Source organism: Balaenoptera acutorostrata, chromosome 6 (assembly GCF_949987535.1).
Source record: "Balaenoptera acutorostrata chromosome 6, mBalAcu1.1, whole genome shotgun sequence".
NCBI classification, from domain to species: domain Eukaryota; kingdom Metazoa; phylum Chordata; class Mammalia; order Artiodactyla; family Balaenopteridae; genus Balaenoptera; species Balaenoptera acutorostrata.
The window spans coordinates 21,434,451-21,506,539 of record NC_080069.1 but is presented as its reverse complement, the minus strand read 5'-3'; the positions used below and the strand labels follow the sequence as shown (position 1 = coordinate 21,506,539).

The 72,089-nt window shown below is 39.0% G+C and overlaps 1 protein-coding gene across 2 annotated transcripts; it reads left to right on the top strand.

Annotated features, from left to right (window-relative positions):
• Window positions 1–14,649: 14,649 nt before the first annotated feature.
• Window positions 14,650–44,590, top strand: DIRAS2 (DIRAS family GTPase 2). 2 transcript variants are annotated; one of them, XM_007193418.2, is made up of 3 exons: window positions 14,650–14,816; window positions 34,943–35,001; window positions 40,643–44,590. In XM_007193418.2, the coding sequence occupies exon 3, from the start codon at window positions 40,679–40,681 to the stop codon at window positions 41,276–41,278; it is 600 nt and encodes a 199-aa protein (XP_007193480.1). In that variant the 5' UTR covers window positions 14,650–14,816; window positions 34,943–35,001; window positions 40,643–40,678; the 3' UTR covers window positions 41,279–44,590. The 2 variants fall into 2 exon arrangements, with proteins under 2 accessions (XP_007193480.1, XP_007193479.1); XM_007193417.2 differs by lacking the exon at window positions 34,943–35,001.
• The last annotated feature ends 27,499 nt before the right edge of the window (window positions 44,591–72,089 follow it).

Sequence of the window (72,089 nt, the reverse complement as noted above, 5' to 3'; positions counted from 1 at the left end):
ATGATGAATCCCAGTTGATCATGGCATATGGTCCTTTTAATGCTGTGTTGAACTTTGTTTCCTAGTATTTCATTGAGAATTTTTGCATCTCTATTCGTTAGAAATATTGACCTGTAATTTTCTCATAATGTTTTTATCTAGCTTTGGTATTAGAGTAATGTCCTTGTGAAATGAGTTTAGGAGTGTTCCCTCCTCTCCAATTTTTGGAAGAGTTTGAGGAGTGGTGTTGATTTTTCTTTAAATTTTTGGTAGAATTCACCAGTGAAACCATCTGGTCCTGAGATTTTGGGAGGTTTTTGATTACTGATTAAATATCCTTAACTCATTATTTGTCTGTTCAGATTTTCTGTTTCTTCATGATTCAACCTTGGTAGGTTATATGTTTCTAGGAATTTATCCATTTTTTCCAAGTCCAATTTGTGTATAATTGTTCATAGTAGTCTTTTATGATCTTCTGTATTTCTGTGTTATCTGTTGTAATGTCTGTACTTTCATTTATAATTTTACTTATTTGGGTCCTCTCTCTTTTTTCTTGGTTATTCTAGTTAAGGTGTGTCATTTTTGTTTATCATTTCACAGAATCAAATCTTAGTTTTGTTAATCTTCTCTATTGTTTTTCTAACCTCTATTTTATTTATTTCTGCTCTAATCTTAACTATTTCCTTCCTTCTGCTAACTTTGCTCTTACTTTGTTCCTTTTCTTGTTCTTTGAGGTATAATGTTAGTTTGTTTACTTGAGATCTTTCTTTTTTCTTGGTGTTTACATTTATAAACTCTAAACTTTCCTCTTATAACTGGTTTTGCCTTATCCCACAACTTATGTTATATTTCATTTTCATTTGTCTCAAGATATTTTTAAAATATTTGTTTCTTCTGTTTTTGATCCAGTGGTTGTTCAGGAATGTGTTAATGTACACATATTTGTGAATTTTCCAGCTTTCCTCCTCTTATTGATTTCTAGTTCACAATAGTGTGTTCAGAAAAAGATACTTGATATAATTTATATCTTCTTGAATTTATTGAGATTTGTTTTGTGACCAAATATATGATCAATCCTAGAAAATGTTTAATGTTTGCTTGAAGAAAATGTGTATAGTTTTGTTGGTGGATGTAATGTTCAGTATATGTCTTTTAGGATCATGTGATCTATAGTGTTGTTCAAATCCACAGTTTCTTTATTGATTCTCTGTCTGGGTGGTCCTTCCATTGTTGAGAGTGAGGTATTAAAGTCTCCAGCTATTCTGTGGGCAAGGCCACAGGCTGTGTTCAGCAACCAAGCAGAGCTGTATGCTGGGTTCCATGCCTGATGGTACCAAAGACTGGGATCTGAGGCTGCTCAGGGTCAGTTTTTAGTCTTCCTGGTTATGTAGGGCCTGGGGGTATGCTTAACAGTTGGGCAGTTGGGTGGGGCTGCTAACTTAGCTCCACACAGGCAGATCATAGGATGAACTCTGTAACTGTCAGACATCTGTGATTACACTTCCTGGAGGGGCAGGATTGGAGGCTCAACTCAGCAGTTGGGTGGGAGTGCAAATATGCTCCCCTGCCTAGGTAGGCCTTAGGATGTGTTCTATGGCTGCTGGGAATCTGTGGCTATGCTTCATGGTGTGGTGCAACTGGAGGCTATGCTGTACAGTTGGGGGGAGTGAAAATTTGCCTCCCTACCTAGGTGAGACCATGGAATTAGCTCCATGCCAGTACATCCCATTGGCTGAGGACCCAAATCAGGCAGAACTACCAACTAAGTTCCCTGGCAAGATAGGACAACTGGCTTGGCTCTATAGATGGACAGAATTGCTGGATGAGATTTCTAACTGGGGGGCACTGAAAGCAGAAGCCAATACCTTAGTGTAAATTGCTTTAAGCACTGCCCCTTCCTCCATTTCTATATGATATTCAGTGGTCAAGCTTAGTAGATTTCCCCAGTAACTCTCATAAAGTGACAACCAAGTGGGCTTCCTGGGAAGCTTCCTGCAATGCTAGGGAAGCTGGATGCCCACAGTGGGTTCTCTTTTTTCCCACTGGAGAAACTGTAGGCCCAGAGGAGATTTTTTAGCATAACACTGTACCAGCCTGGGGAAGAGGTGATGCAGACAGAGTGTAGACACTCCTCTTAACTTTTCTAATGTGGTTTTTCTTGGCCTCTGTTTTCTAAGGGGTGTTTCAGCCTCACCCCTGAGTTCTCGGATTTTCACAGTAGGTTCCTATCTATAGGCAGCTGTTAGTTGATCTTCATGTGAGGGGGATTGAAGTTGGAAATGTCCCATGACACCATTTTGATGGCATCACTCCCCATTTCTATGAATTTGACTATTCCCAGACACTTCATGTAATTGTACTTTTGTGTCTGGCTTATTCCACTTAACGTAATGTCCTCAAGATTCACCCATGCTGTAGCATGTGTCAGAACTTATTTTATTTTTAAGAATGAGTAATATTACATTGTATATGTATACCATATTTTGTTTATCCATTCATTCATCACTGACATTTTGCTATTTCCTCCTTTGGCTATTGTGAATAATGCTACTGTGAACATTGATGTACAAATATTTGTATGAGCCCCTCCTTTCAAATATTTTTGATGTTTATCCAGAAGTGGAAATATGGGATCATATAGTAATTCTATTTTTAAATTTTAAGTTCCATAATAGTTTCCCCTTGTAGCTGCTATGTGTTTTACATTCCCACAAACAGTTCTCCACATATTCCCCAAAACTTTTATTTTCTGTTAATAACCATCTTAATGGGTGTAAGGTGATATCTCATTGTGGTTTTGATTAGCATTTCACTAATGGTTAGTGATGTTGAACATTTTTTTCATGTGCATATTGTCAATTTGCATATCTTCTTTGGAGAAATGGTTATTCAAATTATTTGCCCATTTTTTAATTAGGTTGTTTTTGTTATTGTTGAGTTGGAGGAGTTTTTTAAGTTTCTGGATATTAACTCCTTATCAGATATATTATTTGCAAATATTTTCTCCTATTTCATGAGTTGTTTTTTCACACTGTTGATTGTATTCTTTCATGCACAGAAGTTTTTAATTCTTATGTAATCAATTTATATATATTTTTTCTTTTTACCTGTGCTTTTAATGTCGTATCTATTGGTGTCATTGGCAAATCCAATGTCATGACACTTTCCCCCTATGTTTTCTTCTAAGAGTTTTATACTTTTTAGCTCTTATGTTTAGATTTTATGTCTATTTTGAGTTAATTTTTGTATTAAGGCAAGGGTCAAACTTCACAATTTTCAATGTGGATGTACAGTTTTCCCAACACTATTTGTTAAAAAGACTGCCTTTACTCATCAAGTGGTCTTGTTATTCATGTTTAATGTCATTTGATCATAGATGCCAGGGTTTATTTTGGGCTCTCTATTCTATTCCATTGTTCTCTATGTCTATATTTATGCCAGTATCACACTGTTTTGTTTATCATAGCTTTGTACTAAGTTTTGAAATTAAGAAGTGTGAGACCTCCAGATTTGTTCTTTTTCAAGATTGATTTGGCTATTCAGGGTACCTTGAGATCCATTTGAATTTTAGAATTGATTTTTCTATTTCTATAAAAACGTTGTAATTTTGGTAGGAATTACATAGAATATGTAGATTCCTTTTGGTAGTGTTGACATCTTAACAATATGGTCTTTCAATCCATGAACTATGATGTCTTTCCATTTATTTGTGTGTCTTCTTTAATTTCTATGAACAATGTTTCACAGTTTTCAGTCTACAGGTCTTTGTCTCCTTGGTTAATGTTATTTATAAATATTTTATTCTTTCATATGCTATTGTAAATGGAATTGTTTTCTTAATTTCCTTTATAGATTGTTTATTGTTAGTGGATAGAAGTGCAACTGAATTTTGCATATTGATTTTGTATCCTGTAACTTTATTGAATTTGTTTACTAATTCTCAAAGTTTTTTTTTTGTGTGTGTGGAATCTATAGGGCTTTTCTTTTTTTTTTTTTTTACATGTAAGGTTATGTTTTCTATAAGTAGAGGCAGTTTTACTTCTTCCTTTCAAATTTATATTTGATTTCTTTTTCTTGCCTAATTGCTCCAGGTAGGACATCCAGTACTATATCAAATAGGAATGACAAAAGCTGGCATCCTTTTATTGATAGTAGAGGAAAATTTTGGGCTATCACCACTGAGTAGAGAAGGAAATAGAAGGAAACATTTGTTGTGAAAGTGGGTTCAAAAGGGTGCTAAATTTTGTTAATTGCTTTTGTTTGCATCAATTTAGATGATAATGTATGGTTTTCTTTTCTTCATTCTGCTTACGTAGTGGATTGCATTGATTGATGTTAATTTTTCTTAAATGTTTGGTAGAATTCACACATAAACCTATTTGATTTGAGGATTTTCTCTGTTGAAAATTATGAGGATGAGGTTTTTAATTATGGTTCAATTTCCCTACTAGTTATAGGTGTACTCAGATTTTCTATTTCTTCATAAGGCTTTTTTTTTTTTTTAATTTATTTTTTATTTTATTTATTTATTTATTTATGGCTGTGTTGGGTCTTCGTTTCTGTGTGAGGGCTTTCTCTAGCTGTGGCAAGTGGGGGCCACTCTTCATTGCGGTGCGCGGGCCTCTCACTATCGCGGCCTCTACTTCTTGCGGAGCACAGGCTCCAGACGCACAGGCTCAGTAGTTGTGGCTCACGGGCCTAGTTGCTCCGCGGCATGTGGGATCTTCCCAGACCAGGGCTCGAACCCGTGTGCCCTGCATTAGCAGGCAGATTCTCAACCACTGCGCCACCAGGGAAGCCCCCATAAGACTATCTTTGTAGATTATGTGTTTCTATGAATTTTTCCATTTATCTTGCTTACCCAATTTGGAGACACATGCTTGTCCATTGTACTCTATTATAATCCTTTGTATTTCTACAAAATCTGTAGTAATGCACCCCTCTTTCATATCTAAATTTAGTTATTTAAGTCTATTCTCTTTTTTCCTTAGTAAATTCTAGCTACAATTTTATCAATTTTGTTGATCTTTTCAAAGAACCAACTCGTTTTATTGATTTTTCTTTATTTTTAAAAATTCTCTATTTTGTTTATGTCTGCTCTAATCACTATATTTCCTTCCTTCTGCTAACTTTGTGTTTAGTTTATTTTTTTTCTAACTCCTTTAGGTGTAAAATTAGATTGTTGATTAGAGATCTTCTTTTTTTCTTTTTTAACATAAGGATTTATGCTATATGTTTCCCTCTTGCTTGCTTCCCTCTTCCCTCTTTCCTTGCTTTCACTGCATCTCATAGTTCTAATTTCCCTTGTGATTTTTTCTTTGATCCATTGGTTGTTAAGAGTGTGTTGTTTAATTTCCACATATTTGTGGATTTTTCTGTTTTCCTTCTTCTGTTGATTTCTAATTACATTCCATTGTGATCTGAAAAGATACTTTGTTTTCAATCAGTCTTTTACATCCATTGAGACTTATTTTGTGACCCAACATATGGTCCATCCTAGAGAATGCTCCATGCGCACTGTAGAGCGAAAGTTGGGTGGAATATTCTGTATATGTGCCTTAGGACTAATTGGTATATAGTGTTGTTCACACCCTCTCTTTTGTTAATTATCTTCTCTCTCATTGTTTTATCCATTAGGGAAAGTGGAATACCAAAATTTCCTACTATTGTTATGGAGTTGTCTGTTTCTCCCTTTAATTCTGTCAATGTTAGATTCATATATTTAGGAGCTCTGACATTTGACACATATATGTTTATAATTGTCTTATCTTCATTGTGAATTGATCCTTTTGCCATTATATAGTATACTTCTTATATATCCTTCCTATCTCATAACAGTTTTTGACTTAAAGTCTAATTTCGTCTGATATTAGTATAGCCACCCCTGCTCTCTTTTGGAAAATCTTTCCCCATATTTTCACATTTAACCTATGTGTGACCTTATCTCTAAAGTGAGTCTTGTATAGACACGATACAATTGTGTCCTGTTTTCTGTCTATTTTGCCAATCTATATATTTAGATTGCAGAGTTTAATCCATTTACATTTAAAGTAATTATTGATAAGATAGAACTTTTCTTATTTGCTTCCAGTGTGTCTTGTAGCTTTTTGTCCTTCATTTACTCCTTACTGTCTTCCACTTTTTTAAGATGATTTTTTTATTAACACATTTTGATTTCCTCCTCATTTTATTTTGTGTATATTTTATAAATATTTTCTTTGTGATTACCATGAGAATTACATATAACATCCTAAAAGTATAACAATCTATTTCAAATTTATAACAAGTTAACTTTAGTCACTTACAAAACTCTACTCTCTTACAGCTCTGTCCCATTACTTTATGTTTTTAATGTCATAAATTATATCTCTATATGTTGTACCCATTAACATAGATTTATTATTAGTTTTTGTGCTTTTGTCTTTTAAGTCCTGTAAAAGACTAAAAAGTGGAGTTAAGAACCAATATTACAATAATACTGTTTTTTATATTTTTCCATGTCTTTATCTTTACTGGAGAACTTTATATTTTCATACGGCTTTGAGTTACTGTCTAGTATCATTTCATTTCAACTTGAAGTTCTGCCTTTAGGATTTCTTGTATGCTGGTGAAGGTGTAATAAATTCACTCAGCATTTGGTTATCTGGGAATGTCTTAATTTCTCCTTCATTTTTGAAAGACAGTTTTGATGGATACAGAATTTCTTTGTTGATAGTTGCATTCCTTTTGGCATTTTCCCACTGCCTTCTGGCCTACAAGATTTCTGCTGAGAAATCTGCTGATTATCTTATTGAGGACCCTTCATCTTGACAAGTTGCTTTTCTTTTGCTATTTTCAAGAGTCTCTCTTTGTCTTTGACTTTTGACAGTTTTATTATAATTTGTCTCAGTGTAGGTCTCTTTGGATTGATATTATTTACAATTTGTTATGCTTCTTGTATTTGTATATACATGTGTTTCCTCAAATTTGGGAATTTTTGGTCATTATTACTTCAAATAATCTCTATGGTCCTTTCTCTCTCTTCTACTTCTGGGACTCCTCTAATACCTATATTGATCTGCTTAGTGGTACCCCATAAGTCCCTTAGGCTCTTTTCACTTTTCTTTAATCTTTTCCTCTTTTTATTCTTCACACATGATAAAATGTGTGAAATGACCTCTCTTCAAGTCTGCTAATTCTTTTTCTTGTCTGTTTGATTCAGCTATTGAAGCTCTTTAATGAATTTTTCAATGCTATAATTGTATTTTTAAGCTTCAGAATTTGTTTGTTTTTTGTAATTTTGATCTCTTTGTTGATATTCTTATTTTGGTCATATGTTTTTCTGATTTCTTTTTGTTCTTTGTCCATGTTCTACTTTAGCTAATTTCTTTAGTGTCCATTTCTGGAGATTTATTTAATTCCTCTTAATGGACCACAATTTACCCATTTCTTTGTATGCTTTGTGAAGTTTTTTGGAAAACTGGGCAATTCAAAAAAACAGCCAACTTTCCCAGTCTTTGCAGACTGACTCTGTGCAGGGAAAGACCTTCACTAATTAGCCTGGCATACAGGCATAACGTCTTCTTAGGCCTTTTGGGGGCATGCATCTTCTCTGGGACTGTACATGTGCTTTTTCCCCTGATTTTCCCATATACATGTCTGCTTTTAAATGTCTTAATGTGCCTAAGAGTCTCACCCCTGCTTTTTCCCATGGCATTAGATGTTCTATTGTGTTCCTCTATGTAATCTATGGTCTCCCTGCAGTTTTCAAGTGTTGTGACACCTGATATACAAATATTGCCACTGTAGAGGAAGAAAAGCTTCTCTTTCTGCTCTTTTAGTTTCTGTGTCTAAAAGTTAAATTGACAGAGACAGTTTAACAGGAGAAAGAACAATTTTAATTATTTATGTATGAACAGGAGTTTCACAAAAATATGAGCATCAAAGAGGCAGCCAGATGATGGAGGTTTATATAACATCCTGAGATAAGAAAAGAGTAGGGGTTTGGGACTTCTAGGTGTGGGGAAAGCACATTTTAGGAAGATAAGGAAAGAAAATGTATGTTAAATCCAAGTTGCTTTATTATGCAGATAAGATTCTCTCAGGAAAAATTTATCTCTGGAAATAGCTCTCTTTCTGGTATAGATATCTTTTCTAATGGAAATTTCCTGTATAAAAGTAGATTTCCTTTACAAATAGGGAAATTTAGACTTTGTCTTAGGCAGGTAAGGGGGAAGTAAAGAGCTTTTCCTGAGTCTGCTGGTTCTCTATTGCCTTCAGCTCAAAATAATTCATATGCCAAAGTGGTATATTTGGGGGCGGCATACTCTGAACGCCTTCATCATCAATCCTATGTGATTTCTGAGTCAGGCAAGACAGAAACTTTGTCCTTGGGACAGCTGCCAGACAAGCTAGAATGTTGCAGATAAGTTCACTTTTTTCTTTTGACCCAAGGGAGGTACTAGGAATTGGGTGCCTTCCTCTGGACCACACTCTTCCTGCCTCTGACTCCAGACTGGGATCAGGGTGAGTAAAACCAACACATAATTTCCTACTGCTTTGAGTGTGGCCTTTTCTTGATTGGGCATTCACTTTGTTGCTGTATATTCTTGACTGGTTTTTGGAGCTCCCATAGACTTACTTCATTCAGTCTGTTGTCATTTACTTGATGTTTCCATGGGAGAACAAGGGTCTGGACCCTCCCAGTTTGCCATCTTGCTCAAGATTTTTGACCCCTGTATATTCTTAATTGGTTTAGAACTTGGGTGGGGAGGGCATGGCGTTTATGTACTTCACCCTCAAATTTCTTCAACCCAACATACTGGGACAGTGATGAATGAGGCATTCATGGTGCCCACATTCATTTAGCTTACAGGCAAAAGGGGAAGACAAAATAAATAAGTATAAACAGCTAATAAATAAACAAATAGAAAATGTAAATTAATCACGATCTAGACTCTAAAGGAAGCAGAATCTAAGGACTGGGTGATGGGTGGTGTATTAGTTTGCTGGGGTTGCTGCAACAAAGTACCACATACCGAGGGGCTTAAAGAAACAGAAATTTGTTGTCTCACAGTTCCGGAGGCTGGAAGACTGGAAGCTACAGTTCACAGTCCTAGAGGCTTCAATTTGTTCTCAGGGCCAGATTCCCTCTGAAACCCAGGGAGAATCTTTCCTTGCCTCTTCTAGCATCTGGTGTTTTCTGGTAATCCTTGGCTTTCCTTGACTTGTAGATACATCACTCCAATCTCTGCCTCCATCATCACATAGCTGCCTTCTCCCTGTGTATCTCTTCTCCTCTTCTTAGAAGGATGCCAACCATATTAAAGTAAGGGCCACTCTACTCTAGCATGACCTCATTTTAACTTAACCAGTTATTGTGGCCACAAACCTATTTCCAAATAAAGTCACATATTGAGTTACTAGTAATTAGTACTTCACATATCTTTTTTTTTGTGGGGTGGGGGGGGGCACGATTCAGCCCACAGCAGGAGGTGATGAAAGTTGAAACAGGGCAGTCAAGGAAGGCCTCTCTCCAGGCAATGCATTTAAGAATAGATTTGAGGCAAAGAATGTAGTGGAATGACCATGGCAAAATATGCTCACAGAGCTGAGATGCAGAGCATGTGCAACAGCCTTGTTGGGAGGAAAGCCTTGGTGCATTTGGGGAATTGAAAGAAGGCCAGTTTGGCTGGCACTTGAGAGCAGCGGGACATAGGGCATGAAATGAAATTGGAGAAGCAGCAAGCCACTGGATCATGAGAGCCTTGTGAGCCAACATAAATATTGGGCTTGATTCTAAAAGCTTTGGGATTCTCCTCCAGGCTCCACTCCTCCTCACTGCTTGGGGAACAGACAGGAGATCCCAAGCACAGATGAGGAGAGAGAGCTTAGAAGCTCAGACTCATCTGATGATACCGTCAGTCTTTTTGATTCTTCAAAGGGGACAAGACTGAGAGGGACAGAATACTTGTCTCTGCTACATATTTTACAGATAGAAAAGGGAGAAATGATGATGCGGAAGAGACAAATGTTTAGAATGAAGGTAAGCCTGAGCACAGTGGAGAAACTGGCCTGCTAAGGAGGAGGAGTGGCTGTGTTAAGTGGCTAGAAAGGGGGATGCTTGAAACCAATATCCCATTGTCCTGTAATGTTTATATAATGATACCAGGGAGCAGGATGTGGCCATCAGTGGTAATGGCTGGGGTATGGTGGGGGAAAAAGTCACTGGAAACAAGGAGATGATGGAAAGAAGAGAGCAGAGCGTGGGATGAATCTTTTAGGTGGTACCGGATCCAGGTAGAGAGAAAGACCACCAGACCCAAAGCATGGCAAGATGAAGGGAAGAAGTTGTCACAGTGTAAAAGCAGGCAGGATTTTGCAGCCAGACAGGGAGATATGGCTCAGAAGATACAATGCATTGAGATCAGGGAGGTAATGGAGCAGAGAGAAAAAACAGTCTCTGTTTGAGATGCTACAGGAAAAGTGGGGACTGGAGAACAATCAGCTTTTAATTAGGGCAAAGGGGTGGCAGACTCTCCCACAAAGCAGTGTAGGATTTAGAGGAACTTGATGAATAAGGCACACGTGTTCCATTGGCTAGAATGGAAGGTTAGGGGAGAAGGGAAGGCAAGGGGTTTGATGGGCTGGATCCGGGGATGTGCAGAGCAGTGCACAGGGTTGCACTTTATGGATAGAATCATCTGTATGTATTCACTAATATTTTAGTAGACCAAGAGAACTAGGTCAACCTTAGATAAGGCAAGGATGAGAAACTCTCTGAGATTACAGAAAACAGATGTCAGCTTTAGTATCTGTGTAGCCCGGGTAAGCTGAAAAGATTAATAACAGATAGCAAGCACGGTGCTTCGTCCTTTTTGGGCTGCATATAATATGGAGGGAGGCAAAGAAGGAGAGACGCAAAACCTCCTTAGACTTAAAAGCATCTGGTACATTTGTACAGAGCCTGAAGGGATGATTAAAAATACAGAAGCAGAATGAAAACTAATGGAATAATATAGAACTTTTATTCTCTGTAAAAAGATCTGCCTCTGAAACTATTTATTCATAACAAATTGATGCCATTCTCTACAAGTCACCCTTGGCTTCTAAAGAGGGTGCTGCCACCCCCCACCACAATCACCCCTCGGGACTGAAGCCTCCTTGCCCCAGTAGCTGGAGTATTGCTGTTGAAGTCTGTCAGCTGATTTCCTTCCTGGGATTTGCCCTCAAAAGGGCCTGGAGGGAGAATAGCATACATACAATGACTAATCCAGTAGGGGTTCTCAATGTGGGACATCTTTGAAGGGCCAACCCAACTTCAGAGGTCTTGTTTTGGGGCCGGGGAACTTGTGAACAAAAATCAATGAAAATTTTATTTTCTTCTTCCCTTATGTTCATGGGCCTGGGTTTCTTTTCTCCACATAGATGTGAAAACCTTTTTGCATTTCAGGGCTGAGATCTTAGTTTGGAGGATCTGGCCTATATAGGGGTTAGGCTGGAGTGCCTCCATGGGGAAGAAGATAGAAGTAGGAGTTTGAGCAGAAGAGAGCCAGCCCTGGAGGTGGACATCCCGACTGCTCACAAGATTGCTGGGAAATGGGGTGGTCTTCTGGCAGTGGAGTCCTACACCCCACCCTTACATGGTAAAACCTTAGAAGGGATGGCTGCATGGCCAGGTACTATGGTGCTGGGGAAATGTGAAGGACAAGAAACATCTGGGGAGGGGGTGTATTGCTTCCAGGGCACATTCTATCCAGATGATACCCTTTCAACAATTTGTAAGGAGATATGTTGACATAACATTGGTTAAAAATAAAATAAAAAACAAACTTTAGTGCAATGTGTTTCAAACTCTACTCTGCATCATCACAATTACCTGATCACCTGGATTGTTTGCTAAAATGCAGATGGCGGTGCCCCCCTTTCAGAGATTCTCTTAGAGTAAATCTGGGGTGGGGCTAAAATGTCCATTTCTAAAAATTTCCCAGATGATGCTGATACTGCTGGTGCCCAGAACCACTGTCTTAGAGAAAACAGGATGAAAGTGAGACAATGAGACATGTAAAGAACACAGCCCAAAGGTATATCTTTTCATTATGTGCTTGCTTGCTCAGCAGCAAACTAGAGTGCGTCCCGCCTTATCCCTCAGCTCGTGACCCCACTGTTAGAATGTGGCTCTACCTCTCCCTTGATGGTGTCTGGCAGTCTGTGGCTCTGTAGACCCAGGTCCTCAGTGGAACTGCCAGCCCTCACCTGGACTATGCTGCCCCAGAGGAGGAGCAGAGTTGATGAGCTTGGTTGTGCAGTTTGCATGATGTACAAAGGTGACCAGCAGAGGACGAGAGTGGCGCTGGGGTTCAGCAGGTGCCCCACTCACCCAGCTGGGGACCTGGCGTGGGCTACACCTACCCCAGGCAGGTTCTTTGCACAAAGGGTCCTCTGTCCCTTAAACCATGTGCTGTCTTGGGGGTGAGGTGGGGAGAGATTGTGTGCACCCAGAGCAGAGTCCTTTTTCTAACTTGCACAGAGGCTAAGTGTACCCGTGCGGAGTCTTAAGTCGAAGGGCAAAGTGGGAATGCAGCTGGAGAGCTTCTTTTTTACAACCCCCCCTCCCCCACCACAGAAGGTCCTGGGGCACGTGTGTAAGTCTGTGGAGAAGCACGGGGCTTGCTCCGAATGGGGGACACTGGGTTGACTGAGCCAGTTTCAATGTGCTTTAGAAAATAGAGGAATGTTATGCTTCTCGAACCTGAGCACATTACCACTTGTTATCAGTGTCTGCATTACCTGGGTGGCTGAGCTCCGTGGGTCCCAGCTGCAAGCAGCCTCAGCGTGACCAGGGAACTTGTTACAATCACACATTTTGGGACCCGCCCCAGCTGTGCCGAATCAAAAAACCTGGGATGTGGTCCAGCTGGCTGTTTAGCAAGCTCCCTCCCCCCAGGTGATTCTGATGCAAGTTAGAGTTTGAGAGACACTGGCCTAGAGCATCCCACCTCCAACAAACCTAGAAATCTTCTGAGGATCTTATTACATCAGATCCTGAGACTGTAGTCCTGGGAGCAATCTGTTCCTTCTGGCTGATGAAAGGTCAGGACTTGTGGAGAGTGACAAGAGACACCAGGGCCATCGTTTGAAGCATGTTGTTCCTTGTTTAAATGTGCCCTCTGGGACCCCTGCTTCATATTCTCAGAACAAATAATGATTATATTTGGCAAAATGCAGAATTCCACTGCAGTGTGGAGTTTGCAGAATCAAACTGGCTTTCTTCACCACCTCCATTCCTTGCTCCCTACTAGTTTGGTGCCAGAACTTGCTTTTTACCTTTAATACGTTTACCTCTAAATCTTTCACCCTTCTCTATTCAGCCCTCAACTTCCATTTTATCATTTAACCTGATACCTACATTTTGGGATTGTCATGGGAAACACCTCAATTTGATGGTTCTTTCAGATTGAAGAAATGGAGGCAGACACCGAGGGTCTGTGTCTCTGAGTCTTCCTTTGGGACAGCTTTCCTAGTGGCCATCCACTCCTTTGTAATGAAGAGAAGACTGGGAAGAGAGTGATACCCTGTTTTCAGGCACCATTAAAATAGTAGATTTGCTGATGGTAGCCTTAAATGACAAAAATGGTTTTTTATTCATATTCCAATGGCCATAGCTTCAAGGTCAGAATTAGGGTGAATTAGTGAGCAAAATAAATTTTCTTGATTACACACATACTAAAGTAAGATTAAAAAAACAACAACACATATTTTCTGTGAATAGCAGGGCAGAAATTTACTTTGGAAATGAACATCAAAGGACAATGCTAACTGAAATTGTAAATTGGAAACAGTCTTAGAACTGACAAATGCGATTCTTTAAGCGAAATCAAATTTAAAGAACACAAAAATATTGCCCAATTCTTTTAGAAAATTTGTTATTAAAAAAAGAATGAGTTATAATAGGGAGAAGAAATCTTCCTCAAGTGTAGTTTAAATATGGATCAGTGTTATAGGAAAGCATTTTTTTTAAGTGTCGGCACAGAATTGTTAGCCATAAACCTAATTCTTGCTGATTTACCTGTTTTTGATCAATGCTTCTTTGACAACATGTTTTATCAGTGTCAGAAAATATACCTGGTTATTTCCCTGAAATACTAATGTGAAACTACTCAGTGTAAAGGCAATTTTAGCCCCAGATTGTTACAGGAGACTATTAAATTAGAATGTATTAATCTGCAACGTGGGGTTGGCTGTTCATCATGGCCCGATTTCATCTGCCTTATAAATGAGGTTTTTAATTTAGTAGCTGGACACTGAAAGAAAGCCTTACGCGTTTAGTAGTAATTATAGTTGGTAATGTGAACAATCGAAAACAAAAGAATCTGGTGCACTTTCAATGAAATTATTTTAATTCATTGAATTCGCTGAGAATTCCAGTCTTGACCATCTATTCCAGGAGCACGCAGTAGGTGGCACCTAAAAGCTCTTTGGAGGCGAGCAGGCGCCATTTAAGCAGGAGCATCTGCCGCTGCAGCAGTTGGCACAGCTGAGAAGTCCGAGACTGAAGGGGGAAGAAGGAGGGCGAGCCGGAGGACTGTGGGGCGGCTGTGACCGCCCCGGGCCCGCCCGGGCTGGGCGGCGCAGGTGCGCGGGGGCGGGGGGCGCACGGGTGCGGGCGCAGGTGCGCGGGGGCGCAGGGCGCGGGGCGCACGGGCGGGCGAGCAGCTGACAGCATCGTCACGGCGGCGCGAGGGAGCGCGCGCCCCGCCTGCCTGCGGGAGGAGCCCGCATCCTCACAGCCTGCGCTGCCCTGTCCTATGCGAGGCGAGCTCGGAAGAAGCTCTGAGCAGAGTTGCGTTCATCCTCAGGTAACCGATTTCTCTTCCTTTGCTGTGGCTTCGCTGCTTCTTCACTGGGGCACTGACAGCTTTGGCATCCTTGTTTGCCAGCCCCTGAGAAGGGACGCTATCTGGGAGGGCGAGTCAGCAATATAAAGATTGGAGTTGGCAAGGGGGGAAAAAGCTGCATTTCTGTATCCTTGTCAGGGCGGGTGAGCATGTTGGTACACTTTTCTAAAACATGTCCTTAAAAAAAAATCTGCTTCTTACACATTATTTGGGATTCCTTCCAAAGCAGGAGTTCGTGTTTTAGAAAATTCTACGGTGCAGGTGTTTCTATTAATGTAGAAGTTGATTTAATGGATTTACGAAAGTCCTGAAAAGATGTGGTCCAAAGTGAGTGAAATGCGAGGCACGTTAGGGGCTGCTGTTTTGTTTCAGCGTGTTTTCCTACTAGACCGGAGCCCTTCGCGGGCTTGGCTGAGACTTGGCTAAATATTTTATTCTCCTTTTAAAGAATGTGTTTCATGACGTTACAAGTGTTTTTTCCTGTTTCGTTGTTGTAAGAACAGAAGATGGGAAAGGCGCTGCATCCCATCTTTGGTTGTAAGATTGTGGTTCCCATTAAGATGACAATGACTGCTGACAGCTCCCAGGGTCTCCTGCAAAGCATTGCTGGCTTCTCGTCATGTGGGAACCTGCCTGAGTCTTCCATCCTGAAAAATGCTATTTTTCTCCTTTAAAACTCCTATTCACGTTCTCTGGGGGTTTGGGAGACTTTTAAAGCTAGAAGCTCTGTGAATCATGTTACATTCATTGAACGGTGAAATACACCGTTGTGGTGGAATTGTTTCTTCCCACTGTGCAGTGACACAGCTTGCCTTCCTTAGGAATTTATTCTACATATTTGCCCACGTTGTTTTTTGAATGACCCCCTTCCGTGTGAGAAGCCAGTCTTAGCATAGGGGACCTCTTTTGCTTTGAACTAAAAACTTACAAAAATATATATTCTTTTTAAGGAAGATTTTCTAGATAACAGTAAAAGGCTGGAGCATTTTACATTCCAAATCAGTCCAAATGCGCTTCTTTTCCAGTGGCATTTGGATTCGAAGAGGTGGAGTGGGAGGGAGAGAAAAGAGGAGGATAAAATTAGAATAAATTTAACAAATTTGTGGGGGAATACTATTTTTTTGGTTGTTGCCTGAAATTGCAAATTGTCAAGAATTCTATCTCTGGAAATGCAGGAGATCCTATGGGCTGAGGTAAAGGAAAATCCATAGTTCATTTTATAGAAACAGAAGACACAAAGCAGGGAAGCATTTTCATCCCATTTAACACATGGCATTTAATTTGGTAATAGGGACCATGGTGCCTGGTGAACACAGGAAGGAAGGGGAGAGAGAGGTGATTGTCTCCACCATCGCACAGAATTGCTGCTCAGTTATCTCTGCAAGATGGCAAATATATGTGCACGGTTATTGCAGAAACCTCCAGAATCTTTTCTTGTTACAGCTTTAATAGAGTTGTTCCAAAGAAGAGACTCAGAAAACACCTGAATTGAATTCCAAGTTGTGGAAGTCCCTTTTCAGCTTGTGTCTAGCAAGCTAGCATTCTCAGCAGTCAGCAGTGCCATCTCACCATGAGAACAGAGAAGACTTTATTCATTTCATGCTGTGCATCTCCTAGAAACCACACCTGATTTTATTAGAAATGTATTATTTCAGGAGTAAATACTGTCTCTAATCTAATACCTGCATATCTTATTGAAAAATTAAAACCTTTGAAAAATAACAGGGTTCTTTTTATCAAAAAGAGAGTGTAGCTGTGATAATAAACACATATGTTCATTTTTCTAATTTTGTGGCCATAGTTGATATATATTAGTATATTGCAAAATAACATTAATTTAGACAAAATCATTATTTTCCCCCAAGATAAAGGCAGTCAATTTTTGCAGTAGAGAATTTCTTTGTTACTAAGAGGAACATTTGACTGTCTGGGTGAGGAGGTTGCCTGCCAGCTGTTTTAAGTTAAAATGGGCTCAGTGCTGACCTGTAACATTCAGTTCAGATGACCATGGTGCCCCATTCCCGCTTATATGGTGAATCGAGTCTATCGTCTGTCTTGTCTATCATCTGTTTATCATCCAGCTATCAATCATTTATTTATCTACTTGGTATGGATGTTTATAATGGACAGATGTCTTTTTAAAGGCAAAACTGATTTCTAGGACACTGGTTTTGGTTCTGATTTTTCTAGGAAAATAGCTGCTCTTAAAAGGGGAGGTGGTGATTGTCATGTTGTCACAATTGCTAATGTTCTTTCACAAGTAAAATTGACGCATGCATGCACATTTAAGGATTAACGTAAAAATTATTTGATTTCAAATTATGTTTTAGTTTTTATTTTTATTATGTGGCTTGCAAGTCTGGCTTCCTTGACCAGGTAAGTACTTTTTAAAGTACTCGGAACAAATGCCGTCTCATCCTCTCCTCCTTTGCTCTTGTCACTAGCAAATTCAGGAAAGGAAGATTGCTGTAGCTCTCTCCTTAGTGCAGTTAAGTGTTTTCCCATAAATCAGTACCGTCCAATAGAAATAAAGTGTTTGAGCCACATGCATAATTTAACGTGTCTTAGTAGTCACAATAGAAAAGTAAATATAAACAGGTGAAATTAATTTTAATAATATATTTTCTTTAACCCAGTATATTAAAAAAATGACCATTTCAAGATGTAGTCAATACAAAATACTAATATTTTACATTTTTTTATGTTGTCTTACAGAGCATCTCAATTCAGATTAGCCATGTTTCCAGAGGTCAATAGCCCATGTAGCTAGAGACTGTTATATTGGCCAGCACAACTATAGAACGTTAACCTTTTGACAAAGCAATTTAAAAGCTGAAATATTAAATTAAATTGGTTACACACTATCAAAAATAAATATATAAATGATCTCAAATTGCTATAAGACCTGTGTCCTACCCTGCCCTGCGATTAAGTAGTTGTGCAGTCTTGAACCTATTTTTACTGCTTTATTGGTAAAACAAGAGGATTGGGTCAAATACTTCCCCTGGTTTTATGAAAAATAACCAGTAGATGTGCATTCAACCTGCAGGCAACCTAGAGATCTACTGTAGCAGAAAAAAAGGGAGCAGACTTAGTGGTGGGCATTGCCATTTTGCACCAAGTTTGCTTTGGTCCAGTCCCTGAGGCCCCATGCCTCATTGGAGATCATTCAATTTTCATATTTAAATTACTTTATTGGGCAAGTAGCAGCAAACCCATTGTAAAATCAATAGATAACTAGTGAGCTAGTATTTAGATCTTTTAATATTATCCTTCACTAGCATGCATATCTTTGTTCGTATCTATTTCAACACCATTAAATAAAGTTTGGTGAAATGTAATGCTTTATAATTGACTGATCCATGAGTACTGACTTCCTGAAACACAGAAATGAATACCTTAATGAAAAGATGTCAGTTTCTTCACCCAGTCTCTGGATAGCTTGTGTGATCAATGAGTGCTGGGTACCATTTCCATCGCATGGCTTTCTGCCCCGGAAATCATGACAGGACATTTAAAGAGAGCTTTTTTTTGTATGAAAGGAGTTTATGCACCGTTTTTCTAAAACTAATTAATGTCTGGAAAGTGATGTTTTTCTGAGGAAATAAGAGAACAGAGGAACACTCCATTAGGCCTCCCTATAGTAATTTGTGTCTTTCTCTGTGTGTCTCTGTTTGTCTCTCTGTGTGTCTTTCTCTCTCCTTCATCCCTCTTCCCCCAACACCCCTTAACTTCCGAAGCTGGGCTCCAGAAGAGTCCAGATAGTCATCAGCATTTAGACAGAGAAGCCTTTGCAGGGGTAACTTATGTCCTCTTTACAGTCAGAGGTGTTTTATTGGAGCACCTCTGTGACTTCTGAATTTGGAGTTTATCTTCAGATGATGCTGAGCAAAGAGGAAAAATGATCAGTAACCAGGACTCTGCATCCAGAGCAAAGTCAGGAGTTCTCTCAGGTCTCTGTTACATTAAAAATCCAGCTCAAAGGCATTTTCCTTTTGGTATAAACTTGAACTCATCTCCCCAACCCCACCACCCAGCTGCCACCCCCCTCCCCCCGCCACTTACATATTCACCCATAAGAGCAGTGGGTTATATCATTGCCTTCTTGAAATAGACCCCTGAGACTTAAAGAAAAGTGTTTGTGGAATAGTCCCCTACACTGAAAGAAGAATTGTGCTTCTCTTTTGAGGCCCCTTTGGGCTTCATTGGGTTCTTGACCACAGAGTAGTGGGAGGGCATCGCAAAATGTAAAACTGACCTTACTGTTTTTGTAAGGTGTATGTAAGTGTACATCTGTGTAGGGTCTGTGTAAGCTCTATGCAAGGAAAAAAGAGCCTGGAAATGTTGAATGATAGGAATGACTGGGTGACCTAGATTTTGAAAAGAATCTAAATTTTCCAGGATATCGTGACAACCACATGTTTATATATTTTTGATTATTCCAAGTAGATTTACAGATGGCACTCTGGGCACCTCTTCTTTGTTCTGCCCTTCTTTTAAATGTTAATTTAAATTCCTCTAAATATACCATCAATTTCAAGATGCAGAAATAAATCAGATTGTTGGAGCAACTATTTAAACATAAAGAATGAAAATGTAGATATAGAGAATGTTTAATGATCTCATAGTAGGGAAGAATTTTCTAAGGATGATGCCAAACTGGGATTCTAAAGAGGAAAAGCTTGTTAAATTTGGCTTCACAGAAATTTTAAATTTCTGTCCAGGAAAAAGAAACAATATTGAAGGACAAATGGCAGCTGGGAATAAACATTTTCAACTTATTTAAGATGAGGTCTAATTTCCTTAATACAGTAGGTCTCAGATTTTGAACATTCAAATCACCTGATGGGATGGTTAAACCTGAGATTGCTGGGTTCAACCCAAGAGACTCTGATTCAGTGGGGCTATGGCAGTTGGAGCGTGGTCCCAGGTGAGGGGGACAGTGCTGGTCTGCTGAGCACAGCTTGAGAATGACCGCCTTGAAATAGGACAGATACGATCGTTGCAAACTAATAGGAAACTGAGCAGAGCACAGGATCATGCAGGTCTCAAAGATACAAATTACTTTTAACATATGAAGAAATGCTCAGTCTCACACAAATTAAATAAATACAATTTAAACAGTCATGAGAAACAGCCTTCTTGTTACATTGGGGAGGATCCAAGAATTGATAATACATCCCCACTGGGCTATGCCAGGTGCGAGGAACTAGCACTGTCACACACCATTAGGGGCAAATTGCTGGTAATTTTGGAGAGCAACTGGCAATCTCTACCAAATTTAAAATGCACATACACTTTGATCCAGTAGTTCCATTTATAGGAGGTTAGTCTACATGTAGACTCAAAAATGTGATGAGATAATTATATGTTTGTTGAGCAAAAAAAGCAGTCAGTGAGAAACTGGCTGATAAATGATGGACCATCTCAGGAGTTCTATGCAGCTGGTAAAAAGCACAATATGGCTCCACATGTACTAATATGGATCTGCATGAACACTGGATACTACACTCGCATTTGTGTGTGCGTGTTTCTGTCACTAATGAGCTGTCAGTTGATATCTATCCCTCTTTGCCTAGATACCATTTTGTTAACACCTGATACCACTAAACTCATAACACATACTAAATGTTTCAGTACAAACCCTCCTTTCCCATTTGATTTGTGCGCTTGACTATTTCTGGTGATTGAAACAGAGATCATGTTGCATAAGATGCCTCTGTGAGTTGATGTGAAAAAACGAGCCTGATCAAGTTAATGCATTGGAAACGGATATGACATATATATATATATATATATATATATATATATATATATATATAATGTCATTTCCAAACATGACATATTGGCTTTTTTTTTTTACACTGTTAATCGTTTTATACTATTTTCATCATTACATGGACATTCTGAGAATTTTCTCTCATGCGATTACCCAGCTCTGTCCTTTAGGACAATTCCAGGTTCCATTGAAGCTGTTCTGTTTCCAGTATGGAAACACAAGCCAGGTTTGGGGCACAGGGATCTTGGTCTACAACCCTGAGATGGCCAGTGTGACCCAAACCTTAATTGCAGGGCTTGTACTAATTAGGAACTGTGAGTCTTTAACTCAGCATTGAAAGGCATGTGAGTCACAAACATTTTTGTATCATCTCATTGCCTTTTCCTAAGACCTGTGAAGACCAGCAAAATCAGAGTTCCTACTCTGACTACAGTCTCATGTGGCCTGGCCCTCCATTGGTCAGCCTTATCAGGACATTTTTGCCCCGGCATTGGGACTACGTTAAAATACTGATTCAAATATCCATGGCGTAAGTATAACCCATGTTTTCCTACAAGCAGGTGTTATATTAACCACCTGGTATCGTTCCTCAGAGTTCAGCTTTTGATGTGGACCTTTTATAAGGCATCTCTAACCTTTTTGATGAATCAGATAACATCACAGTCATCCATTATTCGCTGCCTAACATCATTGTTACATTTTTTAAAAGAAATACGAGATGTTCTGAAAATTGCTTGGCAATATTACATGTTAGTGTAAAAAAACTTCCTCCAACATTTCATAATCCAGAGCTCCTTGTTCAGTTGTTTCTAATTTGGATTGGCCTGTATGTCTTATTGGGTTTGCTAAACCTGAGTTGAAATGCAGGTTCTGCCACTTACTAGCTGTGCATCAGTGCACTGTTACTTTAACCACCTAAGTTCTCACTTCCCTTATCTGTGAAATGGGGCTGCTGATACCCAAATCAGAGACGTTTTAAAGATCAAGCTTGTCTGGGACCTCTCAACACTGGCTAGATGGTCAGGACTCCTGGGCTGTGTTGGTGGTTGCTATATTACCAGTATCTTAATGGTTCCTCTCTCTCACCATCTCAGATTTATTCTCCTTTATAACCTGGCATGAAGCCCATTGTCTCATAGTTGCACGTTGCTTCTGGATGGAATTATGGCCTTTAGTTTTAGCTTTTCCTAATTTACCTAGTATGTACACTCTTCAATTCATCTAAAAATATTGACTTTTTTCTTTACATCTTTGTCTTTAAGCCAGACCTACAGGACTCCCTATTTTGTATCTGGTTAAATCCATGTCCCCTCCTTCACCAGCACTGTTTTCCTCTGGTCTTTGACTGAGCTCATCTCCCCTCAGGCAGTCCTGACTCTGTAACTGAACTCACAGTTTTGAGTATGCAAGAATATCCTGCTTGATAATTTTGTCATTCTGGTCTTGAGCTATTTATCTATGTAATGACTCCAGGGGTCCTGGCCTTGAAGCCTGCCAAGGGCTGTTGGTACTACGGCCTGTCTGATGTTGTCTGTCATTGGATTCTAGACACATCAGGAGCTATATCCTTTTACAGCGAATTTTGCTGACCTGCCTAGTAACCAGAGAACAGACACAAGTATGTATTCACTGATTAATGGTTCCCAATTCCTGACTGTATGCCCTTGCCTTTTCTCATTCCATCAGCTTCAGAACTCCTGGATATTCTACACTCACCAAGGGCATTGCCCTCTGGTTTAGTCTTCTCACTCACCTTATGTTCAAATGTCATCCAAGTGACTTCAGTATTTTCCCTCCACCCCTCTTAAGCTCCACACCCACAGTCACAGGGGATCTCATCAGTGCTGGAGGCTCTCGCACTTCCAGAGAGAATCTTCTCTCTGACCACAGCAATCTGATTCTGCAGCATCCTTGCTCAACTTCTCCTTGAGCCTCTCCCAGAACTTACACTTTATCTTGCTAATATATTCAGTTACCGTCCCATTAACATTTAAACATGTTCAAGTCTCTATATTTAATCAAAACTGGGTACCACTCAGCCACCAAGTCACAACCAGTCTCAGGAAATATTTCTAAGCTGCCTGTATCAATGTCTGCATCGCATGATCACTCCTCAACCTATGGCAATCTAGCTTCCGCCCAGGGTGCTTTCGGAGCATCTCTTGCTAGTGTCACCAGTGACCTTCATTGCTTCTCAACCAGCAGGTGCTTTCGTGTTCTCACTGTACTTTATGTCTTGCTACCAGTTTACGTAGTCAAGCCCTCTTCTTTTTTGAAGTCCTCCCTTTCACTGGCTTCCACAAAATGCCCTTCAATGCAGCTGCTTTTGTTTCTACTATTTGTTCACTCCTTCCCTTAATTCTTTGCAGATCCACTGCCTTTTCAAACAGTACAGTTTGGAGTCTCCTGAGGCTGTCTCTAAGTCCTGTTGTTTTTTTTTTCTCTGTTCTTACAAGCCATCTGATCTATAGACTTGGCTTCAATCCCTACCTCAGCACAGATGACTCCCACCTGCGCATTCCAGCCCCCGATGCTAGAGCTGCCCTGAATGCATTTCCACTTGCCCACTTGATGTGAGCCCTCGACTGTCCCAAAGGCACTTGGTGCTCTGTCTGCTGAAAATCAAGCTCATGATTTTCCCCTAAATCCTGGCCTTTGATCTTATCCCATCTCTCCAGTTCCACCAATTGGAAACCTTAGGAGTTTTCCTTGACACCTTATTCTCCCTTACTCCACGTCTTAACTCTTTCCTCCACCAGCCATCACTCATTGCTGTTGATGTCACTTTAACTGTTTTCTGTCTTTCCTGCTATCACTCTAGTTTAAACTGTCTGTTTTGGGCCCTTTTTATTTTATTTTATTTTATTCATCCACTTTTTAAAAAACAAATTTATTGGAGTATAGTTGATTTACAATGTTGTGTTAGTTTCAGATGTACAGCAAAGTGAATCAGTTATACAGATATATATATCCACTCTTTTTTTTTTTTAGATTCTTTTCCCATATAGGCCATTACAGAGTACTGAGTTCCCTGTACTATACAGCAGGTTCTTATTAATTATCTATTTAATGTATAGTAGTGTGTGTATGTCAATCCCAATGGGCCCAATTTATTATAATAGACTTCTTGTCCTCTTTACACGGTAAAGCCAGACCCCTTCAACGGCTGTGGGTTGCCCTCTGAAAGCCCATATGATCTTGGCCATGCCTCCCTTCTACTAGCCTCACCTCATATCACTTTCCTCTTGCTGACAGTGATGTTCATGCCACCCTCCTTCGAGTGTTTGGAGGGCTCTGTCTCCACAGGGCCCTCACATGGTCTTGGTCTGGCTTTGTTAATACACTCCTGTAGCAGAGGGCCGTGGACAAGACCTCTCCAGTGGCAGAATTGCCCTGCCATTGACATAGTGCTTTGGTCCACACTAGTCCTCTGTCATTGTAGCCTGGAAGCCACGTCTGAGATCCCGTCCAGCCCACCACCAAAGCAGGGGTAACTACCGCAGGTGCATGCCAGGTAGAGATGAAGCCCAAGGTCTCTGCTCACGTTGTTCTCACCTGAGGCGCATTGCTTGGCTTGGCCTTCCCAGTTTGTTCATTAGAGGTAAAGTGCAGATTTATTCACACACTGAATGGATTCTTATTGTGCACTTTTTATGGGACAGGCAGTGTTCAAGCACTGGGGAGACAGCAGTGAATGAAACAGATAAAATCCCTCATGGAGCGTATAATGTAGTGGAAATAAACATAGTTTTAAAAAGGCAAATTGCAAAGCGTGTCAGAAAGGGATATGTGCTATGGAAAAAAATAAAGCAGGAAGAGGCTAAAGACTGCCAGGGTTGAGGCTAGAACTGTAAATTCAGATGAGGTGGTCAGGGAAATTCTCACTGAGAAAGTGACATGTGAACATAGGTGTGTGGGAGGTGATAGGGGAAGAGTGCTCCAGGTAGAGGGAACAGCCAGTGCAAAGGCCCTGAGGCAGGAGCATGGCAGGCATGTCCAAGTAGCAACAAGGAGACAAATGTGGCTGGAATGAAGTGAGCTGGGGGGGCAAAATAGTAGGAAGTGAGAGTACGGGTGGGGGCAGAGCCCTTCACCTGTTACTCTCAGGGAGACAGGGCAGCCAGTGGGTTTTAAGCACAGGAACGATGTAATCTGGTGTCTGGGTGGGGAGCTGATTGGAGTGGCTCAAGGCCTGAAGCAGTGACCACTTAGGAGGCTGCGGCAGTGATCCAAGTAAGAGGTGACAGTTGCTTCGAGAGCGTGAGGGCAGTGGGGAAGATGATTTGTGGCTAAGTCTGGGCATGTTTTGAAGATACTGTTGACACACTTTGCTGATGGGATGGACATGACGTACAAGAGAACAAGAGGGATTCAGGAGGGCTCCAAGGGTTTTGGCCTGGACAGCTGGAGAGAGAATGTGGGTACTGATTGAGATGAAGAAAATTGTAAGCAGTTTAGGGTGATATAGGGGTTTCAGTTTTGCACATATTATATTTGGGATGTCCCCAAGGCATCAGAGTAGAGATGTTCAGGAGGGAGAGAGACTTATGACTCTGCAGTTTAAGAAAGAAGCCTGGCCTGTGGGTATGCAGTTAGCTGGACATTGTTGGCATGTGGATGACATCTAAAGATGTGAAACCCAATGACACTGATGAGAGGGTGATCATAGCAGGGGGTGGGGGGAGGTAGCAAGGATGGAGGTGTGAGGTGGTCTTACTGGCTTGTTAATTAGGAGTGATGACACTGACCCACCTCCCCTGCCACCACCCTTGCCCCAGCTGGACCTCCTGACTGTCTCCTGCCCCTCAGAGTCCTCAAGGAGGTCTTGGCACAGCGTGAGTCAGACCTATCACTTCTCTGCTCAAAACCCTCCATGGCCTCCTGTCCTTCTCACAGTAAAAGCTGCCTCTACACCACCCCCCATCCCCTGCCATTACCTTGCTGGCCTCATCTACCTTCCTCCCTCCCTCCATTCTAGAATCCTCCCTGTTCCTAGAACATGTCATGCTAGCATCTTTGCTTATACCTGCTGTTCTTTCTGCCAGGGAAGTTCCTCTCCCATGTATTCAGAATTCACACCATCACTGCTGTCAAATCTTTGCTCCAATAGCAGCTGGCCAGGGAGGCCTTCTCTGGCTTCTGGCCACCTCTGATGTCCACTGTGCCTCCTCAAAATGTAACTGAAAAAAAAAAAAATGTAACTGAAAGATACTGCATTGACGTGTTTTGATCAAATGCACTCACACCCATGGAAACTCTTCATTTGAAAGACTTTTAAGATAATAAAATAATGATTTTCAAGTTTTTAATTGTGCAGATAAGAGAGCTTTTAAGGGAAACATTTGCATTGCTTTTGGTAAAGTCATGTATAAAAATGCCTCCACCATTACATCTCTTTTCAAAATGCTCTCTCCATAGGACAGTTGTTTTTCCAAAGCAGGTACTGATCCCTCCCTCATGTTTTAAAATGTCATCTTTCTATTACAGGGATGGAGAAGGGTGCTTATTTTTGGAAAATACCTGCTGTGTGGCATACTGCTAACAGCCACCTGCCACCCAGAAAATGGTTATGAATGTAGAACAATTGCTTTTTGTATAATAGAAAAACACATGACTTGCCTTTTAGTTCTGCAACACTTATATTTTCTTTGCGGCAAGATGACTAGTGAACCATCATGTAGTAGAAAATATTTTCATGGTGGTTCCTTATCTTCTTATAAAGTATTATAAGGAATCTACTACATCGTAAAGGTCTTATTTCTATATATTAAAAAATAAAATATCCAGGGTTTCCCTGGTGGCGCAGTGGTTGAGAATCTGCCTGCCAATGCAGGGGACACGGGTTCGAGCCCTGGTCCAGGAAGATCCCACATGCCATGGAGCAACTAAGCCCGTACACCATAGCTACTGAGCCTGCGCTCTAGAGCCCACAAGCCACAACTACTGAGCCCGCACACCACAGCTACTGAGCCTGTGTTCTAGAACCCGCGAGCCGCAACTACTGAGCCCACGCGTCTGGAGCCTGTGCTCCACAACAAGAGAGGCCGCGATAGTGAGAGGCCTGCGCACCGCGATGAAGAGTGGCCCCCGCTTGCTGCAACTAGAGAAAGCCCTCGCACAGAAACGAAAACCCAACACAGCCAAAAATAAAAATAAATAAATAAATAAATAAATAAATAAATAATTTTAAAAATAAATAAAAATAAAATAAAATAAAATAAAATATCCAAATGCATGATATCCAGAAGCTCCTGCCTACTTTTGGCTTCAGCTTCTTTGCTGCAAGAACTGACTGATGAACAGTGCAATCAATTCATTCACCTCTGGTTCTGTCTATATAATGTCACCACAGATCCTCGTGTAATTTTTTATTTCACTTGACATTGCCAACCTATGAGCGGTTACTCTTACGCAGATTTTTCAAAACTTGATTTTGTTACTTTAAAGAGTTCATTGATCTTTTCTGGTACAATTTTCCTTGGTCAGCTCACAAAAATGTATTTCAACAGCAGATAATCAACATGCGCTAAAGTGTTTCTGATGTGTCCGGCATTGGGTTGGATAAAATAATGTGCTGGTGGGTGAATTCCATGGGGTCCCTGCCTTAATGGCACTGATATTGGAGGGAGAGGGAGAGAGAAAACACAAATAAATAAACACCAAGAGAGAAAAAACAAATAAATAAATACCGAGAGAAGAATAAGTATCTTATTATTGAAAGAGAATCATTCCAACAAATAATAGATGTGCTGAAGTGTGTTTGAAATATTTCTGCTTTGCTCTGTTTAGTAAATATCTCCCTTGTGAAACTTCTAATATTGGTTCTTTACACCTTCAACATTGTTTTCTAATTATCTGCATACAGGACTCTGAGAAAGGCATGCATTTTAGTTTGTCATCATGCATTTTGGTGTATTATTTTATATATTTTATTATGGCAGAAAAATAACTATTTTTCCAGTGACTTGTGGCATTTTGCCTTTCAATGTTAATAAGAAGAAGATTCTAAGCATTTGAAAAAATCAAGTTTAGTTAAATTTTGTAACATACTGGATTAAGTATAATGTGTTAAACTTAGCTAAAAAAGTATAGAGATTTGTTCTACAGTGGTGCAACCCAATAGATAAACAATGTGAGCCACATATGTAATTGTGTATTTTGTAGTAATCACATCTAAAAAAATACACAACTGAAGTTAATTTAAATCATATGTTTTATTTTACCCAATGTATATGAAATATCATTTTAACTTGTAATCAATATCAAACTTATGAATGAGATAGTTAACATTCTTTTTTATACTAAGTGTTCCAAATCCAGTGTGGGCATCTCAATTCAGTCTAGCTGAGTTTCAAGTGGCTACAATACTGGACAATTCAGTCCTGTGGGCTTAGTTTTAAACGCAGTGGCTAAGAGTGATGTGTCACAGTACCATTGATACAGTATAAAATTAGGGCCTGGAAGTAGGTGTAAAATTTAATTGGTCTTCTCAAGAAATTAGACTTTTTTAGCCTGGTCGGATTGGATTAGATCCTTATTGCTATTACTGTGTAATGTGGATGACACAGGAGAAGGGCTGTCTGCTCTGCCAGTGCTGCTAAGAGCGTGGTTTTTAATTCATAGTTTTGTTTTTGCTAAAAATATTTTACTTACGGTCATGTATTTTTAATGTAGTAAAATATACGTAACATAAAATTTACCATTTCAATTGTATGATTTAGGGGCATTAAGTACATTCACATTGTCGTACCACCATCCATCTCCAGAACTTTTCATCTTGCAAAACTGAAACTCTGCACCCATTAAACAATGAATCTCCATTCTCCCCTCCCCCCAGCCCCTGGTAAACCACCATTCTACTTTCAGTCTCTATGAACTTGACTACTCTAGGGGTATTTCATGGAAGTGGAATCATATGTTATTTGTTCTTCTGTGACTGGCTTATTTCACTTAGCATAATGTTCTCATGGTTCATCCATGTCGTAGCATGTGCCAGAATTTTCTTCCCTTTTAGGCTGAATAATATTCATTTGTGTGTATATACTATATTTTGTTTATTCATCTGTTGATGGATGTTTAGGTTGCTTTGGCTGTTGTGAATAATGCTGCTAGGAGCATGGGTATATAAATATCTCTTCACTTGTTTCAGTTGTATATCTATATAGCAATTATATATCTGTTTTAACTATGTTGAGTATATACCCACAAGAGGATTGCTGGATCCTATGGTAATTCTTTGTTAAAGTTTTCCCACAGTGTATGCACTGGTTTAGATTCCTAGTCAAATTGCACAAGGATTCTAATTTCTCCACATCTTCCCTAACATTGTTATTTTCTGTTCGTTTTTTGTTTTGATTTTTGGTAGTAGCCATTCTGGTGGGTGTGAGGTGATATCTAATTGTGGTTTTGATCTGCTTTTCCCTGATAACTAGTGATGCTAAGCATCTTTTCATGTGCTTATTGGCCATTTGTATATTTTCTTTGGAGAATATCTATTCAAGTTCTTTATCCATATTTTAATTGGTTTTTCTTTTTACTATTCAGTTGTAAGTGTTCTCTATATATTCTGGATATGAGATTCTTATCAAGTATATGATGCACTTTTTCCCATTGTGTAGGTTCTCTTTTAACTTTCCTGATACTGTCCTTTGTTGCACAAAAGTTTCTAATTTTATCAAGTCCAATTTATCTATTCATAACAAATCGCAAGGGGTGTCAAATAGCCAAAACAATATTGACAAAGAACAAAGCTCAGGCTTCATACTTACAGATTTCAAAACTTATTATAAAGATACTGTAGACAAAATTGTGTGGTATTGGCATAGGAAGAGACATATAGACCAATGGAATAAATTTAAGAGTCCAGAAATAAGCCTAATTTACATTTACAGTTAATTGAGTTTTGATAAGGGGATCAAGACCATCCAATAGAGAAAGAATTGTCTCTTTAACAAATAGTGCTGGGACACTGGATGTCCACAGGTAAATGAATGAAGTTGGATCCCCTCACACCATATTCAAAAATTAACTCAAAATGGATCAATGGCCTAAATATACAAACTAAAACCATAAAACTCTTAGAAGAAAATGTAGAGGTACATCTTCATGATGACAATGGATTCTTAGATATAACGCCAAAAGCATGAGTAGCAAACTAGTTCATGATTGTGTGAAGGAATCTTTTTATCCACTTGCCAATTTTGTAAACTTTCATTTGGCTAAAACTAGAAATCTACCTAACCAAGTACACGTACATAGAATCGTGTTCCAATAGGTTGTCAGTGAAGGAAGGGCCCCAGGCTGCACACAGCCGCACCTTAAGCCATCACCCCTGGCTTTGAACACTTTCTTCTCCTTGCTGGCAGAGTTTCCATCCTCCAGTTGTCTTCATCTTTTGGCGTTTATTTCCCCACATGGTTATCATGCTGCATTGGGCAAACTTGGTAACTGATCTTTGACTAGGACAATACTCTTTTTAATCCACATAGTTTACCTTTTTACTTCTCTTACCCACATAGAAAAGAAATAAAGCAGAAAATGGCCCAAACATAGTCAGGCTCTTGGCAGTCTGAAAAATGTCACTAAGTGCATTTATTTGGCTGTTTGGGCTTCTTGGCTGTCATATTTTCCCCAAATGGAATTGTTTTAGACAAACATCAGTGAACTGTATTTCTGTGCCTAAACTGTGGGCTTATTTGCCTCTCAGCAATGAAACTCTTAAAGAATAATTTATTCTACCCCTTCCATTCCAAGAAATGTTACAACTTCTCTATTTCATTGTTGCAGATATTACTAGTCTTGTGATGAGTGCCTAAGGATTCCCCCCCTGTATGGGATGGGGGCTCCATTATCTGGGTGCAGATGTGTCACCTGCTTTAATAGCACCTGCACTAATATTGCTAGGGTGGGTGTCTCCATAACACTATGAAACAAGATTCCTGAAAAAAGGATTCTGCTTCTTTGGAGAAGGATGAGCCATGGATATTTAACTCTTCTTTATGATCAGGCAGGCATTTCCCACTAACAAATCTCTAATTTTTTATGTTCAGCTAAGAAGGTACATGAAATGGATCCTTAATTAAATTAAGATTCTAAAAATATGTCAAAGTACACTCTCTTACCTAGAGAATGTATGTTCTGTTAAAAATTGTTAATTTCTTTTTAAGTTATGCTTGTTTATGTTGTATCAGCAATAGTCCATATTTTTACTTAAATGACCCATTTGCCTTTTATTAGTAGTAGTTTTAAATATAGGCTCTCAAGTACCAACTTTAAATATGGAATTTGCTTAAAGGTAATAAAGTTTAAATGTTGTAATGAAGACAAATCTACTTGAGGAGAAAGCATTGTGGAAAATCAAGGCAAAAATTGAGCAGTTATAGCCTGTATAAACTTCAGGAAATGCAGGTGCCCTTGATCTCAGACTGCTGATGGGACTTTTTGGCAGGATAGTATACTAAATTGTCCAGCTTTTCCAAAGGCTGACAGCTGAATTCTTGTAATCTATGATTTTTCTCTGGTTTCAACTGTTTTTTTTTTTTTCCTGCATTTGTCATTGATTTTTTTTTTTTATTGAAGTATAGAGTTGATTTACAATGTTGTGCCAATCTCTGCTGTACAACAAAGTGACTCAGTTATACACATATATTCTTTTTTTAACTATTATTTTCCGTTATGATTTATCCCAGGAGATTGGATATAAGACCCTGTGCTATACAGTAGCACCCTGTTGTTTCAATTATTTGTTTTCTGAAGCAGGCTTAATTCAGGGTATAATGCAGATAAAGATGGTGGTTTTACCTGAGATGCTGCTGCTTCTTTCTTCTTCTTTTTTTATTTTTAATCTCATGCATATGAATCTAATGTCTTCCAAAGGATACTTGAATAGGCAACTTTTGTGACTCAGGAAATCAAAGTCCATTTTCCCTACAATCCTAGGTGGGCCTAGGATAAGCCTCTGATAATTCTGCACCCAATTACAATGTGGAGGAGGTTTCCCCACACATCCAACGATTCTCCAGACACCAGCTGGATGTCCTTCCATTTGACTCAATTCTGACACTATCACCCAGAGATAGCATCAGCCTCCAAAGTTTGAGGGCTCACCTACAAGACTGCTCCCTGCTTCAGATGCCAATCGCCAAGTCCAGGTTGTTACCAACTAGCTGTAAATCAGAGGTTCCTGCTAGCCCCTCCTTAGGTTTGATTAGTCTCCTAGAGTGGCTCACAGAACTCAGGAAAACATTTTACTGACTAGATTACTGGTTTATGATAAAAGGATACAACTCAGGAACAGCCAGATGAGAGAGATGTGTAGGGAAGGTATGGGGAGAGGGCACGGAGCTTCCATGCCCTCTCTAGGCGCACCATTCTCCCCATGGCTCCATGTGTTCACCAACCTGGAAGCTCCCCTAATCCTGTTCTTTTGAGTTTTTGTGGAGGCTTCATTACACAGGTATGATTGATTAAATCATTGGCCATTGGCTACTGATTCAACCTCCAGGCTCTCTCCTCCCCTTTTCCTCCCAGGAGGTGGGAGGTGGGGCTGAAAGTTGGTTAGTTATCCTGGCAACCAAACCCTAGTCTTTAAGTACTTTCCCAAAGTCACCTTATTAACCTCAACCCAGGTGATGGAAAGGGGCTTGTTATGAATAACAAGACACTCATATTACACCTTTATGGTTCTGAAGTGTTTTTAGGAGCTAAGGACCAGAGGCCAAATATTATAACAAAAGATGCTCCCACTGCTCTTACCACTCATGAAATTCCAAGAGTTTTGGGAGCTGTGAGCCAGGAACCATAGACAAAGACCAAATATATATGAGAAATACATTTTGGTCATCTGCATGACCAAATATATACTTCTTATAAATCAAAATATTGCACCTCTAACCTGATTTTCAGTATTTAAAATGTCTCATTTTGAATCTTTATTATAAGACACACATTTTTATATTTTATGATACTTTGGGATGGATAGTTTACTGCCTTTCCTTGATACTTTCCCTCATTTGTCTGTTTATGTATACGCTTTTTAGAAGTGTAAGGGACTGTAGAGACAGTTTAGTCCAAACAAGTTCAAGAAAAGGAAGGTAGAAGGGTGTATGTAAAGTCATTCCAGACAGCCTTCCTATATAGGGGCCAGGCTGTTGGTGAACAGATCTGCGCATCAAGAGAATGCACTCTAGCTGCCTTTCCCAGCCAGTATGATTCTTCTTTAAATCAGTGGGCTACAAGAGACCAACAGACATATGGTGAAGCCAACCATATGAAAGAGAAGGAACACAATGAAGAAATGGAACCAGAAGTATCTCAGATAAGAACAGCAGCAATAAATCTCAATTAGCATTCTTATTGAAATTCTGCATCATATCACCTTTCCTGAGATAACAAAGTGCTTCTCTGAAAAAGAAAATAATCAGAGTACAAGAAAGTTTATTGACAACATAAGGAAAAGATTTTGAGAAATCAAGAACAGGTATACTTGGTCCATCCTGTAATACAAGTTTCAGAAAGAGGAAAAAGATATAGGGATTGGGATGATGTAATTTTAAAAAGAAAAAGAAAAATTTCCCAAGCTGCAGAAAGGGTTAGGTTTTTAACCATCTACTTCACCCCCCTGCCCCCGCCAAAAAAACCACCATAGTTAAAAAGCAGTTCTAGATATATCCTAGTGAAATGTCATGACTCCCACAATAAAGAGAATATCCTAACCCTGCCAAAGAGAAGGGAAAAATACAACTTTGCTACAAAGGAAAGAGTATCCTACTGGCTTTGGATTTCATGTCAGTAACCATGGATGATAATATTAAATAATTTTTAAAATCTGAAGAAAAAAGAATATGAACTTAGTTTGGCTGCAGAATTCTATCAATCAAGTGAGGGCACGAGCTCAGAAATTTTAACATCATCTAAAAGAATTTATCAGTAATGTTTATACCAAAGCGTAAAATGAGTCCAAGGAAGATGATAAATTGAAATACAAAAGTTGTATTACTTAAGCAAAAACAAACAAAAAAGCTAGAAAAAGTTAAGACCCCAGTGTTGCTGACACAGAAAATTATGCAATCAGCAAAGTTTAATGAAAATGACGTTTCCCTCTCAGTGGGTCCAGTCCTGTCTACTTCTGCAATGAAAAATCTTTACAAAGTCCTTTTAATGCTCTTTATTGATAGGGTTTAGAAACAACCTGCAGAAGAACCACAGAAGACAATTTAAATTTTGAAACAAATTGCAAATATTATATCTGGAAAACATAAATACTGACATGTACTTTAAAAACACAGTATACCTAACAAAATTAGGCAATGGAGGAAGGTAATAGTGCTAATTTCATAGAGAGAGATGTTCCAAAGTCAGTAAATCAAGACATTAAGATCTATTATTCAAGCAATGAATGCATTATTTAAAATTTAACCGTGAACACCAGGAAACAACTGAGTTTCCATTCTTTTTAACAGTGGTTATTTCTGGAAAGAGAGACTAGGGCTGCCGAAGGAGGGGGTCTGGGTGTGGCTAGAAGAGTATTTTACAATTTTGTTTATTCTTTTTTTAACCAAGTACATGCATTATATCATTTTTAAACAAATTTATTTGCTTTTAAAGTTTTTAAGCTGAACAGCAGGGTTGGTCTGGGAAGGTTTAATCGGGGCTTCCTCTGCCATCACCTACCCTTCCTTCTCTCCCTAAGGACCAACGTGCTGTGTGTGCATCCTGAATCCCAGTGGCCCCTGCTTTCTTCCAGATTTGCTCCATCAGATATCCATCAGCAGACCCATACAGATACTCTTTCCCACCCGTCTAACCCTTATCTTAACCTTTGCCAATTGTCCCTTCTCCTTTCCCTAATCTCCAAATTTCCTTAAAGAGAAATCTACACTTCTTGTCTTTGAAGCCATCTCATCTCGTCACTCTCATACCCATTGCAGAATGACTTGTACTCCCCAACAACACTTAACTGAAACTTTGCCAGTCTTCCTTTACTTCTGAGCGGCTGAGCCACACTGACTCCATTTTGTCAGCTCCATCGTAGTTCTGCAATCCTACCCCTTCTCTTCTCTGCATGACTGAGCTTTTGCCTAACTCACAAAGAATATGTCCAAGCCAGATAAATTTCTTATCAACTTCTACCCTTGCCTTCATCTGATATGAAAACTGGAAGAGTGCCTTTGCTGCCACAGATGTTCATGAGACCCCCTCTGGGGAGGAAAAAATCCCGGTTCCTGACAGGTACAGACGTGCTTCTCACTTGGTAGTCAGATTCTATATTTCACTTTGGCCCCTTTAAATTCCTCTGTACCCCTTTCAGCAGGGTGGAGTGCCGCTGTGAATGCTTCTGGATTGCTGTCTGCCTGATCCAACCCGTATGTAAGTTCACTTCAGTAAACTTCATCATTCTACTTTATGGGGTTGCCTGCTTCATTTTTCAGTCTCGAAGTTCCTTCTCAGTTTGGGAAATATTATTCAATATCCCTATCTTTGAACAACTTCCTACTCTCCAAAATCAAAGCCTTACTTTCTAGGTCTATCATACTTGAACTCTAACAATAGTACTCCTTTAACTGGGGTCTGAGAATGAATCCTATTAGATTTCCCAGTTTTTAAATTTTTAAAAAAATTTGTGATTTTATTTCCATGATAATTTTAAAAGAACAAAATCATTCAGAATAATCTGTATAACCACCTTATAACAGTGTCGTGTTAACACCTTTGTAACCACCACCCATGTGAAAATATGCACATTCCTAGCACCCAGCAGGCTGCCTAGCACATCTCAACTGTCAGATTCAAGCAGGTTGTTGCATGTACTATTCTTTGTATTGTTCTTTGCGTTGCTTTTTCTTATGGTATGAATAAATTAATTCAGCCTATTGCTTTTTATAGTATGAATATTCCATTCTTTGCTTATCATTTCTACTCTGAAGATGTGTGTTGTTTCCATCATCTGGCTATTAGGAATAAAGCCGAGCCTGTTAACGTTTAACACGTTATTTCTCCCACCGAATCAGTTTCAGAATCAGTAGACAATGTCATCACATACAGTGGAATCCTGCCCTATACAATGTCTTTTTTAAAACTACAGCTTTATTGAGATATAATTCACCCAATTAAAGTATACGCTTTAGTAGTGTTTAGTATATTCACAGGGTCGTGCAGTCATTACCACAGTCAGTTTTAGAACGTTTCATCACTCAAAAGGAAACTCTGTCCAGTCACTTCCCATTTCTCCCCAATGCCCACGTCACCCCATCCCTAGGCAATCACAAATATCCTTTCTCTGTCTATAAACCTGCAATTCTGCATGTTTCATATGAATGGAATCATACAATATGTGTGGTCTTTCGTTACTGGCTTCTTTCATTTAGCATCATATTTTCAAGGCTCATCCATGCTATAGCACTTATCAGTACTTCATATCTATTTATTCTTGAATAATATTTCATTGTATGGATCTACCACATTTTACTTATCCCTTCATTAGTTGGTTAACATTTGGGTTTTTTCCACTTTTTGGCTATTATGAATAATGTAGCTATGAATATTCACATACAATTTTTTGTGTGGCTCTGTTTTCATTTCCCATGGGTATAGAATTATGGAAAACACTGGGTCTTATGGTAATTCTGTTTAAGCTTTTGAGGAAGTGACAGAATGTTTTCCAAAGCAGCTATACCACTTTACATTGAAACCAGCAATGCACAGGGGTTCCAATTTCTCTACAACATTGCCAACATTTGTTATTTTCTGTTTTTGTTTTTTTTAATTTGTGATTTTGTTAAAGTCTGCCAAGTGGCTGTGAAGTGGTATTTCATTGTGGTTTGATTTGCATTTCCCTAATAATTAATAATAGTAATGTTGAGTATCTTTTCAAGTGCTTATTGTCCATTGGTATAGCTTCTTTAGAGAAATGTCTATTCAAGTGCTTTGTTCATTTTTAGTTTTTTGGGTTTTCCTTGCTGTTATTGAATGGCAGGAGTTTATTATATGTTCTGGAATTAATCACTTGTCAGATATATGATTTGTAGAAATTTTCTCCCTTTCTCTGGGTTGCCTATTACTTTCTTGAAATCAAATGTACCTATTTTTAATCTTGTTCATGCTTTTGACATCACATTTAAGAAACCATTGCCAAATCAAAGATCACAAATTTATGCCTATATTTTCTTTTAAGAGTTTTATAGTTTTTGGTCTTACATTTAGGTCTTTGATCCACTTTGAGTTAATTTTTGTATATGGTATAAGGGAGGGATCCAATTTCATTCCTTTGTATGTGAATATCAGTTGTCCAGCATCATTTGTTGAAAAGACTATTATTTCTCTATTGAATTTTCTTGACATCCTTGTCAAAAATAAGTTGACTGTAAAAGTCAGAGTTTATTTCTCGACTCTGAAGTTTTTCATTCATATATTTGTCTATCCTGTGCCAATATCACACTGTCTTGTTTATTGTAGCTTTGTAGTGAGATTTGAAATCATGAAGTATGTGTCTTCCAACTTTGTTCTTTTTTTTTTCAGTCAACATTGGTTTGACTATTCTGGGTCTCTTGAATTTTCCTGTGAATATTGGGATCAGCTTGTCAATTTCTGTAAAGTAGTCAGTTGGGATTTTCTTAGGGATTGCATTGAATGTGTAGGTGATTCAGGGACTATTGCTGTCTTAACAAAATTAAGTCCTCTGATACATACACATGGGTGTCTTTCCACTAATGTAGGTCTTCAATTTCTTTCAACAATATTTTGTAACTTTCAGAGTATACATTTTGTATTTCTTTGTTAAGGTTATTCGTAAGTATCTTATTCTTTTTCATGATATTGTAAATGGAATTAGTTTCTTAATTTTAGATTGTTCATTGCAAGTGCATAGAAATACAATTAATTTTTAAATGGGTATTGTATTCTGAAAACTTGTTGAACTGTTTTATTAGTTCTAATAGTTTTTAGTGGAGTCCCTAGGATATTCTATCTACAAAGTCATGCCACCTGCAATATAGTTTTGTTTCATTCTTTTCCTATCTGGATGGCTTTTATTTCATTTTCTTGCTAATTCTCCTGGTTAAAACCTCCAGTAGGGCTTCCCTGGTGGCGCAGTGGTTGAGAATCTGCCTGCTAATGCAGGGGACACGGGTTCGAGCCCTGGTCTGGGAAGATCCCACATGCCACGGAGCAGCTGGGCCCGTGAGCCACAATTGCTGAGCCTGCGCGTCTGGAGCCTGTGCCCCGCGACGGGAGGGGCCGCGATAGAGAAAGGCCCGCGCACCGCGATGAAGAGCGGTCCCCGCACCGCGATGAAGAGTGGCCCCCGCTTGCCGCAACTGGAGAAAGCCCTCGCACGAACCGAAGACCCAACACAGCCAAAAATAATAAATAAATAAATAAATAAATAAATAAGAAAATCCTTTAAAAAAAAAAAAAAAAAAAAAAAACCTCCAGTAAAATGTTGAATAGAAGCTGTAAGAGTGGAAACTCTTTTTCCTGATCCTAGGGAGAAAGCATTCAATCTTTTACCATTAAGTATTGTGTTAGTTTGGTATTTTTCATTATATGCCCATTATCTGGTTGAGAAAGTTCCCTTTTATTGTTGGTTTAAGTGTTTTTGTTTTAATATAATGGAGTGCTGAATTTTGTCAAATTTTTGTATCTACTGAGGTATCATGGATTTGTCTTTTATTGATATGGTGTGTTATGTTATATACATGTCATATATATATATATATATATATATATATATATATATATATATATGAAACCAACTTTGCATTGCTGGCATAAATTCTACTTGGTTATGATGTGTAATCTTTCTGTATATTGATGGATTCAATTTGCTAGTATTTTGTTGATTTTTATATCTATATTCATAAGAGAAACGGGTCTGTAGTTTTCTCATGACATCTTTGTCTGGTGTTGGTATCAGGGTAATATTGGATTCAGAAAGATTAAGAAGTGTTTTCTCCTATTAAGTTTTTTGGAAGACTGTAAAGAATTGGTATTAATTCTTCTTTAAATGTTTGCTGGAATTCATCAGTGAAGCCATCTGGACCTGAGCATTTTCTTTTTAGATAGTTTTTTGATTACTATCCAATTAATAGTTCTATTCAGATTTTTGATTTCTTCTTGTGTCAGCTTGAGTAGTTTCCATCTGTTTCATCTGAAGAATCTAACTTGTTGGCTTACAGTTGGTCATGCCCTTATAGTCTTTATTTCTGCAAGATCAGTAATGTTTCCTCTTTCATTCCTGATTTTAATAATTTGAGTCTTCTCACTGTTTTGTTCAGTCTAGTGCAAAACTTAATTTTGTTGATATTTTCAAAAAACCAGATTTTGGTTCTATTAATTTTTTCTGTTGGTTTTCTATTCTTTATTACTTTCCACTGTAATCTAATCTTTCATTTTTCTTCCTTTGGGTTCAGTTTGTTCTTTTTTTAAAAAAAATTGTAACCATTTAAAACATCAAAGTATAGTTAATTTACAATGTTGTGTTAGTTTCAGGTGTCCAGTAAAGAGAATCAGTAATACATACATACATATATATGTATGTATGTATATACATATAGATGCTTCTTCAGTTTTTCGCAAGGTTAGGGATTCCAAAGTGTGCACAAGAACAGCTGAGTATTTAATTGAGCAGATTTGCAGGCGGATGTACATGGTGAACTCAGAAAGAAATCAGGAGATGAGATGCCACAGTCCTGGGCTTTGATCTGATCTGTTTGCCAGTAGACATTAGCTGCACATACCTATTTCCTTCCATGGCTAATTATATTTAATTTTTACTGGTCTCTGAAAATGACTTTGAGCAATGCCTTTTATTACTGTCCCTTGGTTACTCTAAGATCAGAAAAGTGAAAGTCAGCACAATGTTGCCTGGAGAAAATGGGTTCCATGCTTCACATTACCGTATTACGTGTCTACTTTGTTTTAAAAATGTTGGCTGTTTCTTGATTCTCTACTTTTTTGCATGTCATATGCCCTTTCTTACCAAAGAAGGAATAGGATGAAAGATGTTTGATAATCTATATGTCAGGAAAGGGGTGATGTTTGTGATGAAGGGAAACCGCATTCTACTCCATTTTAATGACCATAATAGTGGTTTATATTACTATCTTAGTAACACTTGACTTCTTATAATTCTTAAAAATAGAGCACCCATAATCATTTTAAATTTGATTAATAAAAGGACCCTCCAAGCTTCTTAGTTAACTGCCAACTCCTACTGCTAAATGAGAGTCCACACCATGGCCTGAGTAGTGCCCAGGCCCCTGTGGCCAGCTCTCTATCCAGCAACCTGTGGGACAGCAGCCTGTGGGACAGAGATACTGCAGTTTACATCCCTGCCTCACCTCTCACTGGCTGTGTGAAGTCGGGGACATTACATTCCCCTATTCCTTCTGTGTTTCCTCATTTCACAACAGGGATAATGACACCAGTTCTGCAGGCTGGTGGAAATTTCATGAGTTAATAGAAACACAGTAAAATTTGCATTCTCCTCGCCTTTAACCCCCTCCTTGTACTTTTAAAAAATTACATATTATGACCAGTGTATTGAGTGTTCACAGTACTTCAGGTTAAATAGTAAAGATCTGCTGTGATTGTGATTGTGTGTGTGTGTGTGTGTGTGTGTGTGTGTGTGTGTTGGGGCTTGGTTAATTTCCATCTCCCCATTACCTTTCCTGGATTCTGCTTCCCTTGGGCTGACTTGGCATCTTTTCCCTGGGCACAGGGTGATGTGAGAGCAAAGCTGCTCAGAACCATGGTCCAATAAGGAGAAATAGACTGGCTCCATTTATCCACTCAGTAGATCAACAGCCCTATTGAAAACTGGAGATTAGCTATAATTATTGGATTTAGAATTATAGAATTATAAAATGAAATTTGAATTTTTCTTGTGTTGGGAAAGTGAAAGCAAACTGTACCATTTCAATTTTGTTTTAAGCTATCAAGAGAGGGTAAAGCAACCTTTTCCTAGATTTTTCTTTTACCAATTCTCTCAAACATCTGGTTCCTTTGCTAGGTGCTTCCTAGTTGATCGTTGGAGCCCTCAAGCAACATGCCAGAGCAGAGCAACGATTACCGGGTGGCCGTGTTCGGCGCAGGTGGTGTTGGCAAGAGCTCTCTGGTCTTGCGGTTTGTGAAAGGTACATTCCGGGAGAGCTACATCCCCACTGTGGAAGACACCTACCGGCAGGTCATCAGCTGTGACAAGAGCATCTGCACCCTGCAGATCACGGACACCACGGGCAGCCACCAGTTCCCTGCCATGCAGCGGCTGTCCATCTCCAAAGGGCATGCCTTCATTCTGGTCTACTCCATCACCAGCCGGCAGTCCTTGGAGGAGCTCAAACCCATCTATGAACAAATCTGTGAGATCAAAGGGGATGTGGAGAGCATCCCCATCATGCTGGTGGGGAACAAGTGTGACGAGAGCCCGAACCGCGAGGTGGAGAGCAGCGAGGCCGAGGCGCTGGCCCGCAAGTGGAAGTGCGCCTTCATGGAGACCTCGGCTAAGCTCAACCACAACGTGAAGGAGCTCTTCCAGGAGCTGCTCAACCTGGAGAAGCGCAGGACCGTGAGCCTCCAGATCGACGGGAAAAAGAGCAAGCAGCAGAAGAGGAAAGAAAAGCTCAAGGGCAAGTGCGTGATCATGTGAACTCCCTCCCGTGGGAGCAGCAATTGTGTGTCTCCCTCTCCTCCCCTCCCCCTCCACGTGAAACCCACAGTCGTCAGGGTAGCATGTCAGATGCCCACGTGTTAAATATTGCATTTTGACCGAGATGTGCACTGTTGTCCTCAGAGGGCATTTTACACCACCACCAATAAGCACCCCCTCTCCAGAATCAGGGAATCTGACAAATGCTTAAAATGAAAACTAACATGCTCAGCATCGCAGGGAACCAAGTGGGGTGCCAGCCATTTCTGGAGGCATCGTTCACCATCAGGAGGCGTGAGGGCTTGTGCCTCGGAAGCACCGTGTGCCGATAGGGGGAAGTACCATCTGCATGCATGTGAGAGCATGTTAACCCAGAGCTGCAGGCACCACCCCCAGACCAGGCATCCCCTCTGCTCAGAAGCCAGTGACAACCCTTGGGGAGGGGAGGGGTGGGAGGAGGTGAGAAGACCAAGCCAAAGTTGTTCGGTTCCATGGTTCTTTTACTGAATTAAAAATAACACAGCCTCTCTACCCGCCAGAGGATGTTCACTGTCAGTTCCCAGCTGACCTGTGAGCCTTGCCACTCTGAGGGGAGGTCCTCACCTCACTAAGTCTAGTTATTAGCAGGTATCGTTTTAGCCTTTTAGGGTATTTCTTTTCACATAAAATGATGAATTCACTAAGAGTGTGCCACTCTGTCAGAAATTCTTCAATTTCCGTTTAAAATGTTTGTGTAAGGATATTGTGACAATACTAAAACATTGCAATAACGCTCCTGTGTGTTATATTTTGAGAGTTTGAGAAATGTGAAGTTTCCTTCCTTTGACCCATGAGGGGTATAACTCTTCCAGCCCTCAGATTTTAAATAAAAGCAATTAAAGTAGCTATTTTTTAGACATTTTTGTCCTCCGACATGATTTTCTTCTTTTCAATAACTCGATCTGTGTCCAACTGGGTAACAGCCAGCAAAGGCCATCCGAAGACCAAAAGCACATCCATTTTCTAACAGACACGGACATGTCTGTGCCATACTTTGCATCTTAATGAAATACGTTGAAACAAAGGTTGTTCACTGTGTTTTTGATGATTATCTATAACGAGTATATTCCTGGGAAATGCATTCAAGTAATAGATTATCGTGCATGTTCCATTAGAAATGTCTTCTAAGAGCTGTTCAATGCAGGGTTCACTCTGGAAATGATTATTTTTTTCCTCCTAATGATCTCGTGTGCATCCTCAATCCTTCAAACCAAATTACGGCCACTGCTGCTTCCAGCATGCTGGGTGGAAATGGGTCTGGCAGGCTCTGTCACAGGCCGGGCATAGCCCACTCAGCTTATTCTTCTGCCATCCTCAAGGCTGCTTTGGGTCTGCTTCCTGAAAATTCCCACTGACAGGGCCTGTAAATTCTCTTGTTTGTTCCAGCCTGCATCCCACTCTGGCCTCCTCTGGAATTTTCCCTTTCAGCACACCTTCCTGTCGCCTGCCTGGCAGGCAGAGAGAGTGATGTCCTCAGGGTCATGTAAGGGGAGCTTCTCGGCTGCTGGGCAGCAGCGCCCAGCTGGGGCAGGATGGTCAAGTTTGGACGTTTGCACATACCCGTCTCTCCTGCACTTGTTGTGTCTTTCCTGTGCCTCCTGCTGCAGCAACTATTGTGCAGTTCTGTGCTCTCAACAGATCCTAAATTAACCTTTTTCTGGTTAAATTTTCTTGCCTTCATCTCATCCCCTCTCCTCTGCTAATAACTCATCCTTGTGATGTATTTAGTGTGTGGGAGGTACTTTGAGAACCATTGGCTCCATGGTCAGCCCACCTCTCTGGCCTCCTAGAACAGAACTTGGGCAGGGAGGGTAGAGAAGTGGCCTGGGTGCCACCAAATCCCTCTCCAAGTCCCAATGGACACACCTTCTGATGGGCTCCTTCTGTTCCAAGTGGCTGTTCCACAGCCTTCACAGTGAGATCTCATTGGTGTGTTTTCTAGAACATTTGCTTTTCAACTTGTCCCTACCATTTTTTTTCTATTTCCATTCTCAGAGAGATGTCATCCATTTGTAATCTGGATATGGGTTAAGTGGAAGAAGAAACAGGACTTCATGGCCAAAATGAACTTTAGAGATCTTGGGTGGGTTACACTAATGGTAAAATGTGATGTCTGCCACAGGCTGTAATGCCCATAGGGCTCCCAGTATGTGGGCTCCCTGTCAGTGCCCCATTCTTCCTAATCCAAGTTAGAAATTTATTTAGCCCTCTCAAGGCGGTGTCTACATTTTTAAGTATTTACAGCTTGATCAATATGAGAAGCTTGTAATTATTGAAAATCTGATCTCATTTAGGACACATTTTCTTCCTTTGTGTTTTGCCTGTGAGGTTATTGGAAGGCCACTGATGCTTCAGTCATGGGTCTTTATTCTGAGATCATTTTTTATGAACTGCACTGAGGATATAGATGATTATCTCAAAATAATATTTTCGGAGCTCCCCAGTGGACATTCAGGGCTCGAGGAGTTAGTCCCACTGAACCAGATGTTTTTAGCATTTATGTGGGCCAGTCCCCGAATAAGTAGTTGTGGTTCTTGAGGACACGTCCTGCATTGCATATGGACACAGAAGATTTTGACCTTGCCACAGTAAGTTACAAAACTCAAAATATTGCTTTGAAGATGGCACTCTGGGAATAAGCTTGGGGCTCCATGGGTCCCGTTCTGTCCCTGCCAATCCCTCTTCCATCTGGTGATAAGCCATGGGCGTGCCCTGGGCATGCATGCAATACAGCAAGACCAACACAAGAGCAATATTGAATTGTTCATTAGATCTAAAATTATATGTATATAAAATATATATATAATTTATCTTCCTGCATTTTGAAGTATAAAATAGTACATTGTACATATCTGTAAGCTAGTATATTTGTTTCACCATTTGTAATATTTAAGAAATGCTCTCTTTATAGAACAGAAGTATTAAATATCCCAAAAAAATGCTCTGTGATACTTAATTTTTTTTTTCAAAATTTGTAATGTGTTGCTCCTACATAAGCTCTCTGGAAATATCCATAACTAATGGGACACATGTAAACCCTCAAAGATCCATCCTGGAATTCAGTGCCCCACAAAGACAGTGTGTGGACAGAACATTTACAGAGCATGACTTTTATACATGTGGGATAGCAATGTGTATATTTATATTTAAGGTGTATTTACTGTTACAATTCCATTATCTATTTTATTTACAGTTATAAAAATCATTCTTGCATACAAGTTTCTAGTTGCCAGTGATGTTCTGAAAATAAGAATATTAAAATAAAGCTTCGGTTCTGACACACGGCTTGAAGGTGGTGGTATTTCTTACTCTTCAGGGCATAGTGGGTCTGTGATGGTCTTGCCCTAGTTCTTCTGCAGCTGCTTTCTTGCACCTGTTGACCACATAAGAGATTGTCAGGCCCTGCAGGTCTGGGGTTGGCGACCGCAGCTGCCCTGCAGTGTTCTAAGGAAATTTCCTCACTGTTTGTCACTGGGCTGACATTATGCTCCAGGCAGAGTGAGATGAGAGGAAAGGAGTAGGGTCAGGGCCCCTCCCTGGCTTAGAATAGGAGTAGTGAAGTGGAGAAAAACTCCTCTTTAATCCTGTTTCCCCCAAATCTCCTGGCCTCCTCACAAAAGCCAGGCTATTAAGTGGAGTTGATGTACAAAGCCCCAGCACTGTTCCCGGGCACAATTTCTGTTTGACACCCTTGGTCCTTACTCCTTCTTCTCAACACCAACTGTAAAATAAACCTGACTTTTGATTTTGAAAGACAACAACTATCAACAAACCACGGTCAACTATGACCGTGGGCAGGTTCTTAACTTCCCTGTGCTTCTGCAAAATGGGAATTATTAGCATCCGCAGCATGAGTGGCCATGAGAATTAAATTAACTATAAGCACAAAGCAGTTGGAGCTATCTTGTCACAGTTTGAGCCTTCAATGGAAATAAAACCCCTCGGACTATGTAAGACTCTGTTTCGAAGGTCTGTGGCAGTGTGAAAATTAATCTATGCAGATACAGCAATCAGCCAGAACCTTTCAGTTTCTTTAAGCCTCTTTAACAGCTTTTTCCAGTCTGGCTCTCGGCATACTCCACCCCTCCTCCCCCTCCCAAGATCATTAATACTACATTATTCAGGGATTTCTCCATTTACAGAAATAATTAACAACCAGCAGGCCCCATTAGACCCCATTAAAGGGCATCCCGTCCAGTGCTTATCAAGCTTTAATGTGCAAATAAAACACTTGAGACCTTGTGCTTCAGCAGAGTCTGAGTCAGCAGGAGGGGGTGGGGCCTAAGAATCTGCACTTCTAACAGGTTCCTAGGTACTATGGATGTTCCTGGCCCACTGACCATGGTTTGAGTAGCAAGGTTGTAATCTACTTATACTCCAGTTTTGTTGCACATTGGAATGATGTGGAGTTTTGAAATTTATTGATACTGTTGCGGAGGAAAAATTTTCCTCTACCCTTCTAGGTTCTTCTGGCTGGCCTATAACAGGGAAGAGCCAATTCTGACTCCATGTTGGATATGTTTCTTTTACTTTAACCTTTGCTTTTCTTTGCTTTTGTTATTATAATCACTGTCTATAGCTGTAAGCATACGTAATGGCCTGCCACAGGGAACCATGCCCCTCTACCTGACTGTTAAACTAAAAGGCCTTTGTTCAGCCCACAGAGAGACATTCTGACCCTGCCCACCTGTGAATGGCTGCAGAAAAGAAGAAATTAACACATAACCTCCGATTTTGCAAGATAAATGGCCTTTGTACTTTACTCCCTCACCTCCTCCCCGTCTCTGTTCTATAAAAAAAAACTGGCATCCAGGCCCGGATAAGATGGTTTTTTGGGGGACCCTAGTCCGCCATCTTCTCGGTCTGCTGGCTTTCTAAATAAAGTCACTATTCTTTGCCCCAACCCTTCGTCTCCCTATTTGTTGTCCTTTCGTGTGGCGAGCAGAGGGAACTTGGACTCAGTAACAGTCCTAATAATTACATTGACATGAGAGTAACAGGAGAAAAACAAAATTTAATTATGTACAAAACTAGTTAGAACCAACTAGGCCCAAGAACCAACTAGGTAGAAGATTGGCTCTCCAGTAGACTTTGAGCCTCATTATATGCTCACTGTAATACATTAGCATGCTAAGTGATACACCCACAGGTGCCATGACAGTTCTGAGGCTGACCATAAAAGGCCAAAAATTGGAAGGTGGCCCAATTGCTGGGAATCCCCACCTCATCTTCTAAATTGTTAAAATGTTCCTCCCTCTCATTAGCGTATGTAATTACCCAGCCCATAAAAACTAACCACCTCCACACCCCAGGGCCACTCTCATTGAGATGGCCTGCATTCACTTTCTGCCTATAGAATGTGTATCTCTCTAAGTAAACTCGCTTCCACTTTACTATGGCTAGCTCTTAAATTCTTTCCTCATTTGGCAACCCGCCCCAGGAACTCTCCCAACTTGCAGGAGAGATGGGACATGACCATTCTCCTGAACCCCCTTCTCCAGCAACAGAATCTAATATCCACAAAAGAATATTACTGAGACATAATTTTTCTCTCTCAACATCACCCTCATTTTTACCAAAGAAAAACAAATTAAGATTAACTTATTTGAAAAATGAGTCTAGCTTCATTACACTCGGCCTGGCTATTTACATAAGTGCAGCAAGAATAGTGATTGACCACATAGACTCTTTTATTCTGCTTTGCTGGGATTTTTCATAAGGAATCCCAGATTGAACTTTTAAATGCTTCTCAAGACTAGGAGGCAAAGCTAAGGACTTGTTTGTCATCAGATTTCCCCTGCAATATCTAAAGGTTTGGGTTAATTCCTTTGATTTTGAGGTCCACAACGTGTTCAGAGTTTCCTGCACTTGCCAAGAAGTAACTTTTTTACCTGGTTAGGCTATCGGGAACCCTGTAAGCAAGGTACCAGACTTTTGTCAAGGGACTTTATTGGCTCCATTAAGTCAACCTTAGTTCCTTAAACCTGTTTAGTCATATCTGAGTTTATGCATGCCTCTCTCAAAGGCTGACATTCCAGTCAAAGCCTTGGTAATATAGCCAGTGCTTCCAATTGTGTCCTGTTATAAAGAGAACAGATTCTTAGTGAACTTATGCAAATAACTATGTTGCCATAAAGCATACTCATTGAATTTTCAAATTCTGGAGGAATCAGGTAGGGAGAAAAAGATAAATGTTTCAATTCTGCTTCAAAGGAATAATTTACCAAACTTCTGTAAGTCATAGTTTAAGAGGAAAGTTTTCCTTATATCCGGAAAACAAAACATTAACAAAAATTAACAAATGTTTCAAACAAAAAAGTCGTAAAAGTTATAATCATCCTATTCATTCAGTCCCATGTAATTAATTCTTGTTGATCTTGATCTTTAGTTAGCAGTTTTATGAAGCCATCTGTTTCTCTATTTGTGTTTTGTAACTTCTTGCTTAGTTTAGTGGTACGGTCTGAAAGTTATCAGAGACAGTATTTTAGAATATGTTGAGTCCTGTCCATGAATTTCTCTGAAGATGAAACATATTTGAAAAAGCAAAAAGACTTAAAAATGATCATGATTAAGTATCAAATGAGAATTCATTAATGTAATTGACAAGGAAATTTGGTTATTTTTGTGACACACATTTTAAAATAGTAATTAGAATTACAGACAATAACATTATACTAGGACATATCAGATTTTTAAGAATTTTATATATTTTCTAGAACACTTACATTAATAACATTTACCCATACAATATAACCTCAGAAGGTTCATTATCACTTATTTGATAATGTTTCCCATGTAATTTAACATATCAAATACACCTAATTAGTTTAATCTCTCTCTTTTTGTAAGGAGAGAGAATATATCCTTTGAGATGCTCCAGGGGCCCTCTAGAAACTCTCAAAGTTAGTTTTTGGTCAAAAAGACTTCATTTAGAATTTGGTTTTGGGGGAAATTTGTCAAAAATATCAGAGATTTTAAAACACTTGGTCAAATAGGATCATAATTTATTGTGAAACAATAGTTATTCATTTAACCATGACAACAGTTAAAGACTTCACAGGCAAATACAGAAAGTTAAATAGTTGTACAAAGCTTTAGCATTTTAATATAGAAAAGATTCAATTTTTTAAAAATAATCAAAAAGCTGATAAAGGCAAAACATAGAATCTTTGTTTTTCTAGGCAGATTACATTAAAGATAAAAAAAAAAAAAAAAAAAACCTTTCACAAGAGCAGACCAATAGTCCAATAAACCTTTTTCTTTTAGCAGATGAAGGAAAATTAGGGTTTAGTTTTACCTAAGTACATTATTGATATTAAAGCTTATTTTTAAAAATTTTATAACAAATTCATTGATCACACATAAACTTTCTTTCTTAGATTCCTTTTTCATAAACCTTCTACAACTTTCTATGTCCATTTTAGTTTATCCCTTGTTGTTTTTTTTTCCATTCAGCTTTATTTTAGGAAAAAATTATTTTATTTTCCCTCAACAAAAATGCATCTTCATATCTCATACCTTTTCTAACCAAAAACATATCCTACTTTCCTTGCATATAAAGTTGTTTCCAGTAGCTTTTATCATATATATTAATTAGAATTCTTAACACTTAGAAACTTTAATTTCTAGTGAAAACTATGAAGTAAGCAATTATGAACTATTACACCAGCAGTCTTTAGACTGGCAAATTTATGAATACATTTCATAATTTCTAGAAACATACATTTCCTCACAGCACAAGTTTTCAATGTGGCATATGTCATGTTTATGAATAGACTCAAATATCTTTAGACTCTGTAATAAGAAGTCAAAAGTAGATAGACTTGTTCAGCAATTAATGTCTCAGTATTTTATCTTATCTGGAAATTACCAGACATTTAATAAAGCCCCATCATTTCAATTAGCAAAATTCTAAGGGTGGAAGTTAAAGAGGTTTGGGAAACTAAATGGATATATCGTAAAACAATCAACGTAACTTAAAAAGTTCACCTAAACATTCTTATCTCATTTACATCAATTTAATTCCTTTTTTTAAAAATAATCGTACTTAGATTACTCCTGAAGACTGAAGATTTAACAAGACATTCAAACTATTAACCATCACCTTATTTTTCTTGATGACAAATTTTGTAACAGAGATAAGATAAACTTATTTGAGTTTTAGTACACCTAAGTGGAAAAAAAGTATTATATTTAATGTTGATAACTCTAAAGACATGCCTGTATTAATTAAACCAACAAACTTAAACTAGATTTTATTTACCAAAAATTATCCTAGGTCACATAAATTTGAAAAACATATGGGTTAGTTTCTATTATATTTATGAGATTTAAATATACTTAATTGATAAGTGTTTAATTTTAAGCTAATTAAATAGAGCTCAAATTAAATTTGGCAATTGTATCTGAAGGTAGAAAATTACCGTATCTATAATACACATACATAGACATACATACAGACAGACACAAACAGAGATCTTATAGTTTTCATTTTAAAATTTCAGTCATGAATTACATATAACAATATAAAACTCACTAGTTTATAAATAACTGTTGGAATAAGTTAAGTTTATAAGTGCAGATGGCTAAAGCTTTATACTCTTTATGGGGAAGACTTTTAAGATTTGTATTTGTCTTTGACAAGTAATCTTAAGAAGGCCGAGAACTAGATTTTGGGCAAGACAGTCTTCCCAACAGTATGTATTTTAAAAAGGCAACTCCCCCCACCACCCCACTTTTTTTCTTCAGTGTGGGCAGATTTTTAATTACCTTCCAAGATGTTTACATAGACATGGTAAAATTTACAACTTCAGAAGACAGAAAGAACGCAAGTTTTCTCTTAGGATTTTGGGGTGTATTTGACTATTATAGAAGTCTAGGGTAATTATTATTTAAACTTTTTCTTCTTTTTGTTAAGTACAGACCAATTGTACATCCAATATCCTGATTTTTGTAATATCTGCAAATGTCTGGTGGTAAATAGGAAAATGTCTGAGTGGATTTGAGATATTTCAGAATTATGCTTTTGTTTTTCTAAAGACTCAAGTAGTAAATTGAGTATTGTTGATTTTACACTTTTTTGGTTTTCCGTAAGCTGTCTTCAAAGAATTGGGTAGTTTTTTTCATTATGTTTAGAGGTTGATTTGCTCACTCAGTCACACTGTTTTGAATTTGCCTTTTTATATCAGGAAGAAAACTTCCAGCTAAGAAGGAAATCAAAATATTTTTATGTTTTTTTATGTTCTACTGTCTAGAGGACATTAATTATTTGGGACGGGGGTCTAGGATATATCTGCAAAGGACATTGCATAGGAAGACCTGAAGCTGGAAAGCCTGATTATAGGGCTCAGCAAAATGGAGGACAGGAGGACAAAACCTTATTGTCCATCCTGGGTGCTGCTGCTTAATTTATTTCCTGGTTAGAGCACTAATATGAGTAACCTATCGACCTTGGTTCTAGAAATTAGGCTGGAGCTCTCTCTGTAAATCTTGTAGAGAAAGGGAAGTTAAAATAAGCAGCTGGGTGTTTAAGAGCTTTTCCGCAAAAGGTGAAGGAGTTTTGGGAGTTAAGGGAATTTGCTGAGGAGATGGGGCTATATTTTAAGAAGGGAAATTTATATTGGATGAGAACTTCAATTTTGTTCTAAGTTTAATTTCTGTTCTTTCATCTTGTTAGGGAGTCCGTAAGGTTAGCTGTTATATTTCTTTGTATCCACTTTTTAATTTGGTCTGTCCACAGATACCAATAAGAATTGTAAAAAATATCAATTTAGGTTTCTAATTTAAAGGGTTATCATCTGGCTATTGGCACGCTGGATCGTTTTTTTTTTCTTAAATTTTATTTATTTATTTATTTTTGTCTGTGTTGGGTCTTCGTTTCTGTGCGAGGGCTTTCTCTAGTTCCGGCAAGCGGGGACCACTCTTCATCGCGGTGCGCGGGCCTCTCACTATCGTGGCCTCTCTCGTTGCTGAGCACAGGCTCCAGACGCGCAGGCTCAGCAGTTGTGGCTCACGGGCCCAGCTGCTCCGCGGTATGTGGGATCTTCCCAGACCAGGGCTCGAACTCGTGTCCCCTGCATTGGCAGGCAGATTCTCAACCACTGCGCCACCAGGGAAGCCCGGCACGCTGGATCTTAATAGTGACCCAAACCAATAATAAGCCTTTTTATGGCTTAACCAAGGATGCAGGAGGCATCTCACGAAAGAGTTCAGCCCTCACAAGATTCAGCAAGTTCATTCTCAAAGATAACTTGAGAAAGCAAAGACCTTAATTGCACAGGTGGTAAGTAAGGATGGTGTGGTGAAAATGGTGTCTCAGGTCTCACAGGGAAACCATGAGATACGTCCAGTTACAAACCTAATAATCTATGACACCAAGCAGGTGCTAATGGAATGGTATTTTCCAGCATTAACAAAACAACGATAGTTGAGACAACAAAGTCCCCTGATGGGCTGTGACCCTTTGTGACAAACTCCCCTGAAAGCTGGCACAGCCAGGTAAAGAGAGTGCTGCTTCTGACTTTGTGTCTTGGAACTCCAGGCTATTCATTCATCTGGCCACCAGATGCACCCCAGTAAGCTGCACCTCCCAAATGGCAGAGGCCAGAAAATATATTCTCACTGGTCACAAAGCCAAGGTCTCAGAACATAAGGTAAAATAAAAGGAAAAACCTCATCTAGTTTTTACCTAGGAGACCCCCAGCAAAATTTATCTAAACAGATGTGGGTCTGATGAGATCCCTGAACGTACCAGAGGTCGGCTTGAACAGTAGCCTTATGGGGCCCATGCCAGCGTTCTGCCCTATTTTTTTTTCCTCCTTATGACGAGCAACACAACAGAGAAAGGGGAAAACAGTGACCATCTCTAGGAAAAAAAAAAGGGATGAATAAGTGTACTCATTCCCAAATTTTCACCAGAGTTGTTAAATCCAAGGAACAAATTCCACAAGTACTTTCTGCTAATCTAAATTTAGAAAAAGAAAAGGGTGGGGTGGGAGTAATTGGGAGATTGAGATTGACACATATATAATATTGATACTGTGTATAAAATACAACTGAGGGGAGCATACTGTATAGCACAGGGAACTCTACTTAATACACTGTGGTGTCCTAAATGGGAGGGAAATCCAAAAGAGAGGGGATATATATATATATATATATATATATATATATATATATATATATATATGTATGGCTGATTCATTTTGCTGTGCAGTAGAAGCTAACACAACATTGTAAAGCAACTATACTCCAATAAAAATTACAAGTAAATAAATAAATAAATAAATTTAGAAAAAGAGAAAAAGGACTCTCACCACTTTTACTTCCACCAGACCTTGCAAACAGAGATTCAGGAGGCTCATGCAATAAGAATTCTTACATTCTGTGGCGTTTTGTCAGAGTTCCCAGAACCTCTTTATCTGCACAAGTCCTGAGAGAAAGCAGTTTCCAGCCAGTGAAGATCCTGCCAACTAAGCCAATTGTTGGGAAGGAGAAACTTTCCTCTACATTTCTAGGTTCTTCTGGCTTGTCTAATAATTAAATTGACACGAGGCAGACTAACAGGAGAAAAACCAAATTTAATTATGTACTTATGGGGGCTCCATAAGAATATGAGGCCCAGAGAAGTGACCAAAGTGGACAGCTTTTATACCTTTTAGACAAAGAAACTACATTTTTTGAGAACTGACATGACAAAGAAACTTAGATTTGGGTACTAATTAGTGAAGAATCTAAGAAGAGTTTATTTACATACTGGGCCCTGAATTCCCTATTTCTGGTGATAAAGGTCTCTCTGTACTTCCTGGTGCAGGGAAGCATGCCTTTCACATGGGAGATTTATTTCCTGCTTTCAGGGGGACAAAGGAGGGTCAGAGTGTCCTTCTTGCACTGGCTATTTGTTAAGGAACCTTAATTCAAAATAATCAATATGCCACTTTGACATATTTTGTCATGGCCTGCCCTGAGCCCCATCAATATCCACGCCCTACCCCAGAAATCATGATTTAGTAGGTCTGGAATGTGGATGTGGCTTTGGAATGTGGAATAAAGATTAAGAACCACTACTGTTAGCCAGTTTTAATTGGGAAGGCCTGCCAGCTTCATAAATTTCCTGGGGTGGGGGAGATACTTATTAACTTAAGTTCCCCTTCAATGAATATTTTCCAATATTAAATTGGTGAAATTTGTGTGAGGGTCATAACCTCCTCTATGTGTAGCATCTCCCAAGATTGGCATTGAGAGGAAATTATAATCCAGGTAGAGAGTGCCCACCCACCCCACCACCTAGAGCAGTTTGGTCAGCTCTAACTGTGAGGTGATCTCACTGGCCTTGGGTCTGAACCCCAGCAGCTGTCTGGAGTGTCCCATCCTTACCTAGCCCAATCCCAGTATGCCATGCACTCCATTCTTGACAACTCCTCATGTTTCCTCAGTGCCTGAAAATACCAAAGTCCTATGGCTCCCTTATCAATCATGCCTTAGCTCTGCTGATATGCTATTGCCCTGATTCGGATACCATGAATGTGATCAATGCTCAGCGCTTCTTACATTCAACACTCAGTGGCTACCTCATTCCTTTGACCTGAGGCAATGGCTCTGCCCCACTGCTGTCCTGCTGCAGACGGGGTATGACTTTGCATGCTCTCCTATTTTCACATTTCTGTATTTCTCTCATTTGCTTTCCCATTCCATTACTTTTTCCTAACTAAAAGAAGTCTTTTCCCATCCTAGTATGTCACTAGTCATTGGTGGACCTGAAGAGGAAGGCATGTGACTCAGATATTTTAAAGTAGCTTTTATTGTCATAATGATAGTTATCATTATTATTTTTGCTTTTTTTGGTTTGCTTTTATAACTCCTCACACTCCCTTTGCCCCAAGTAACATGGGGGGTAGTTAGCTTAGGTATTGTAATTTTATGTAAACTACCAACTTCCAGCTGAATTGCTATAAAGAGAGAGATCTAGGGGTCAGAAAAAAGCTAAGTGGAGATAGAGCCACTCATAATGAATTTACAATGAAAGTTCTGCAGTTTCTTAATCAGGGGCAACAAGGGATATAAAGTAGATGTGAAATGTTTATTTCCCTTCTGTCAAAAGTCAAGATTGCGTTCTTTGTGGTTCATCTAATAACAAAGACTCATAGCTTTCAGGAAGTACCTCTCCAAGTGCTCAATAGCCCCCAGTCAACCATAGTAATAAAACAGCCTTCAGAGTTAGATACTATTGATATAAGTATCCTCAATACCGCAATAAGACAACCATAAGGTAAGTATCAGGAACTCCATGGAGGGTGAGGAAATGAATTTTGTTTAAGATATCATTGTCACTGTAAAACTGACAACATACAATTATAAAGTGGGTGTGTCAAAATGCATCACTTTCACCATGCTGTTTTTTCTGCTCAGAAATCCCTTCTTTCAATCTCCTGGTCCCATCCCTGCATATTAAAATCTTTTCCTATATTAAGGCTGCCATCGAAAAACTCCTCTGTGAAGACTTCCCCAGTCATTTAAATCAAAAAAGAATTCTCTCCCTATTCAGAATTCCTCTTGATTCATTTTTTTCCTGTCTTTTCTGGCTCTTATGACATGTTTTGTTACTCTGAATTGATTTTTGAGCCTGTCCTGATTTGTTCCATACTATTTAACCTGAAATCATTGTTGAACTCTCTTGGCAACCTGAACTGTACTTTGGACCAGGAATGCCCTGTAAACACTTGTTAGAAGGAACAGCCAACCCCACCTAATCACTCATGGTGGGATTCTGTGCAGTTCTCCAAACATTTCTATCCTCCCACTCTGGATAAGGGTAGGATTGCACTTCCTGGTGCTCTTATCATCAGGTTGGATCTGACCATTTCTGGCCAAGGTGTGTGCATGGAAGAAATACCTGTCATTTCTAGGCTGGAGCATTTAATCCTCAATAAGGGGCCCTTCTGAGCTCTGCTTCACTTCTCGCACATGGGTGGCGATGCTCCAGACAGGGGTTGATCCATTGGCCTGTATCTCAGAGTAAGGACAAGGGTGAGATAGGAGCAAAGCCCCCTGCTAACCTGCAATGTATACATACCCCAAGGGAGAAATAGACATTTGTTATTTTGTGCTATTGAGATTTTGGGGGTTGTTTGTTACAGAAGTGTAACCCACTCTGTCTTGACTATTACATTGTTCCTGGTTTACGATCTCAAAGATTAGCATTTCCTTCTCATCAAACTTCTCCTCTTAAAATAGCAAGTGAATAAATAAAACCTATACAATACAAATAAATATGGTACTATAAAGGATGAAATTCTTAGAACATGCCAGAGTCACACTTGTAAAGGTTTTTTTTTTTTTAATTCTCCTTTGACAGGTTATTAAAAAAATTTCTCAAATTTAGGCTGACTAATGTCAACTAAAAATGAATTAGTTTACAGAAATTATGCAAAGAAATTGGTCCATCAGAGGCCTTTTCAGGCATTCCAGGATGTCTTGCTTTTGCCCCATAAGCCAGTATGATTCAAAATGTGGTCAATTGAGTAGACTGTAGGGATTTTCATAGTTTTCAAGGGAAAGACAGTGAAACAGTTTTTGTTTAATTCTATACATTTTACAAATGTGAACTATAAGACAAATTGACTTTCACAGAAATCGCATTGAGTTCCTAATAGTTGTGTTCTCAGCAGCTGTTCCAGAGGCAATGGGATTTGACATGTTCTCTGGGCTGGTATTAGGCACTTCACCTTTGCTAGTGTGTTTTCATACTTGTTGCATGGACTTTCTTGGTTTGTTAAATTGCATTTTTTAATGTCTAACTCATGATTCAATGAAGCATAATGGCAAGATGAAAGAATAGCAAAACACTAAACATACAATGTCATAAAACACTGGGAATCTCTCTATGAATATAGTGAATCTGTCAATCTGTGAGCATGATAATTTTCTAAGACAGGAATCTCCTCCCTCACCCTTTAAACAAAGGTGTTTAAGAAATAAGAGGAAAATATCTGACAATTTGATATTATGTGTCTGGACTCATCAGGTCAATGAGTTGTCCTTTCAGAAAGTTTATCAATTCATCAAAATTTTACCATCATGAGTAAAGCAATCATGATCTCATTTTTTTACCGAACAAATACAAAATAATATTTTTAAGTGTGAAATTAATGAATTGTTGATAAAGAAAATGAATAAGCCACAAATTGTATTTTTGTCATAGGAAGAGACACAAGTCATACTGTCACAGAGAGGCCTATAAAACCAGACTCTACGTTTATTACAGATGTTCTCAGAGAGAAAGCACAACTGGCTTTTTGTTAAAATTCCTTTATTTATTGTTAGATATTGTGTAATACTAATGGCCTGCCATGTAGAAGGACAGTGACCAATGTGTTAGTGTGTTTGCTGATTCTGTTCCATACTTGAATCAGTTCATAGTGTACTAGTGGGACACATGGGGGGTCAACAGAGAATTCATGCTATGAAAGAAGATGTTCTGTTGTTGTCATTTGTTTAATTTGTGATTCTTTTGTAGAAGGAAATATGTTCTGCAGAAGGTACACTGTGGTCAGAACCCCTAGGGAAAGGTTTCACCTGAGTGCCAAATCACGCACTGCTTTATTCTCCAAAGCAGTTGGCGGTTAATGATTTGCTTCCCATTCCTTATTTATGGTTCAAAGAAAAAGTGAAAATTGGAAATACAATCAAATCACAGCCACCAGCACCTTGGCAGTCTTCTATGTTTAGAAAAAGTGGAGAGTCCAGGACATATAGCATGTTGCTTTTCAGCACTGAGTATGTTGACAGCTGAAAGAAAAGGCACTTACCAAGTTTTTGACATTAAAGATGAGTTAAACTATTTTCTTTTTGATACTGATAATGTCAGTAGCATGATCAAGTGATATATTTTTGGGACACATTGAGTACCTTGACATGCTTGAACTCTTACTTCAGGTCACGATATTATGATATTTTTACATTAAGGAGAATGTATTATATGTACTTATTTGGCTGAATGTAACAGCAAAATCTCAAATGATAGTTATTGAAACAAAATAGATTTTTTTTTCTTTCTCACTGAAAGGAGTCCAATGGCTTCATGAAATCATGAGGGATCTAGATTCATTAGATGATTCAGCTTCCCCTTCTCTGGGGTGTGGGACACATACTAATGGCCCATAATGGCTCCTGGAGCTCCAGCCATCAATCTCTCTGCAGGCTGACAGTAAGAGGATGGACACAAAGGTAAGTATGCATAATCCACAGCACTTCTGTCCCCTCGCTGAGCAGAACTTATTCATATAACCACTGCTAGTGGCCAGGAACACCCCGGAAAGACTGTCTTTCTATCTGGGAGGCAGTGTGCTTTTCTAGAAGTTGGGGATCTGCTATTAAGAAGGGGGAAATGGGTATTGAGAGGCAACTGGCTATTTTAAAATGTAGGTTTTATTATTTTTCAGGTATGGTTAGACCAACAGATCAGGAAACAATTGTCATTGAAAAGATAGTTTGTTATACTCATAGATCTTAAGAAGAGGGGCATGCCATGCCATGCTGTGGGGTGGGGGAGCATGCAGGGAAGTACTGGGAGGCAGAGGGAGAAGGGAAAATGTGGACAAGAGCCTTTATTGTGGTTTCTGTGGGAAGGAATGAGCTGAGCAAGACAGGGTGAACAAGTTTAGGACTGGCTAGTTTGAATAATTTCAGCAGACTCTGGGGCAAAAGGGCTGTCTTTGGTTGTCTGTTATCTGGCTTTGGGGTGATTAGGGAAGGGTCTGAGTGTGAAAGCCCCAGAAAGGAGGTGGTTGGGATGTGGGCTCTGCAACAGTTGACTTGCATAAAAAAGGTGTGCTCATATGTGAGTTGCTTATTGTCTCTGGGAATTGGCTAACCCTGGGAGGGACAGTCCTTCCAGGGTCAATAAAGCCCCAGATGTCAAAGCATCAGAAATACAGAAAATACAAGACATGATAGATACACTGGCAATCTCTGTCATGGATAGGATGTCAAGATTTCATGAGATGGCTCAATCATCAACATTTTCCCAATATCTTATGTTTTTCTAATTTTGTTAGAGAAATAAAGCAATGAATATTTTAAAACCATATCCAAATGCTAAAAAACAAACAAACAATGAAGAAGCTCTTTCTAAAGCCAAATGAAATAAGTGACTACATTAAGAATCCATTTGCTATGATCTCTCCATTGAAACTTTTAACTTCTGGCTTTTGAGTGTTACTTGCTCCATAGCCAAAATCGCTGTTAGATTGTTAGGTTTTTCTAATTTGGTAGAAATAGATGACCAATAAGAGGTACTGACTATGGGGACTTCCTTGGTGGTCCAGCAGTTAAGACTGCAGGGGGCCTGGGTTCGATCCCTCATCAGGGAACTAGATTCCACATGCTACAACTAAAGATCCCACACGCAGCAATGAAGATCCCACGTGCCACAACTAAGACAGCCAAATAAATAAATAAATAAATAAATAAATAAATAAATAAATGTTTTAAAAAAGAGAGAGAGAGATACTGACTAAGCTATGAAGTCTGATGCATGGTTCAAGGCATCCGTTGTCTGGTCAGATTGAAAAAGACCTCATGAAAAGATTAGGGGACATGATGGTTCCTAGAGGACACCTCTTCTCAAGCATAGGAAATTTCATGTGGGGTTCAGCTGTGCTGTGGTCAAGGGATATGAATTTTTCTTGACCACACAGAGCATTCAGCCCCCATTTCTCTGTGTAGAGGTCCCTGTAAGTGTCCAGAACTGTTGGGTGGCAAGTCTCACAGGGCACGGTGTGGAGGATGTGGTGATACATCCACACCCAAGGATCCTCATCCTTACTACCCCTTCCAATAGTCCCCTTGGTCCCTGTAGTCAGTGGTGTGCTGGTGCCAGCTCCTACTGCATCACAGGAGTCAACTGAGCCCATTTTTTCCTACCTCCGAGTTAAGTGAGTTGAGATCAGCCACAACAGAAACATGTACATCCTAACAATCTCTGCAGATTAGGACTTTCCTTTCCTTCCCTCCCCTCCTTTCTCCTTCCCTCTCCTTCCTTTCCTGAAGAGCTGGTAAACATTTACCAGGACACTGTTGCTTGCAATGTATGAAAGTGTTTTACCTCTTTTCCCCTCTGAGACTTTGTTCTCTGAGTGTTTTCTTCCCCTCCTGCTTGCTACCCATCTTCATCCTACTTTGACTAGAATCTTCTTCACTGGTGTCCCAGCTCATCAGTTACTAGTTTATTGTTATATTCATCACAATTACATTCTAAGATTTTTTAAAATTTATAATACTGAGGGCTGGCAACACTGTGGTGAAAACTAGTTCAGCATTTTGGAAGCATTTTTGGAAGCATTAAAAAAAAACTCTGAAATATATTATAACCCAGTGACCTAACATTCCACTTTAGGCATATCTGAAACTAATTTGAAATATAGAAGAAATAATCTTCTGCTCAGAGATGTCCTTTTCAGCCTTACTTAGTAGAAGATTGGAAAAAACCTAAAAAATGTCTATACAACAGCAAGCAGTCTGTGTGCTATTGGATGGTGAGGAGAACAGTCAGCCCGAGGCACTGTCAGTGACTTAATTATAGAAGAAAATTTAAATCAGGTTTACTAAGTCAAGAAAGGGTGTCTTGTATATTTTGGAAAAACATTTGGAAAAGTTTTTCTGGTTAGTGCTCAATTAAGCCAGAAAATTAAATTTCCCAGAACGCTTGATTAATTGAAGACTCTCTTAACTGAGACTTTTGCAATCACATTTAAAACAAGAAGCTTTGGAGAGTCTTTAGAGTTGGGCTGTTTCTGCTGTAGTTGGTGTAGATAGAAAATAACAATGCAGCTCAATATCAAAGAACAAGCAACCCAATCAAAAAATGGGCGGAAGATCTAAATAGACATTTCTCCAAAGAAGACATACAGATGGCTAAAAAGCACAGGAAAAGAAGCTCAACATCACTAATTATCAGAGAAACGCAAATCAAAACTACAATGTGGTATCAGCCACACCAGTCAGAATGGGCATCATCAAAAAATCTACAAACAATAAATGTTAGAGAGGGTGTGGAGAAAAGGGAACCCTCCTACACTGTTGGTGGGAATGTAAGTTGGTACAGCCACTATGGAGAACAGTATGGAGGTTCCTTACAAACCTAAAAATAGAGCTACCATATGATCCAGCAATCCCACTCTTGGGCATATATCCAGAAAAAACCATAATTTGAAAATATATTTGCACCCCAATATTCATTGCAGCACTATTTACAATAGCCAGGACATGGAAGCAACCTTAATGTCCATCAACAGAGGAATGGATAAAGAAGGTGTGGTACATATATACAATGGAATATTACTCAGCCATAAAAAAGAATGAAATAATGCCATTTGCAGCAACATGGATGGACCTAGAGATTGTCAAACTGAATGAAGTAAGTCAGATAAAGACAAATATCACATAATATCGCTTGTATGTGGAATCTAAAAAAAAAGGTACAAATGAAATTAGTTACAAAACAGAAGTAGAGTCACAGATGTAGAAAACAAACTTATGGTTACCAGGGGATGGGGGGGAATAAATTGGGAGATTGGGATTGACACATACACACTACTATATATAAAATAGATAACTAATAAGGACCTACTGTATAGCACAGGGAGCTCTACTCAGTACTCTCTAATGGCCTATATGGGAAAAGAATCTAAACAAGAGTGGATATATGTATATGTATAACAGATTCACTTTGCTGTACACCTGAAACTAACACAACATTGTAAATCAACTATACTCCAATAAAATTTTTTTAAAAAATGAAAGAAAATGATAGGGTTAAGGTTTTTACATTTAATTTTGTTTTATGAGACTTGGTAGTTTATGACCTCCAAAAATACATACATTCATACTCCAACAGCAAGGTATAAATGCATTTTACCAGCAGTTTCAACAATCCTATGTATTATAATAATAATAAAAATAGTCAATTTGATATGCAAAAATTAGGTCTGACTTTAATTTGCAAGAAATGCTGATACATTTTCAAAAATTTTTTGACCATTCATATTACTTTGGAGAACTGCCTGATACCACCCTCTAACCATTTTTTCTCTGTGTGGTCATCCGTTTTCCTAATGATTATAAGAACCCTAATAATATTTTGAAAATCAACCTTTCTTAAATAATTGACAAAAACTGTTTCTACTTTTTGAATTTCAGGGGTTGGGGAGAGAAGACAAGAGAGGAAATATGGTTTGGGGTAAGACTCTTTCTCCAATTCAGAAATTAAACAGTTTTTTGCTGCTAATTATTGAATAATTCACATTTTAATAATGTTCCTAATATCTAAACATACATACATTAACATGTGTCCCTGGTTTTTTTTAGCTCATTCCTTAGTATGAAGTCTACTAGACTTATCATAATACACACTCATTATACTTATTTTTTAATCTTTCATTGACATGTTGTACTTGTTTGTTCACCTGAGTTAGTTTTACAACAGTTTTTGAAATTTTTAAAATAAAACTTGAAAAAAAGAAAATAACAATGACAAAGCCCAGCTCTGGAGGGCTGGGTAAGCTCTGCTCTGCCCTGTGATTGGGGGCAAAAGGATATCCTCATTTCCTCAGCTGTAACTGGGAACAATATCTTTTAGGATATCTTTTAGGATTGAATAAAACCCCAGAGGCAAAAGATTTGGCACAATGTCATCACATAGTAAACACTCAAAATGTCACAGCAATGATTGCCTCAATCATCTAGAGCTGTTCCCAAGCAGGTTACATGAGATAGTATCTCACTCCTTATCTTGAATCCTACATTCAGTCTTGAATACTACTTTCCTTTGTCTTCCTCTTTCTTTTTATAATTGTAAGGCCATGTTTTCCATGAATCAACTAGAATCGAACCAAAATATGTGGTGCCCTGAATTACTTTTCTTCTAGGTTAAATTTACACTGCTTCCTTCCACACTGTCTCTCTCTCCTCTTTTAAACTCCTCTGTTGCTTTCATTCACACACAAATCAAAATAGCTGCTTTCAGGAAGTGCTAAATATAGGTAATCTGAAAGAGCCAGTTTTATCCTTCCCTTCAAGATCCTGTTCCCTTTGAGTTCTTTGAGAAGATTTGCTCGGGGGGTTTCACTTCCTTTTCCTGATGTAAACTCCAGTGGCCCCTCATGTTGTCTTGGGGCCTCAGCCTCCAGCTGCCAGGACAACTGACGCCAGTGGCCACCTTACTGCAGGTCAGGGTCTCTGTGATAGTTTGCTGCCCTCCCCACACAGTATCAGCAGAGGGCTGTGATGGGCTGAAGTGTCCTTCTTTTGAAGGCCTGTGCTCAGTTGTATATATGGGAAACTCCAGTGGCGATGGCTTGAACAAGATCTTCCTCTTGGTAATCAGCAAGCTTGAAGGGATGCATCGCAGGGGTCCTTCGATTTCTCCAGGCACCTCCATCTTGGTTACTTGAAAGATGGCTGCTTCAGCACCAATAACTGTGCAACATTCCATGCAGCAAGCAAGAGGAAAGGCAAAGGGGAAGTGAGCATGCTAAGGCAGGCCCCCTTTAAAGGAGCTTTCTGGAATCCCTACCTCACAACCTGTGCTTGTATTTCATTGCCAGCATTATCTTACATGGCCACCCCTCCACAAAGGAAGTGAGAGTGTTACTGGTAGACAAGGCTACCTACAATGAAGTTGGTATTTTGGTAGAAAAGGAGAGAGAGCGTACCTGCCTGGTCCCTTTGTTATTTACACTGTCACCCTGCACAACTGTGTTTGTCTGTAAGAAACCTTGAACAGTTGGGGTAACTAAAGGCGACTGAAAGCAACCTCATTCCTAGATTGGCTTTGTTACTGTCCTTGTCAAAATGTCTTTTCCAACAAATTCAGGACACACCCCCAACTCCCACCCAACACACACACACAAACACACACACACACACACACAAAAGGGTCTCGGAACTTCACCCCATTATGCTCTTATCCTCAGCAGTTACCCAAAGTCTCAATTATTCACTGCCAAACAGTGCTTCTCTAACTTGAATAATGAATGGATAACTTTGAAAAGAAAGAGGTTGGTGAACCTCTGGGTAGTGATCTACACTATTTGTATTTTAATTGTTACTTAATATGTAAAATACAGAACTTGGTTGAACTTCTTAAGCTTTTGGCTTTTATGCATCTTTAAACAAAAACAAAATTTCAGAGCAATTTCAAACAAAACTATTAATTTTTGCAATCACTTAAAATCAAATTAGCATAATTGATTTAATGGGACACAGGTTTTATCCTCAGTGGCTGCTCTCAGATGCATGAGGCACCCATGGCTCTGATTCTGCAGTGTGGATGCCTGCGGCAGAGTGTGCTAAGTGCTGGCTCAGGTCTCTCATCATGTTTCTCAAGTCATTGCAAAAATTATTATTTCATAGTGCCCCAGATGCCATTTGGCCTCCATTTCTTTCCCACCAATGATAAATAAAGTTAATTTCCCTTGATATTGAGGGTATCATAGATAAAAGTGGGGTTTCAAGGCAGGATGTCAACTCAGGTGATACTCCTATTGTTGCCGGCTGTGGCAACAATTAACCCCTTCTATTTCCCTCTCTGCGTTCCCATCAAATTTTGCCTCTAGGTACTTCCTGAAATAAGAAACTTCCTAAGAATATGAAAACCAGAAAAAGCAAAACTTCTGCTTATAAAGGTTTGATTAGAATCTCAAGAAAGTCCTATTATCTACTAAGAATGGGGGTGAAGTGGGTGAAGGGGAAAATTGGGTTCTTTCAGCATATAAATGTCTCATATTTTTAAGAGAATAAAACAGCTTAATTAGGTGTCTCCATGCTTTTGGCCTTGTATGAAATCTGTTCAGAGCCTTGCAGTAAGTGGGTTGGGGAAAGGAAAAGTCAGTTCTCTCATCAACAGCAAGGACTAGCGAGAGTTTGGCACACTGGAAAACCTGGATCTAGGTGAGGCAGAGATGAGTTTACCAGTCTCTTGATAGAATATTTTTATGATTTTGCTATATAATTTAACATCAGAATTTTTTGATGCAGTTTCTTAAGAAATTAATGACCACACACTATCCCAGCATTCTATCTTGGTTGGGAGTGTCCACTGAAAACAGTGGAGGAAGGCAGGGGAAATGCAGTGGGTGGTATTTCAGAATCACATTTTCCTTTTCTTTCTTTCTTTCCTTTTTTTTTTCTGTCAAATTGCATCCTTCCCTCTCTGATTCTGATAGTACATTCCCCCTTATCCCCCAGTAGGTGCTCCTAGCTGAGGGTTACCAGATCCATGAGTGCCCCTAAGCCCTAAGACATTGTTGTTCTAGGCCCTAACTAGTCCACCTCCTTTATTTACAATTTAGAATTGCTGTCACTGTTGAATGTGACTTAGATGAATTTCCTCTTCTGTTCCCTCCTCTGCTTGTTTAACTAAATCATCTCATTGCCTAGTGTCCACAAATAACTCTGGAAATAAGTTTGAAATTAGTTGTGAAAAACTGAACTTCCCAACTGTATTAGTCAGGATAGGCTCTGTTGCATGGTGATAACAAATAGTCCTAGAATCTCAGTGCCTTAAAGTAACAAAGGTTTATTTCTTTTTTTTCCCATTCTTTTTAAAAAAAAAAAAATTAACAAAGGTTTATTTCTTATCCTGCTACATGTCTTCTGTTCCTTAGCTTGGACATTTCTTCTGACAGGATCTAGGATGTTAATGCAGCATAAGTTAAATGCTGTGAATTCTGTGACAGAGGGAAAGAGAGCTCTGGAGGGTTTGAGACAGGCAATCAGGAGCTCTGGAATAAAAGTGACACACATTGTTTCTGCTCACAATTTATTGACCAGAGTTAGTCATCTGTTTCGACCCAACCTTAAGGGAACTAAGAAATATGGCTTTTTCATATTCTGAGAGGGAAGAAGCCAATGAGGAAGGAAATGGCTGGCAAATAGCACTAATGATTGCCCCCTAATCCAGCATTCTGGCTGGGTTGAGGGTCTTCTCTAAAAAGCAGTGAAACTATCTTGAGTAACTAGCATTGCTACTTCTGTTGGTAGATTTACAGCTTTTACTGAGAATATGCACTTACAAAGGAGGATACAACCATCTATACCGATGGTTGGAAATGAGATCATGTGCCATGTGGGAAGGATAGCGTCTGCCTACCCAATCTCAGCTACCATTTTGGTCTATATTGACTGGTTATTTTGTTCAAGTTATTTTCAATTTCGTGCATTTAGACAAAGGTCACAGTCTCATCAGAGAAGCTTGCTGAAGACTGTCGTGCTGAGCAAGATTTTGGAGGCAGGAATACCCCTATGAGGATTGAGGAAAGGTACTTTAATTCCCCGTAAATAAAAGTACCAGCTAAGGTGGGAAAGGTGAGGTAGGTGGTTTTAATGAGGCTCCAGGGAGCAGCCAATGCTGGAGCAGCATCCAAGGACTCTTACTACCAGTTGAGAGTGAATTCTAGATATTGGAAGTTTTTTCCATGACAATTAGTTGGAGGGAGGTGGGATATTTTTCAAAAGAGGGATTCTAGAGCATTTGAAGGAAAAGAGACATACTTAGACTCCAAGTTGTCTAATTCTGCACAGAAACATAATTTTAGATGGCATTTGAAATTATTTACATAATACATGCTTTATTATGCACTATCAAGAGAAAAACATGAATGTCATTGGCAGCCATGGAAACCTTGGCAAAATCTGACAATACTTGTATTTCTGCCTCTTCTTCTCCCCACAACAAAAATAAGTAAAAAATGGAAACTGGAAACTGATCAGTTATAAACTACAGGGAAATGGCAATTTTTATTTAAAAGAGAGAATTGTACTGTTGACACATTACATTTGTATATAGTGTTTTTCTCTATAAGCCCCCAAAGCACACTGAACCATGGTAATCATGCTCACATGCTTCATATACTTAAGTTCTACCTACACTGAAAGGACAAATAAATAGATGCACCAAAGTACCAAAGTAATCTGCCCGCCTTGGAAAACAACAGAATGAACTGATATCACCATCAACTTCTGATAAAAATTCTATATTCATTATATTGGTTTGGCCAAAAAGTTCTTTCGGGTTTTTCCATAAAATGTTATAGAAAACCTGAACGAACTTTTTAGCCAACCCAATAGTTCCTGTGGAATGTAGTTGACATTGTCTGGGATAGAAATTGATTAGTTCCTTGAGAAATGATGAAACCGTGGGTAATTAGTCAAATCCAATTCACCTTCCTTCAAGGTAATTTTAAGACTTGCATGTCCTCTAAGCTGCATGTAACCTAAACGATATGATGTTTGCTTGAGTTGTTTTCAGCTGTGTCTAGTTTGAGCTGAGCTAGTTGAGGCTGGTAGGAACAGTGACCCTTCAACTGGGCATGCGCGACTGTCTGCTAACTCAGTGACCTTTTGAATATGCAGAAGCCTGTAGCTTAGTTACGCCTGTGCAGAACGATAGTTATTTGCACCTTTTTCCAATCACCATTCCCCATGCTCCCCATGCCTTAGACCACCCTGCTTCTTTATTCATTATCCCATAAATACCCTGAGCCCCTTGTGTCAGGGGAGGCAGTTTTGAGACTTGCTCTCTTGTCTCCTCACTTGGATGCCTTGCAAGTAAACCTTCTCTTTGCTGCAAACCTAGGCATCTCAGCGTTTTGGCTTGCTTCCCATCAGGAAAAGTGAACTTGGTTTGGTAATGATGTGATACGTGCAATAAAAACAAATGGTCATAAATTTGGATTGTAATCTGTAGTGCATGGCTGCAAAGCTGAAAATCAAACTCAAGCTTTAGTAGTTAGGAAGTTTCAATGGCAAGTGAAAATCACCTTTTGGCTTTACAGGAAGTAGACTTTTCTTTTACATCACTCAGCATGAACGTCTATGCTTTCTATGTCTGAAAAGTTAGCAGTAAATTAAAAAAACAGGAACAGCAACATGCTGGAAAAATAGGAACTTCAAGAAAATGAACAGGGGTTGTTTGTGAGCCTTGAATCTTCACCAAATTCTATGGATCTATCTAAGAAACAGACAGCCAGTGGCTTCTGTCCCATTCTATACCCAGTTTGGGTGGAGAAACCCAAGGGTTAGTGTGGATGATGTAAGCATTACAAAGGGAAAAAAGAGGTGTGGGTCTGGGCTCCTGTGATCGGAGAGGACAGTTGGAGGTTGTGTGGGGAAGGTGACTGTGGCCCTGAGAGCTACACAGGGACAGAAGACTGAAAAGAGCCCTGCAGGTCTGGACAACAGCACTTGCAAACACAGTTTCCTCATGATCCCTGATGAGGACCAGCTTAAAAAGATGGATACCATATAAGATTTTTAAAAATTTATTTTTGTTCTTTTATATTTTAAATCCTTGTTGTTTATTTCATATATAGCAGTGTATATCTGTTAATCCCATACTCCTAATTTATTCATCACCACCCCCCCAACTTTCCCCCTTGGTAACCATAAGTTTGTTTTCTATGTCTGTGAGTCTGTTTCTGTTTTGTAAATAAATTCATTTGTATTATATTTTTAGATTCCACATATAAATGATATCATATATTTGTCTATCTCTGACTTACTTAGTATGATAATCTCTAGGTCCATCCATGCTGCTGCAAATGACATTATTCCATTCTTTTTTTATGGCTGAGTAGTATTCCATTGTATGTATATATACATGTATGTATGTATACATATATATATACCATGTCTTCCTTTTTTTTAGATTCTACAATTTACATTTTATTGAACTTGCTTTATAAGATACTTTCCCATCTAGCCACCCTATTTATACATTCATCATCTGTTGTAATTATTGTTTTGAGGCCAAAGTAAGTTGAAGACTTTGTTACACTTCTCCCTAAACATTTCAATATGCATGTCATTAGCTAGAGTTCAGTAATTTTCTAAGGTTCTCTTTTTCTTTTAATGTAAAATTTACATATAACAAAAAAGTTTGAATCTTAAGTGATACATTGGCTGAGTTTTGACATATACATACAAGTGTGTAATCCAAACTTCTATCCAGATACAGAATAGGATCATCAGAAATCTCCCTCATGCCCCTTCCCAGTCATTCCCTGCCCTCAACCCCCTTCAGAGGTAACCAGTGTTATATTTTTATGCTGTCACTTAGATCTGCCTCTCCTAGACTTTCACATAATGGAATCACAAAGTATGTACTCTTTATAGAAGGCTTCTTTCACTCTGCATGCACCATGTCTTCTTTATCCATTCATCTGTGATGGACATTTAGGTTGTTTCCATGTGTTGACAATTATAAGTAGTGCTTCTATGAACATTGAGGTGCATGTATCTTTTCATATTAGAGCTTTCTCTGGATATATGCCCAGAAGTGGTATTGCAGGTTCATATGGTAATTCTATTTTTAGTTTTTTAAGGAATCTCCATACTGTTTTCTATAGTGACTGTACCAGTTTACATTCCCACTAACAGTGTAGGAGGGTTCCTTTTTCTCCACACCCTCTCCAGCATTTATTATTTGTAGAATTTTTGATGATGGCCATTTTGACCAGTGTGAGGTGATACCTCATTACAGCTTTGATTTGCATTTCTCTAATAATTAGCAATGTTGAGCAGCTTTTCATGTGCCTGTTGGCCATCTCTATGTCTTCTTTGGAGAAATGTCTATTTAGGTCTTGTGCCAATTTGGGTTGTAAGCATTTTTAATAGGAAAATAAGTTCATTCTTTTTCATTTTCCAAGAGTAGGCCCTTTCCTCACCTCCTCATTCCCCAACCCCAGATTGGTCCTGTTCTTGGAGCCAGGATCCACTTGAGTAGCAAGGCCTCCGCAGACATATGGTCACCTGCAGGAGAAAAGGCTAGCCAGGCACACAAAATCCAAGGAGATTTTATTCATGCCAAGTTGCACAGGTCTGATGGACTCTTAAGCCTTGTTTCTGAAAGGGCATTCACAATACTCCTTATTTCAGAAGGAGGAAAGTCTTTTCTCTCTTTGCATTCTTTCCAATCTCCCCTTCAATAAGAGATCTTGTTAGAAGTGAGGCAAGAACCTTGTCAGAGAGACTGTGGGTACAGGTGATAACCCCTATACTTCAAGCACAGGTGCCAACTTGCATGCTAAACAAAAACATCTTTGTTCATATCTCTTTGGGTTTATATGACTATACAGAGGTTACTTTGTGAAGAGTTGGTTCCAGCACTTTATAAAGAACATGTTTTTTAACATAGAAAAGAATATGAAATGAATTTGCCCAGTGAACCAGCAATTGCACTCTTGGGCATTTCTCCCAGAGAGATGAAAATTTTTTTTATGCAGAAATTTGTACAGGAAGGTTTGTAGCAACTTTATTTGTAATAGTTCAAAACAGGAAATTACCCAAATGTCCTTCAATGGGTGAGTGGCTGAACAAACTCTGGTCCATCTATGTCAGGGCATACTCCTCATCAATCAAATTAGACGATTATTGATGTACTCAACAACTTAGGTAGGTCTCAAGGAAATTATACTGAGTCAAGAAAGCCAAGAAAGCCAAGCTCAAAAGATACATACTGGGTAACTCCTTTTTTATAGCATTCATGAAGTAACCTAATTATAGAGATGGAGGACAGATTGGTGTTTATCAGGTGTTAGAAATAAGGGAGGAGAGTTGGGGTGGCTACAAAGGGGTAGCATAAGGGAGTCCTGTGCTGATGGTTCAGTTGAGTATCTTGATTGTGGTGGTGGCCACATGAATCTACACATGTGATAACACTGCATAGAGCTACACACACACACGAGTGCATGTATAACTCATGAAATATGAATAAGTTCTATGGATTGTACCAATGTCAATATCCTGGTTTTGATATGTACTATAGCTGTGAGATATGGGGAAGGCTTATGAAAGGTGTGCAGGGCATCCCAAACATTTTTTTTTGACTTCCTACAAATTTATAATTATTTCAAAATAAGTTAAAGCAAAAGCAATGTGTAAATAAATAACTCAATTACTGCCACTAATTTGGTGCAGTATTCAACAGCCTTTTAAACTGTAAAAAGGATAATATTTTAGAATGTGCACATCATCTGTATACGACATTACAAACTTAAGATAGAAAATTTAGTAGGTATCTAATGCCAACCAATCACTGTTCATGGATCTATTGGGGTTCCACTAACGCCAATGGACTCAGGTTCAATATGGAGTGAAAACAGCTCCTGCCAGTGCTAAGTGTACTTTAAAATAAGTACACCTATGATTCAAATAATTATGAAAGTTCAGGAGGTTAAGTGATCTGTTTCTTTTCTAATGTAAGTATTTAATGATATAAATTTTCTTCTAAGCACTGCTCTTTCTGTATCCTACACATTTTGATAAGTTGTACTGTGATTTTTATTCTGTTCAAAATATTTTCTTTAAAAAATTTTCACAAGGGTTGGAAAACTCACTTTCCAAGTATGGTGGGCTGAATAATGTTCCCCTCAATGTCCACATCCTAATCCCCAGAACCTGTGACTATGATATTTAACATTGTAAAAGGGACTTTGCAGATGTGACAGTTAAGGATCTTGAGCTAGGAGATGATCCTGGATTATTCAGTTGAGCGCAGTGAAATCACAAGGTCCTTATAAGAGAGTGACAGGAGGGCCACAAGCAGAATGGAGATGTGGTGATGTTAGCAGAGGCTGCAGTAACGCACTTTGAAGATGGAGGAAAGAGCCAAGAGTGAAGAAATGCAGGAGGTTATGGAAGGCATGGACCAGATTCTCCTCTGAAGCCTCCAGAAGGAACCAGTCTTGCCAATGCCTTGCCTTTAGCCCATAATACCCATCTCAAACTTCTGACCTCTAGATAATAAATGTGTGTTGCTTTAAACCACTAAGTTTGTGGTAATTTGTTATAGCACTCATAGGACATTAATACACCAATATTTATTTTGAAAATTTTAAACGTCTGATTAGTTGCAAGAATAGTATGAGGCACAACCATATGTCCTTCACCTGGATTAACATTCTGCCATGTTTAATTCCCTTCTATATGTGCATGTGTTTGGCTGACTCATTTGAACATGAGTTGTAGACATCATGTCACATTTCCTGGGAACATTTCAGCATGAAGTGAAGAACAAGGACATTCTTTTATGTAAACAGTAGAATTGTCACAGTCAGCTTCTTTAATATTGATGTAATACTTTTATCTAAAATAGTTCATAATTAAATTTCTCCAGTTATCCCAATAATATCACTTATTATTGTGATTTTTTCTCCTAATGCAAGACCCAATCAAGGGTTCCACATCACATCTAGTTGTCATGTCTCTGTATTTACTCTTTTAAATCTGACAGGTTTCCAGCCTTTTTGTTTTTCCCTCGCATGATATTGATAATCTTGCAGAATCTGGACCAATTGTTTGTAGAATGTCTATCACTTTGGAACAATGGATTGTTTTCTCATGGCCAGATTCAGGATAAACATTTCAGAAGGAGTTCTACATAGTGATGTTATGAATTTCTCAGGGTCTCACATCAGTAAGCATATATACATATATGACTTTAAATTTTATTTTTAAAAAGTATCATACAGTAAAAGAGACCCACTTTTTGATGTACAGTTCTATGAATTTGAAGACATGCATAGATTCATGTAATTCCTGTAAGAATTAAGACACACAAAATAGGTCCATTCCCACAAAAAAACTCCTGGAACCTACCCCAGTCCTACTGAATCAGAATCAGCATTTTAACAAGACCTTCAGGAACATTAAAATTTGAGAAACACTGGTTTAGAGAACTTAAATAATATTTGAAAATTTCTTGGCCTGTAGAAGA

What these genes read in the sequence shown, in the direction of transcription:
- DIRAS2 (XM_007193417.2), top strand. Translation starts at nt 40,679, where the DNA reads ATGCCAGAGCAGAGCAACGATTACCGGGTGGCCGTGTTCGGCGCAGGT.